This window comes from Numida meleagris, chromosome 10, assembly GCF_002078875.1.
Source record: "Numida meleagris isolate 19003 breed g44 Domestic line chromosome 10, NumMel1.0, whole genome shotgun sequence".
In the NCBI taxonomy this organism is placed as follows: Eukaryota; Metazoa; Chordata; class Aves; order Galliformes; family Numididae; genus Numida; species Numida meleagris.
Genome location: NC_034418.1, coordinates 8546943 through 8619031, shown reverse-complemented (window position 1 = coordinate 8619031; position 72089 = coordinate 8546943). Strand labels below are relative to the sequence as shown.

Genomic DNA, 72089 nt, shown 5'->3' with positions numbered 1-72089 from the left:
AAAATTCACGAGCGTTTCTGAGCTCACTATATTACACAGCTATTTTTTGCCATATTGGTCTGAGTAAACAACATACAAGCAAGTGTGATAAATCAGGAACATGCCATCGTGATAAATAAAAGCTGATAATTTAAAACTCTTTTAGATAGAAGTGAGATGCCTCGTGAGAATACTAGTGTGGTAAATAAAATCTGCTAATTTAAATCTTTTAAAAATAATGCTTCCTGCTGTTAGCATCCAACACAACAATTATTAAGCAGCCTTATAGAGGAGATGATAACATCACTCACTGTTACGGGAGGAAACTTCTGTTCTATAAGTTTCTCAAAGGAGATGGATAGAATTCTGCAAATGCTTACATAGCTGACACATATAAACAATTTGGTATAAACAAACAGATAAACAACTTTAGTTTTAAAGCAAAGTGGGTTTAGTTCTTTCAGTCTGAGTGGTTAATGGGCAGGCAGGGAAATTATCTGGAATTCATGTCTTCCGAAATCAAGTTCACCAGATAAAGAAAGATTTTGAATCCCCTTTGTATATTCATAGATGTACATATATTTCACGTTCAGTAACGTTGCCAGGAAAGCTATTACAGGTGCAATCTCAAGAAATGCTAGCAGCTATCTGGGAAAAAAACATCAGCAGTTGAACACAACCAATTGTGTTGTAGAAAGAGTTCAGAATTTGGTAGTAGAGCCTGCAGGACACCCATTTGGGTAAAAGCCAAAAAAACCTCCACTATTTTGAGAGAAGGGAAGAGGAGAACACAGTTCGTACTCAGGGCAGCAGGTCCTGGGGCTGCCGGGGGAGAGAGGAGCAGATCCCAGTTAGAAATGTCACAACTAAGTCAGAGGGACAAATCCACAGCACCTGAGATCACAGGGATTAACAGTGCCCCTGCAAAGCACAGAAATTCTCTTGCACTGGGCTATGAGAGAGAATGGGAAGACCTGTGAGTGCCAGAGGAGCACATAAATATTGCAGCTGTATCCAAGGGCCACACACTACCAGCAGCATCCCTGCCATGATCAAGCAGCCAGCCTGCCTCTCTGCATAGATATTAGACCACTGCCACAACAAAGTTTGACACAGTTTGGAGACAAAAGCAACAGAATAATTGCTGCGGTGCCATACGGCATCTGTATTAACATGAGCAAATTATTTTGGTAGGGATTCAATTTCATAAATGCAGCTTCAAAGGCTGTTCCGTGAGCACTATAATGTTTTTTTTTCTTCTCACCAGAATGAATAAAAACTTTACGATATGTTCAGCACAGTACTTAAGTATTTGTTTTGTTAATTTCTTAAAGCAAATTGGATTCCCAATAAATACAAGACTTGGACAGCTGCATTAAGCAAGCAGTGGGGAAGCAATCTCATAACGATTATCATGCAGAAGTGCACTGCAGAAGAATTCCCAGAATTTCATCCAAACTGTTATTTGCTCTATTATAAACCTTCTATAAAACCCAATATAAAAATTCCTGAAGGAAGGGAGAGCATTTCTAAATATTTGCAAATAGCCTCCAATGATTAAAGAAGCGCGCAAAGGATGAGATGTTACCAAATGACAGCAGGACTAGGAGATACGGTCTTCCTCCTTATTTGATTGCATTGTGGAGAATCAGAGCATTGTAACCATTTTCCTTCTAGCTGGAAGCCAAAGGCAAGGCAGCCCAGCCTGTGATAACGTGGCCCAGACCACTTGCTTCTTGCAGGTTCCTCCACAACGTGACTCCATGCACAGCACTAGTTCTGCAGGGCTTGGCCCTGTGGCATATCTCATCTACACTGTGGCTCTGGGACTTCAGCCAGCCACAGGCACTGGGTGAAAATATCACAAGTCTTGTTGCTTCAGAGAATCGTTGCATGTGAAACTAATGAAACTCAGTACCACTCCTTGTGCTTGGGATTCTGTGCAAAGATTTAGGTGAACTTAATCTAAATTTGCTTATCCATGGTCACAGGGAAGGAGAAGACAGGACTGGCTAAAGAAGCTGGTGTTCTCACCAGACGTACAGGTACCGACATACAGCCCCTGCATTGCCACAGCATGTCTCTGCAGGGAACCCCTCACCTGTTGTCTTTCACCTTTTATATGGACTTTGTCTTTCAGAAAGAAAATAGCTTTGCACAGCAACTTTCATAACACTTCAAGGGGACTCGGCAAGCTTTCTGCAGTGATGTATGAACTTGCTCCCCTTGGTGCTGCCATAAGGGAGGTCAGCAAGGAAATATCCCATACAACCGATTGGATTAGAACATCCACAACTCTAATTATCATTTATTTAACCTTGGGAAAAAATCCCACTGTAAAGCAGAATAATAAAAAAAAAGCCTTAAAAATAAAATCTGTCATCCCATGGAGCAGCCCTTTGCGGATTTCACAGCTAAGGCAGATTCCCAAGAAGCAGGGGTTTGGGATCCTTCCAAACGAAAAGATTCGGCCAAAAAATTGAAATCTCTCTCTGTGAGTAACTAATTAGACTTTGACAAGTCTTACAGCCATTAACATCCCTCCACAGGCCTCCTCAGGACACGTTTGCACATGGAACGTGATTTTGGAGATCCCTGCAGTCCCTGGGAAGGAAGGGCCGGGCCCTGTGAGGCAGCAGCGCCTGGCCGGCCCGTGGGCCACACAAACTGCTGCCAGTGAGGCAGGCCATGGCAGAGCTGCTTGGCTTGTTACAGTGCTGTGCTGACCTTTCCCCATGACCAAGGTGGCATTTGGGATAGCTCAGTGGTTTTTGCACCTTGCTTCTTTCGCTTTTTGCTCTTTGCTCGGGCTAAACAGCTCCCATCCAGTCACAGCCACAGGTTGGTCAGAAGCAAACAGGTACACACAAACACAAAAACATCTCATTTCTACCAGTGAAGCAAAACATGCTCTGTTTTACACAGAGAAGGCTGCAATGAGTTTCCACACCTCAGCCTAGGAGACAAAGAGACCTTCCTGTGGGGACAAATCAGGCCACAAAGGTGACATCCTGCACCCCACCTCCATGCTGCCAGGGACTCAGAAGATGGGCAAAGACCATAGAGAAAATCCAGAGTGTCACCATCAAGGTAATAACCAGCCCGTATTATGCAAGCAGTACAATAATTTACCCACAGGTTACAAGTGTCTACTGCTGTTTCATTAAATAGTAATTCCTGTAAATTTGAAAGCACAACTGTAATCAACCCTAAGGGCACAATGTTTCTATTGTCACTGTCGCTAAACCCCCCACACTTACTCCTGCACTGCACGAGGTGTATTTAATTTTCTCTCACCTGCAACCGGCCTTACAGATAGAGAAGAGCAGCCGAGGGGATCCATGCACGCTCTGCCACATGCTGCTCTGCTCCCACCCGCACTCCTCCAGGCAGGAGGGACCCACAGGGCTTCAAGCAGGGGCACGCCTTGAGGGAAAGCATGTTTTGCAAACATTAACATCCCTGAAGAGAGTCACCAAGAGAGGAAAGCACCCGTCAGATCCAAGCGTTTCAAGCACAGCTTTTAAAATGGCCAGGTTTTACACCTTGTTCAAGCAGACGCAACTTTCTTCATGTCACCACCAACAAAAATTGCACTGCAGTAAAACAGATATACTAGGCAGCTTAATCCAAACCAGCACTCAGTATCTTCTTGAAAGTAGTAGGATTTACCTGTTCAGTGCTTTATTTTTTAATTGAATTACGAATTCCCTAAAAAAACTGTATTTTTCACTCCTGGATGTCTAAGTACCACCTGTCTCCTGTACATCTATTTTTAAGACAAATAAATGCTGCAAACGGAAACTGTCCATATTGTTTGTAACGCACAGCACCGAGTCAATTGTCAAGACTAACCAAATAAATGAACAAACAATAATGACCTTAGTGATACTAGCTCATATCTACGCAGAACTATTATTTCAAATGATGTTTGATGTTTGCTCCTATACCACTATGGATTTATACACATTATAACATGCAATAAAAACTAATGTCAAAGAATAAAGGGAAATACAGTAGAGATGATACATTTTTCCACCCGAGTAAAATGTCTCCAGACTTGCTACTGGTAAAGTGGAAGCTGTGTAAAGTAATACAATAAATGAAAATGAAATGGGGAAATCTCTTTCATTTGTGCCTTCTCTCTATCAATGAAGTTTTCTTGCTGTTTGGGGATATATTAGCCATGAGGGAAAACCGATCTTTTGTTTGAAATAGAAATGAAGGAAAAATTGCCATTAACACAAAATGACAACAGTTTTAATCTCCAAAATATACTGAAAATACAGACAAATATTTTGCATGATTTATAAGAAATACATATCTGGCAGAAGAAGGTATAAAACAGATGAATACTCCACGAGGCACTGCATTTCTAGGGAAGCACAGTGCTGGCTTCTTGTGCATGCTTTCTTCATCTAGACTGCTTGCTTTCTGTGGAGTTGTAGCCACCTAGTATTTTAAATTCCTCACACTGCATCAGGGTTATGGTACTATGTTACAAAGTTATTCAGAAACCTGATTGGCCATGTTCCTGCAATACATTTTCCTAACCCCAAGATAAAGATCCATGCATCTCTTTACCCTTTAAACAAAAAAGCTATTGTAATAGCATGTAGTGTGATGCATGGCATGAATACCAAAACATGTACATGCACTGCTAAACTGTTTAAGTATGGAAGAAGTAGTGTCTAATAGCATCAGGAAATTGAAATTTAAAAATTTTTCTCACTCACTTATTTGATGAGAACTGGGCTGCTGACAGGTGAAGCAGAAAGTCATTTTTCAAGTTAAATGCCAAGTGGTTATATAGCATAATATTCAGTCAAAATTAACCACCTCACTGCTGCATTGACATACAGCATATTTAATGGCAACAGTTTCTGCAAAGAAAACTATAGACCTTGGGGAGTTCTAAGAAAATGGAAAGAAAATCTTGTGAATACTTCAGTTACTGGCTTGAAACAAAGAACGATAGTGTGCCCTAACTCATGGCAGACAGAACAAAACATAACAATTCCTCAAAATTATAAATATAACTTTTTGGAATATTTAACTTGCAGATTCCATTTTTAAGTCATCAGATGTGCCAAACTGATGTGCAAACCATGCTGGATCCACGGCACAGTTCAGGCACAGTTGGTGCATTTCCAGAAGTTCTTCCTGGTATTTCAGGCACAGCCTCAAGGCCCTGGTTCTGTGTAATGCCATGCATGAGCTTTTGGGACTCACTGCCACCTTTGAGGACTTTACAAAACTCAGCTTCAAGACTACAGCCAATCTCTCTCTAGTTGGAGCTTTCCTTCAATCTTCTGGATTTAATCTAGGCTTAATCTTTAAAGCACTAACCAGCAAAATATATTTTCTTTTCTGAATGCCTTTATGGCATGAGGAATTCAATGCATAACATAGCTTGGCCTTTGCCTTGGAACTGACACTTTCTTTAATTATTATTTTTTTATCTATTTCTATAAAGATAGTAACTACTCGTTGAATGCAAAACCTTCTTACTAGGATAGGCTACAAGGAATTATGTTTCTTCTCATTGTGCCCCAAAAACCCGACCCATACAAAGAAAGCTTTATTGTCCAAGTAATCAGAGTATATAAAAAGTAATTCAGAGATAAAGGGAGCATACTCTTTCAAACAGAGGACTGTAAATAGAATATTAAAATGAGAGTAAACTCTTAACTGTAACAGCAAAACAGAGGGAATGGCAGGCAGTACACTAAAAAATGCATTTACTTTTGCTAGCCTTTCCTCATGAAAATTTACATTACAGGTGGTAAAATTAGAAAAGTGTGGAACAGAGAAGAAACCAAGAAAATGAGCTTCAGTGACTTTTCAGTTTTTTTCAAAAACATTTAGGCTGGGTTTGGAAGGATTTTTCTCCCCACCACCACAAAAGGGCAGGCACAGACCCCACTGCTGCCGCTCTGAACCACGGCCATGGGCGAGACCCCAGCGCGGGGATCAGTAGGAAACATCATGGGTAGGGATGGAAACAGCACATGGGCTTGGGGCACTGCTTCTCTTCTAACAGAAGGATCGAGAAACTCACAGCAGGAGGGCTGCTGGGAGGCTGAGGGAGCAACGGGAATTTCTTGAGGATAAGCAGAGCAGGAAAAATCAGCAATCTAACCCAAAGAAAGACTTCAAGTTCTCTACAACAAAGGCAGAGAAACTCTTAAGGCCAAAGATCTGCCTGTCCCTTCTCATCAGCAAAGTCAGGCTTCATAAATGAGTATACTGTGAAGGGAGATTATTAAAGAGAAAAGCATAGATGGCTTTTTGTTTACATCAAAATTCTTTCTTCGGCCTTGACAGGATCAAGCAAATAATTCCTCAGAAAGTCACAGAGCTATTCAACAGGTGAACAGCTGCCAAGACAATTTCAGAACTCCACATTATGGTCCATCATGTAACTCATGTTTGCTCAGTAAATATTATTCTCTTGGGACATCTCATGCAGAGAAACAGATGCCAGTTGATGACCCAACCTTTTCCTGGTCTTTCACTCTTGTTTATGTAAAAGAAATACAGGTAGGTATTTATAAATAGATATTACTCAAATCTCACTGAAGTGATGTTTCCTTATGTTCTGCTCCTGTTCTGTGCAATATATCTGAGGTTTTGCTGGTAGAGCTCCTGGGAGGGGTGGTAAGAAGAAAAATTGTATTTAACATGTATGAAACCATATCAAGGATTTATTGGTTATGGGAAGAGTAAAAACCATAGATTTGTATAATTTTTACTAGAAAAAGATGTATTGAGCTGGCAGCAGCAGTGAAATGAAGGGAAATCATGAAATTCTTCATAGTATTATATGAAAATTGTCAAAGAGTTGGGATGCCCTAATCATCCATGAGCCAGCTGAAAATAAAGTGTATTTATACTGGAATTTTTCAGCATCTTTGGACAGTAGCTTAGCTTTGTTATATGCTGTAATGTTTCACAAAATACTGTTTATTTTATCTTGTCATATTATATAGCAATAAAAGAATTGTAAATGTATCATATTTATCAGCATGTCTGCACGTCTGGGTTATCACAGGAGACATAGGCTGTTTTTCCTTGAAGGAACTGAAATGTCTGGTGGTTACTTTAGATGAAAACAGGAGCAACAAAAAGCACTACAGAGATATTCCTCCTGGTCGTTGAATGTGAAGCTTCTCACCAATTATATGTTATACACAGTTATTAGAATATGGTTTAAGGGGTTTTATGACAAAAAGAGAATACATCTGAAATGCACACCATTATTAGCAATACCCAGTAATGTTGTATTGCATGCTGGAATTTATACAATAAAAATGTTAAACAGCCAGTGATTGGATTTGTTTACAGGATCTAAAGAGGAAAATTGGGATGAACCCACGAGTAACTTGCCTTGGAGGAGTCTGCTCTAACTGGATACGGATGGATTAGGCCTGGAAGAAGAGGCTGATTCAAAGTGACTGTAAAACATTATTCACTTATATTATTACTTGGAGTATACTGACTATCATGAGTAGGTTTCTTCATGGTCAATCAATATCACCCTAGTATTAAAATATTTTTAATGTGAATCATGGAACCTGCTCTTGCAGAAAAAATGAAAGAAAAGGAAAGAAAGCACATAAAAAATATCCCATGGCAATCTCTCTCTGCAGAGCAGGAGAGGATTCAAGAACTACAGGGCACACAGAGCCTAGGATCCATCCAAATGGGGCCAGTGCCACACAAAAGGGCTCCCCAGTGCTGCATACCACCAAGTCCTAGGGGCAACAAGGAGGCATTTGCAGGGGCACTACACATAGAGGATGCATTGCCCTCAGGAGGACAGACTGCAGACCTTCCAGCTCCAGTTATGAGCCCTGCCTATTCTCCTTCCCTCGTTTCTTACCCACAGTAGATGCACAGCTGTGGTCCCAAAATTTTAAAACTTCAACTGTACATTAATGGTCTTGATGTAAATCCATTATTTCCACTGCTGTATTTGTAAGTAAGAACTCTCCAGATTTTTGTATCATTGTTATTTCAGTTAAGCAGCTCGAAGTTATTTTGCTGGAATTTGTATTAAATTCTGTAGCATGAATGCCTGTGTGAGTGGATATATGGATGTGTGTGCATGCAAAGAATTTCTGCAGAATATCTAGACACCTTTTAAAATCAGTTATCTCTTAAAATAAGATTAAATAAGATGAGATTAAATAAGATGAGGAGAGATTCTAAATGATGATTCTAAAATTATAAAAACTGAAAACTCTCTTATAGAGTTACATGATGGCAACGTCTTGCTTCAGAGGCAACACAACTACCCACACTTTTCCTCCTAGAAAGCAGGGATCAAACTTTTGGATGCAGGGCAGCATTTAGTAGTAAGTTCTGAAAAATGTATTCATTCAGCAATTCTTAATGTCTTAATTTACTTTTGATGTACTTTGAGACACTGGAATCTGTATTTTAAGGTTTGATAAAAAGCTGGAATGAGCAGAATTTTTGTTATAACTGTAAAAAAAGGCAAGAAGCATTAGCACTATCACTAAGCGAGTGGCACATCTCAAAATAAGTTAGGGATGATAATTTCACTAGTTTGGTATATAAACGTGGTTTGTGCTACCTGGCTATAGGCACAAATGTTGATATTCTTTCCTGGCCATTCGTTTAGTCTTTGAAATGTTCTTGTCTGGTTATTTCCCTGTGCTAACTATATCATTATCTATAAATAATTTAAATCGATACAAGACTAATAGTACATAAAAAGTTGTACTACCGGGCCTTCAATACCACATTTTTCTCCTGTCATTAAAGTCTATAGATATGGAAGTAGTAAGTTACTCTCAAGATTTCGTAAATGTAAATGCCGAAGTTGAATTTACAATCGTAGCTGTGTCCTTCATGCTGTCATACATCACAGATGTACAAGTCCATCAATATATATGATTATTACTCCTACTTTAGTGGGTTGCTTTAAAGATATAGAGGACCTTAATATCAATCACTTCCTCAAAAATAAGACTTTCTGTGCTGTAGGTCTTGTGCTGACCTTTCAAAAGAGTGACTATTACCCATAAGGAACTTGATCGAGAAAACTCCATAGCAGCGCTATTTCTTCTTCTTTTTCAAACTTTAACTTAAATAAGCAACTCACCAGCAAAAATCTACTGATTAGCTTCTCTCCTCCTCCCTCTACCATGAAAATATACTGATTAGCTCCACCACACATCCTACTCCAAATAATGCTGCTGTCAGCTTTGATATAAGACTTCCACTTCATTAACATGCAAGGTGTGCTCCTGCATTTTTTTTTAACTATGATATCCCGGTGGCTTCACAGAAATATGAAACATCAAACAGAAATGAAAAAAAATCCAAAACAACTTACTACCAAACTGGGCAATTTTAAGGGGTTTTCTCCTCCCTGGGAAGTACTTCCATGTTGCTCCTGGTTTGTACTTAAATGAAAAGAACAGGTCAGGGATAACACAAAGTAATTTAAAAGACTTACACTGCAATACATAGTATTGCCCACAGCTACACCTTGCAATCACCCAGTTCATATTTTAGGTCCTGACATAAGAGTTCATAGTATTTTACAATTCTATGTTCCATGTCAGTGGCTGACTGTGGAGTTGAATATCAGTCCTATTTAAATCTGCAAGAAAATAGCTGCAGGTGACATAACCTTTCATGTAGTACCACTGTGTACATATACAAATAATTGAGGCTCTTGACCCTGTCTACGCACATACAACTGTAAGTACAAACTTGACATTTTGATACTGCTTGTAGCCTTTCCCGTTGTTATTTTCTGTTTCAATAATCCATTGCAGGTAGAAAAATGAAAGAAGGAAGCATGAATGATTAATGCTGTCAAGGTAAAATAATGTATTTAGAAAAATCTATAAATCTGTTATTTGTGGCATTTTAAAACTAAACACGACACTTTGGTGCCATTCATCCTATTTTACAGCAGACAAATGTAAACGTTTTGCAGCAACAATGGCAGCATAACCCTTTGAACACTGAGTTTGGCACCAGAAGTCAAAGGGATCGGCTGTAAACGTCCATGTACAAATGAATATTAAACATATATGAATATTCATACCATGTTATTAATATTTGATATATATGCATGATGCAAAGAGAATGTGAATAAACCATCCTTCTTATACAGCCTTCCTGCCTTCCTCTTCCTGGCTATGCCCACACATGCACTATGCCCTTCTGTCTGTTATTTTTTCAGCTTGCCTCTGTAAGATGAAGGATGCCTGGATCTGACCATATTCTCTAAAAATATTTAGTGCTCATACCTTCCTGCCAGACAGGGGACGCTGCCGCTTCAGACCAATTGTGTTCCAGCAGACATAAATATTTTGCTGTGTATTTAGTAATTGCCATTAAAATTTCAGCCACTGATGGCACAGCTGAAAGCGTGATGACTGATCGTGGATAGTTACAATTTTTAGTTTTCCTTTGAGAATTTTCATATAAACTCATATATTTTTAATTGCGATGGAAGGACAGGTGCCTGGCTTTGCCCTCCTTCCCACGAGCAGCCTGCAGCCCAGCATGGCGGCCCAGCGCCTGCTCCCCTGGTCCCACAGCCCCGCCACGTGCCAGCTCTCCCGGGGCTGGAGTTGGCATGGGCCCGCACGCAGGGCTGGTTCCCTGCGGATGTCCCGAGCACATGATCAGCTATCAATGTCGTGTGTTGGAACCAGATCTTTGCAGAACAGTGTACATGTTAACATTACATCAGCGCCCCAATCAGCGCTTCTGTTGTTTTCTTTCACCTCCAAAATAACAGTCAGGCAATCAAGGCAAATGTTAATGCATAAACAAGATTTCTCTTTTAAAGCAGTAAGGGGCTGTTCAGGCTAACAAGATGTTTTCTCACTCTAAAGACAAGAGTGTACAACAAAGCTGCAGCTATCTGCTAAAACGTCTTGGAGATGTTACATTTGTTAGGTGCTCTAGCAAGTAATTTGAAATTAAAGTTAATTAAATTAATGTGATATTAGCCCAATTGTTTCACTTGATAAATCTGTAAAACTCAAACTGCGCAGCTCAAGTTTCAGGAGATAAGTGAATTAGCAACACATGTAAATGATCATAGCTGTTCACAGATTCAAAAAATAATTAAAGCAGATCTCTAGCTCGCAGCAAGTTTCACCTGAAGTCACAGCAACCGAAGCGCTTTCAGATGCTGCCCGTCGCTGGATATCCGTACTGCCCGCAAAGTGCAACTTCACAGTTTGAAGACAGAAGTAACAATTTTGCAGTATGTCCTGCCTCATCTTCCATACATTATTTTCCATCTCCACTGTGTTCCCTTGCGGTCAAAAAGTCTTCTTAATTTGATTTCCCTAATTATTATACCCCACCAATGCTGAGACTGTACTTACCAGGCGCTGCTCTCTGGGACAAGTAGCTTTGCTGCTGTTTCTCCAGTCAAATGTCTGAAGAAATGACAATTGCAAAAGTTAGACTCCTACCTAAGTCACGCCAGGTAACCACTGACCGGAAGCAAGAGTCCTTGAACACCAAAATACAATTATTTTCTCCTGCAGACAAAAAAAAAAATAGAGGAAAATAAAATAAAAATACAAAGTAATTATATGTTGTTGACAGAAAATATTAGTTTCTTATATAAGCAAGTTTATACAATGAGCTTTCTAATTTTTCCTTCAGAAAAAAGACTTACAATTACTAGTGATTCTCACTGTCTTCAGTTGGAAAAGCTGCATAGCCCAGCACAGGCTGCTCTCCGTACTGCTGTTAGCAAGCTCAACTGCTGTAAAACTTCTCAGGCCAGCAAATGAAACCCCTCTAAACAGCTGTCATATATGGGGATAAAACAACCCAGGCAAAGTGTTCTAAGTTTGCAGCGGCAGTCGGTTGGAATGTACCTGAACTGCAGAAACTTCCCTAAAGATGCTCACATCACGCAGCCAATGGGATTTAATAATTTAAAATTAACTAAACTCTTTCAGTATAAAATGTAATGGCTCTGTCAGAACCGAAGTGCAGAATGCTAATTTAGGATTTTAAATAATAATTCGGAATAAATGGAAATGTCATTAAAAGGAAGGGTTTTTTTTTTTTATTTAAGTGCATAAAGGGACACCTTGAATTAATATATGCCATTAAAGACACTCCTAGAGTGAGCAAAGACTTACAAATGTCAAAACCTTGAGTTCGGCAGAGAGAATTTAGCTCACAATTGAAATATTCTGGGTCATAAACATGAGCACGTTCATATTGAAAATACTGTAAAATTCATATGTATATTTTGCAAATCATGGAGTTCACAGGGAAGAATCCATATTTCTACAGGCAATATTTTTGGAAGCTCAGCCCCCTTCTGGAAATTCATCCATGTGCACATCACTGGTCACCATCACTGCCAGCCACCCTCTGTCTCTTCTCCACACTCATGCTTTTGCATTCTCATTGTGAATCTCACATGTAGCTCACTCCCATCCTCACCAGCACCTGTAAGCACAGGCACTGGAAGGATTTTTGGCCAAACCAAATTGTACTTTTTCATCAGGAACGAAATGCAAACCCTACGTGCTCAGTGGGCTGGGGAGTCCCCTTGCAGGGCTGCTGGCAGCACCGCACACCCATCTCTAATTTCTGCCTTTGCATCCAGCATGCCTGAGAAGCAGACTGCTGCACACACTGCTCCAGCCATTGCCCTTCCCACAGGCTCCCATGCAGGTCATCACGATCTCTGTTACCGCAATGCATGGATCTGGGAATACTGAACCTACAGTATCATGTACAAACATTTTTAATCATCTTAGCATATGTCAATGTACACGCAGTTTCAGACTACAGATTGCTTTCCCCACAGCAAACATCTATGACAACCCTTTATTTCTGGCATCAGCTAATGAGCTTCTTCACATTATGTAGTGATAGAAAATGCAAAGGCATTTGAAGCAAGAGCTTGGAGGACATGAAGAGGGTCTCCTTCTGTCACACCAAAGTTTTCTTATTAAAACTGAAAGGAAGAGCTTCTTAATCAAATGAGAGATATGTACTCTACTTGTGCCATGTCCAAAGGATTCACATCTGAACCCTGTCCATTCCAAAGAGGGAATGATATTCAGTATTTATATACAACAGCGCATATTAAGTGCAAGTTCAAGCCCACGGTATTGCACAGCATGCATGGATTCTGCTGGACTGAAAGACAGCAGGAAACAAATGCACCCATCTGGCCACATAAATCAATCACTGAAATCTGAAGATACACCCACAGAAGGGAAGAAATGATTAATAGATCTGTGATGTGTAAATTTTTATTTAACTCTAAAATCACACTAGACATCGCTATTTTAGAGAACACCGTGTCAAGGACATGAGGACTTTGCAATAGAGAGAGTCTTCTAAATCTGTCAGGAGAGGCAGGTTGGTTAAAGGCACGCCGTGAACGTGGAGGAACCAGCTGGAAGGTGGCTGCCACCGCGTGTCACCGCCACCTGTGCCCTTCGGGTGTCTGCCACCCGGCTGGGGGTACTGGGGCACGCAGCCCCTGCCCGCAACCATGTTGTGTTTTGGCACTATACGTGATCTGACTTGCTCTCCATCAGTTTCTCTCCAGATCCAGCCATACCACTGCTGCTGGTGATGCTGACGGACCATGCACATGGTGCAGCAAACGGGGCAAGTCCAATAGACATCTTCCTGCCAACAGTGTGCTGATACCTTTACAAGGTACATCTCTGTCAACTGCTTGGGGAAGAACACAACCACATACCAGAACACGGATACAGCTGAATCCTTTGATACTTCTAACAAGTTTTGTCATGTCACAAAAATAGTAATTTTCTCCCCAAAGTTCCAGGCCCAGAAACAGCCTTCTTAATCAAAAAAGCCCATCTTACCCATGGGAAAGCCTTGAAAACACTGTCCTTTTAAATTGGCTGACATAAAGCTCACCCCTATCTCTATCAGCATTGCAAAAAATGAATGATTACAGTCAAAGCACAGCCACTGTTGTTATCAGCAGCCTGTGAGACAAAGTTGAATCGGAGGAACACTGAAGAATGAAGAACTTCTCATCGCTATTTCAAGTCAGTCTAATCCCACTCAAGAACATTTTACATACTCACCAGCACGACGACTCCAGCCTAGGGTTCCTATCACTGTGGGCATCCTATTTACAATCACCGCAACTTATTTATTTATTTACTTATTTGTCTTCCTTTATTCACTGACTTCTGCAAACCTTTGGGAGGAGAAGTGAGAACAACTATAGCAGCTTTTAAATTGACTCTTATATTAAGAATGTTATGTTTTTTATATCTGCTCTGAAAGGGTAATATGAAACTTATGAAATATTTACCAAGTGTGATGCATAAACAACAAATCACCTCTTTTCCATTAAATATTTTTGTGAAAGATATTTTTAATAAAATACTGCAGCTTGCAATTTAATTACAATGAGTAATTAAAACTTAGAGGATAATCATTTTTGGCAAAAAGTCAGTTTTTGTTAAAATTTTAAGATAGAAAAAAGATGCATATTACGACCATAATACTGTTAGTAATTAAGATAAATGCATCAATTATTAAAGATGCAAACATGTCAAGCAAGCATAACTAATTATTTGAGCATGTTAACAGTTGTTTAATGTTAACAAGCAGTGAATTATTAAAGACCCCATGTGTCACATTTTGGACTGCATAAAATATAATGTTCTAGAAGGGTTTATGATTTTCGGGTTTTGCTTAGATCCTTCCAGTCAGATAAGCAATAAATTTAAGATAACTTGCATTTAAACTGTATTTCTAAAATAATTAGCTGCAATTGTGTAATGAAATGTTGTATTTCTCACTTTATGAAGACTTCCAAATTCCATTAAAATGACCAAAATATATCAATAGGTGTTCTAAGTAGTAAATACATGATTTTCGCAAGTGTGCAATTTCTTCATTAAAAAGAGATACGGCATTTGGGAAGTTTAAACTGTCAGCATAGCAACTAAACTGAGATGAAAGGAAACATTTTATGTGAGCTAATGCTTATGTTGGTACCCAGCTTTGTGTCTTGCTGTTTGCATGCTGGCCTTCCAAAGGAGCGCAGGTTCTTGCTTGCCTTAACCCAGTGTCCACCGAGGTCCTGGCACCAGCCACTGCAGGATCCGTTGTGGGGTCCTCAACCGTTCATTGCAGACCCTGAAACTCAATATTTATTTAGTTTTGTTTAAGGCTAGGATAAAATTAGGTCTATTTCATGTGAGAAGGCTTCTTTGATATGGATGTTCCTTCAGCAGACTGAAGAGTAAAATCTTTACACTGAAGCATTAACTGTTAAAATCTGAATATTGGGGAATCTCTAAAGGATTTATTGAAGCTACGAACATTTGAATTCCTTTACCTTTACCTAACGGAGTCAGCAGCAGACAGACAGCTGTCTGCCCATCCCACACCCAGAGCCCCACACCGCCCAGGGGCTCAGTCTGCTCATGGCTTGTGTGGCTGCTGCAGCCCTGCGGGCACAGGCCTCCTGCCCTCACACCACAACACAGTCTGGATTCACTCTCATGCTGTTAGCAACAGCAGTTGTTAGTCTGGATTAGCAGGAGCAGGGAGGAACCACACAAGGATCAGGGCAGGTGCCCCCCTCCGCATTGGGGATCCCTGGTTTGAATTGGTGCCGGGGGAGGAGAGCCCTGGAAGCACCAAGGAAACATTTGTTTGATTGTTTTTGGCAACATATTAATATGAATTAATGTTTGCAAAGCTCTTTGACATCTTTAGATGAAAGACGCTCTGCACTAATATTAGGCTGTTAATTGGGTGGCTGGAGGGTATGCAAACAGTGCAGGTCCAGTGTAATGCTCGTAGTCCTTCACACTAATGCTTAAAACCTCCTCTGCCCTGGAACTAGGCAGAAGCTCCAGCCACACAGTGGAAGACAGGTTCAACGAGCAAGCATCCCAAAACACAGGCATCCTGCAACAACCCCACCCACAGCAGCCAGCAGGAGCCATTACAGTGATGAAGGACAGCTGCAGCACCAGCACCAGGCCCAGCCCCAGCGCCTGCCAGGGGCCTGCAGAAGGCCACGGGGCAGGGAGGGGAGCAAAGCCTTTCTGCCATCTTCTGCTTTCCAATGAGAACCATCTGATACATCCCCTTCTCCCAAGAATATCTGAAAGGCTACTGCCCCAAAATATAATTGGAGTTCATAAATCCAGGCCATCATGAAAGCACAGAGGTCAAAGTAGAGAGACTGGTGGACAGATGCTGATACCACTGGTACACAGAGTTAGAAGAGCGGCACCTCAGGCCCAAGACAACAGTGGAATTTCAGGTGCTGGAGGACAAGCACGTCTTTTGTGGATAATTTACTGCTCTCAAACACACACAAAGGAAGTTTGGGGACCCTACTGGTCTTCTTTTTAGTTTATCTTATTTAGTAGTTTTCCCCCAATTTTTCTTCCTGTTTCTAGGTGACCTCCCTCCTGTGACAAGGTCTCCCCATTACGACAGTGAGCTCTGATGATAATGTAGGTAACATTCAGACTGAAACCAAGTGCAGCAGAAAGCTATATTTCACTCCTGACCTTCAGCTCCCCCTCTAGTGCAATGCACACATTATATTTCCTTTCACTCATAGCAGGACCAGTGAAACAGCACCAGATGAAATAAGTGACATTTCTTTAGCTAGATACCAGAGAAGAATAAAACAGTTCTGCCATTTCCACTGCGCACGCGATACTTGTCACACAACTTTGCCCAGCCACGTTAGCAGCTGGGCTGGCTGCTTAGCAGAGGCAGGAGGAGGAGGAAGAGGAGGCAGGCGCACACACAGCATTGCTCCCAGCACCACCCCACCAGGTGTCCATCCATCCCTGCCCGTCCCAGCCAAAATGACAAACCCAAAGTTCACGAGATGCTCCTGTGGGTTCGCTCCTCTCCAGCACCAAGCGCTGCACCACACAGTAGCGCTGGCAGAGCTCCAGGCGCATCCCTTTATGTGTCAGGCCTGAATCTCTTCATATGTTAGGGTAGAGCTGCATGTACAGTACTTTCTTTACTTCCAAGGCGTTTTTGCCATCTGTTTCTATTATGGGAGTTTATGGCACAGAATACCTCAGACAGTACAGTATCTGTTTCTCTTCTCTGCTGCAGTTATGGTTGCTGTACTGCTTTATGAACAGCATGATAAAACTTAGAGCCTTCTTAATTCTCTCCTTTCCACCCCCATTTTTTTCATAGCACGTTGCAGAAATGGAAGGATTTTTTTACAGTTCATATTATTCTGATGAGAAGTGATTTGAAAGAAAGTATGGAATTTATCAGGAAATGGAAATGTGACTACAAGGCAGCTTTTAAAAATCCTTTAATCATATCATGATTAAGAAGGTTTTTATATTGTTACTTCTATGTTCTGAAGTATATAGAAGTATATAGAATTTTTGTTATAGTCTGAAATTTGCTTTTTACTTTTTTTTTTTTTTTAAAGGAAGAAGATCATTCTTGGCATAGATGGTCCCCCATTCACATCCATTAAGCTCCTACACTAAAGCAGAGACTCCACAAGGAAAATGGTTCTGTGGATTTTCATGAGTGAATTCATTTCATGAATATTTCACAGTTCTTCGCACCCCTCAAATCAACACATTCACCTGAACCAGTGCTGTGTCAATGCACTCCTGTCCCCCATCACACAGTCTCTGAGAATCCCTTAGTTTTGCAGAGAATAATTATTTTTCTGCTGTAAACTTTTGTGTGTGTGTGTGTGATGTGGAGAGGTATCATTTGTATGCAACAGCATTTCATTTTAACAGCATGTAGATGGTGGATGTTTGCAATCATCCTCATTGTCTCTAGCCCACGAGGAGGCGGAGCTGTTGCACTCTTCTTAAAGAATGAATGAATGCAGGCTTATGGGCAGAAGATTAGATAGGTATGAATTTGGCAAAGAAATCAAATATAGACACAAAGAAATATCCTATTTGCCCATGGCTGGTTTGATCACATGGTGACCATCTGGAATTTAGATCAAGCCTCCAATAAAATACAAGGGACCACACTTCTGCAGCAATGATAAATTAATATCTGAGCTGGAAGTACTACAAGAAAACAGTGATAAAGAAGACAAAAGCCACATCTCACATACTCCAATTGCACTCCATTTCCTGGTGTTTCTTCACTTCCCCTCCTCCCCCCACCCATTAATATAAACATTATATGAGAAGTATAGTGAGAGCAATAAAAAATAAATGGCAATTAGAGCCAAGATCCAGAGCTAAGACAGGAGGAAAAAAGGAACAGAAACATTGGTCCTGATGGCCTTTTCCTGTTCCAATTTTTTTTAATGTTCTTCTGACCTTGATTAGATCTGCAGCTTCTCATGTGAGGCTTTGAGATGAGTCCTATATTTAGATAAAAAAAAGCAGTACCACAAATGAACTGCAGAGCATGCAGGGATCCATACGTATTTTGCCACATTTTCTGAATCACACTATTGCTGTTTATTTGCCCTCTTTCTGGAAATCGATTTACCACATTACCTCTCTGAGACATCCCACAAAACCCCAACCCTGCATCCTTTGAGTCCCTTCAAGAGGGACTGCATCCATGGGCTGCTTGCATCCTGGCACATCCTCATTTCCTGCAGCACCTGGTCAGTGCAGCAGCTGTGGTGGGAATCTCAGCAAGTGGAATTTACATCAGGGCCAAAGCATAAAGCTGTCCCCAGAAGAGAGAGTCTGGTGGCACTGGCAGAGGTGACAACCCACCTTCTTCCCATATGCCTGGTCCCCCATCACTGCAATGCCAGACATGGCCAGTTTCCTCATTGTGGGCAGCACCACACAGGCAAATGCCTCCTTGGTCAGACAGCATCTTGGTTCAGCTGGAAACCAATTTAAGAGAGTGAACTCATTCATTTCCAGGCTCACTCTGCAACTACATGAAGGTGGCACAAAGGATGCCCCAGGTTCACCAATCCAACCTACATCAGCTTAACAAAATGACCGCATCACACTCCGGTCTTCCCTTCTCCTATCAAGTGGATGGTTTCAACATAACTCACAGCTGTTCTCAGCCCATTAGCTCACTTCTCATGGCAAATTCCCACTTTCCAGCCAAAGATATTAATGTGGCCTTAAGAACATGGGAGCCATCTCCCTCCTCTGCCTTCTTTCTGAGGCATGGAAAACCACAGTACGCTCAGCACACACATATTGAAGGCCATTATAAAGGATGTAGGAACACAAAATTCACTGCCACAGCTTCTGAGGGCTCAGTGCCATGGTCTGGACTGCCCCAGGAGCCCTGGCAGTGGCACCACATCCCCACAATGCATTCTAATATCTCCAGCATTACCATTCTTGCCATCCTTCAGTCCTCAGAGAGAAAAGTAGAAGACAAACACTGTAATTACAATTGTCTTTTCCAGCAATATGGATCAGAACACATTTCATTACTCCTTTTTGCAAACCCACTGACAGGCATGGCGTTGGCATCCCACCATCAGCCATTACTATGTCTGTTCAGAATTACGGGTGCCCTGTCGTAAGTCTTCTCCAACTGAAAATGAAAAGACCTCACCTTTCATGGATGGTATGGATGCATATCAGTTTGACCACTGGAAGTAAACACTTGTGATGGATAAGATAAAAGAAATATAATACTATCAGGGTGAAGGGTAAAAAAAAATAAATAAATACAACAACATCGCCTGGGAAAAAACAAACAGAGGGTACTTCATGCTCCTCTTCAACAAATAAAGTGCTCAAACTATGCTTTAATTCAGAATTAATATTCACCTTTCCTGTGATTTCCTTTCAGCCCTTATCAGAGGACATTAACGAATCCCTCTGTGGTCGTCAGCTCCTCCACGCTGTCAGAGAACAGATTTTAAGAACTAAACCAAAAATTAAAGGTTAGAAAAAACCAACAACCTTTCAGTTTCATTTGTATTTTAGGTTTAAAGGAGTTATTTTTTTTTTTTTTGCTTGCTGCTTACAGATCAATACATTATTTCAGTAATAGAAATACTAATGTCCTTAAATCTATATTTTTTTCTGCAAATCACCAAAAAGTCTCTCCCAGATTAGGCCTCCCAAACAACTGATTTAGTTATGTGTCACAGGAGCCTCAGTCTGTCGTTTTTCTCTTTTCCAGGACTGAATGAAATGCTTACTGGTACTGTACTTTAAATCCCAGCCAATGGAAAGCAATGCTTCACCACCTACCTGCCCCTGACACATTTTTATGTAAACTGTTGCAAAGGGAAGGGATTCACATATGTTGTACAAACTCTGCTGAAGTATGAATAAAAGGCATCCAAGGTTCAAAGAGTTAAATTACCCGATGGTTTCCCTCGCTGTGCTCGCCCCCAGCCAGAGCCCCTCTTCCCTCTCCGGGCTGTGCTTGATTTATGGTGTGATCCATCCCTGTTGGGAGTTGACAGTCACTTTCATTTTCTAGTATTTTTTTTCCTTTCACTGCCAAGGTCACAAGAGAGAGGGCCCTCCAAGTTTTCTGCATTCGTCCTCCTTCACCCTTCCACCGGCTTGGCCTCATGAATCATCCCGTCTTCACATTGAACTCCTGATGCTTCTCTTCCACCAAACTGCCCGACTTCCGCAATTTTTCTTCATTCTCACTAACAATTTGGTAATGAAATATTGATTTTTAGTTAGATTCAAATAGATGTTATTAAGTTTGCATTGATAAATCGTTCCCTTTCTCAGGCTGGAAGTACCTCAGTCAAATTCTAACTGCGCTTTCATACCTGGTGATGTATTAATTTGACATATTTGTCACCCAGGCTGCCTGGCTCAGAGTTAGAGGAGGGCGCCTGTCCTAATTGCTGCTATTTCACACAGAAGGTGTAATTCTCGCTGATTTCTTCCAAGGGTTTTATCCCTAAAAGATCTATGTAATTATTTTCCACGTTTTGTTTTTGTTGTGTTTTCTTTTAAAAAAATAATAATTAGGAAAATAAGAAAACCAACATTGTTTTTCAGAAGGGAGGGGCAGGCATATAAAAAAAAAGCACTGGACAATTCATATAAAATGTTTTCTGTTAAATTTGCTAGCGAAGATATATTAAAGACCAGACAGTTTCCCGAGGATTCAAAGTACTTTTAATACGTCTCAGTGAGAACTGCTGGAAGTATAAGATTTCCATACTATCAGCTAAAAAGTAACCACCCCTTTAACTGGTTAAATGAAGTGACCATTGCTTGCTGCAATAACCCCTCAGTCAGAGTTGAAGGTGCCCCACAGAAGCAGGAGGCAGCAGAATCCATGTCAGCATTGCATCATCTTTCACCTACGCAGGGGATAAGGTTCCTGAGAGTCCACTGAGGGCAAAAATTGATAGAAACGCAAATAAATTACATTGAAAAGAGACGTGCACTTGCCCCCTCTGAAGTACCCAAGCCTTGTTCTCTGCTACAGGGCTGCTTCAAAAATAGCTGCTTCCCAGCCCTCCACCCTCTGCAGCTGGCGGTGGCCAGAGGTGCCCGACAGCACCACTCCTGCTGCTGCTCAGGGCAGAGCTCGCAGAAATCCAGCTCAAGCCCAGCTGACACAAAGGGCCGCAATGGCACACACATTTTTGTTCCCGCTTAGTGTACATCTCCAGTAACAATTAGTTTTAAATTACACACAGCTCAGTTAAAAGTTTAAACTGAGGTTTGCAGTTGCATCCATCGCAGGCTTGTGTTTCAATCTGGCTGCAGCTCGAGCTGCCTTTTGCATACAAGAGCCTGCACCTGTGAAAATTCTGCCTTCCCAGTATCCCTGCAGCAGGGACCAATAGATGTCCTTTGTGCCATAGATACAAAACGAACTCCATGCTGACTGTGATGGGAAAAGCACAACTGTGGTTTCTTACCCACTAAAAGAAAAGCTAAGAAGCCAACCTCCAAACCAGAAAAAAATCGCCAGCAATACGCTACTACCTGTCCTCTCAGAGGAGTATCGAGCTTCGTTTGCTGACTGATTCCAAGAGACAGGCATTGATGAATAAAGCCCAATTGCTTCCTATGCTCCTGTGTCACACCTTTTTATTTACAAGATAATTTAGTGTATAAGAGGAGGTTATTCTTGGAAACTAGCTTTCAAAATGTCAAATGTGTTTAGTTGGTGCCGGCAGAAAGCTTAATTTAAAAAAAAAATATATATATAAAAGGAAATGTTTTTCAACACAACAAAACTCTAATTCTGAGCAGTGGAAATATTTACTGTGCAAGAATTTAAGTTTAGGGTCATGTTTTTCACATTTCCCAAGCTACCTGAAGTGAGGCAAGTGCAACATTTTAGTGTCAGTGGTGGCTGCTAGCTCCACCCATAGCTATCATTGCATTTCTTAAAATAAAACAAACTGGAAAAAAAAGATATAGCAGCATAAAACAGCCTTCATTACCTCCTCTCCACATAGATACAGTAATAAGACTGTTTAAATGAATCAGGCAGCAGAAGGGATGCATAGATTTCTCTACTTATGTAAGTTCATTCGTTCTTCTCACATTCCTCCTCTAACATACTTCCAGGATTATTTAGTGCAATAAGTAATTATCAATCCGCTTTGGAAAGCCATTACACATTTACATACTCTTTGAAGCTGCTGTTACTTTTACGGTTTCTAATGCCAAAGCAGCAGTGTGAGGCAAGAGCCTCTCTAAGAGCAGGTTATAGTGAGTTCAGCATTCAGAATACAGTTTGTAGGATGCATATGGGAATGAGTCATTTCTGAGAAACGTAAAACTCTGAGTTATCAAACCTTTCGCTAGTCAATTATTTTTCTTTACTATGCTTACTAGTAATGACAATTGTTATGAGAAACTCACTCTGCAGTATTTTTCTACTAATCTGGTGGAAAATAAAACATAGCTGGACCACCGCATCCCATTAAGAACACAGGAAAAAGCATGGCACTTTAGAAGGTAAAGCTAAAACTCAGACATTTTATGCAGCCTTTCTCTCCTTCCACTGATGAGCAGGTATTACGGAACACAAAGTGAAATCACCCACCAGAAAGCCCCAGAGAATTAAAAAGTAGAGCAGAAGTGTGCCTGACACCCTGCCAGAGCAGGCTGCCGGCTCCATCAGATAAATATACACCTTGGGAATTAACACACACACACACGTACAAGCAATATTGACCGTAATGGCCTCTCAGGACCATCACGAACTAACAATATATGCTAAGTAAGGAAAATTGGTGATGTCAGAGCTCCTAGCATGGAAAGTTTGGAGCACATTCATAGCCCAACCTGAGGACCTGGACATACCGCCACACCAAGGGCAGCAGCAGCAGGCTGCCCGTGCCTGCTTCCCTGCCCACAGAGGCACTGTGCACAATAACAAATCCCAGGTGTTATAGGCACCTCGAAATCACATTCCTGGATTTGACAAGCCTACGTGATAAAAGTACAATTTGCACTTTGGCACTTGCTCCTCGCTATGCATTTGTAACATAGTACATGTGCAGGTGATGTTGTAATTCACCCTAGCAGCACAATTTACATGCCTAATGCTGAAGCACCAGTCCAGACATCTCAGAGAATGCAGAAGGAATTGAAATACTTACAGTGAAAATGATTCCCTTGGGGTTGTGTTCCTGGTTTGGGTTTCTGGTGGCCTGCAACCAAGAGGGGAGGAAGATACTGCAAGGCTCTGCCCCCTCCTGCAGAGCACACATGTGCCCAGGAAGGCTTCTAGGAGAAATTCCTCTGAATTCTGCTAGGACAAAGTGCCACATCAATAGTGCCACTGTGTTTCCTGATGCCACACCTCAGGGCTGGGGAGCAGACTGAGCTCATGGCGTACATCATGGTATGCAGCAAATCTGTGGGGCTTTCGGCAGACCAGGTTGAAGGGTCATCTCCTCGAGGCTCCTTCTACTGGAAATACTGTTAAAACAGGCCCCAGGTCAGACTGTCTTCCACTTCATTCTTCATCTTACAATAATTTCGGTTTGTTTCAGAAATTAATTAAAAATTGCTTACGATAATTTGCTGGGGACATATTGATTTAAGGATGCAGCTGCTGAATGAACCAGAGGTGAAGCAGATAATGAAGCTGATAGCAGCATTATCCTGTGCCCTCTCAGCAACAAGTAACAATGGCTGGGCTATTTCTCAGAAAAAGGACATATTCCTTTTTATTTATTTTATTTTCCTGGCATGCACTTCAACTTGGATTCCTCAAGACAGGAGCTGAAAAATCCCACATCTTGCACCTTCCTTCCCATACACATGGGCAACTTTTGTGTCATTTCCTACACACACAAAAAAGATTTTCTTCTCTTACTGCATTGTCCCCCTTTCTTCCCCACAGAGCTTTCTTTCTGTTCCTCCTGGTTTTCCTCCATCTAACCGTGATCCTCTGCCCTAATAAGAAGCAACCATGTTGAAAATAACCCTTAAGGACCAGAACCATTTCTGAACATGGAGCATCGACCAGACTTGGGGAAAAGAAAACCCATTAAAATTCCCTTTAACAAAGGAGGGTGTAAATCTAAGCCCCCACAACCCCCTGGCAGAAGAGCCAGTTAAGCTGCTTGGTAAAAGTGTCATCTTTTGTGATGCTGTTCCCATTCAATTTGCCCTGCATGCCAGGGAAGCTCCAGATAATCGAGGAACATCTTTTAATTTCACTCAGAGCACAAATTCATATTCCCTTCTCCTTCTCCATAGTGTTCAACAGACAAGAAAATACAAGATTTGTTCTCCTTTGGGTAACAGTGGAGATCAAGTCACTAACAACAGTTTCTCTACATGAGATTGTGTTTTGGTACTGATTGTTTTTGCCAATAGAGAACGCAAAGTGACCCAGCAGTGACCCAGGTTCTGGTCCATCACTGTCTTTCAGAAGCTCTGAACTGGGGGTTTGGTAGTAACACAATTAGACACGGAAGAATACCTTGCACATATAAACAACATATATGAACACATACGGCCTTAAGATTAACCAATAAATTATCTACGAAAGCAATTAGTTCAATGTTATCATGATTGCAATTGGAAATATTGCACTATATTGTCCTCTATTTTAAACATTTTAAATGCATGTGTTTGCCTTGTGAATACACTAACAGCTACTCTGAATACAAAACCAAAACCTACAAAAAAAGCTTGACTACACCAAGTTTTTCTTCATTCAGCTTCTCTGCCATTCCTTGTTTCCTAAGACTTTTTTTTTTTGTCTGGTGCGCTTTCTTTATGTTATTAGTGCTTTTCATAAAATATGGATCTAAATTCCACGATCATCATAAAAATCATAAAATTCTATGCCCACCATGAAAACATTACATATTAAATAGGATTTATTTTTGTGTGAAGTACATATAAAATCCAAGTACTGGAATGGAGATTTGCCTCCTTGACATCAAGAACCTTAAAAGACACTGAATTTCTCCTCAATTGCTATCATGGTAGGTTCCTTTCTTTATTTTAAAACAGATATTTCAGAAGCTATTTATAGATTGAGGTTAATATTCATATTGCCATATGCTGTATGGTATTTGCTCATATACCCTCTTCATTTTTATTTTATATGACACATGGTGGCTGCATTATACACAGCACATCACATACATTCTCCTAATGTATTGCACATGTATATTGCACTCAATACAATATTATGTATATATACACACCACACATTTTAAACTAAAATATTTTGAACTAATAGAGAAAGTAGACTCTCAAAAGTGCATTCATTGAGGCTTGTACACACCCATACCCACAACACACTGCAGGGAAAAAGAAATGCTGGACAAACATCATCAGCAGCTGCGGATCTCTCCACGTACTTAGATGACTACAGCATCCTTCAGGGGCTTGATCGGAGAGCTGCCTACATGAGGGCCTTAAACTTCTCATCAGCCTCAAGCATCCCACTGGTATAACCTGAGGGACACGTTAATGAAAGGCAGAATTTTTCCCCTCTTGTGGACACCAGAAGTTTAAAATTGATTTTATTGCCTTCAGTTGATAGGCTCTTAATCTCACATTCTTAATGATTCCCACATGCAAGGCACTGTGACTAGATCTAAGCAAAATTACTGCACCAAAAGCCTTCTCTCCAGTTAAATATATATATATATATATCAAAAATATGAAAACAGGGAAACAGCTAGGAAATTCACTTCCACTTCACTGCACCATTTGCATTGGTAAAGTATAGTCATATTAGAACATAAAAATCTAATAATATTAGAATGTTTTAAACAGCAAATTTCAAACACTGTAGCTTTCCTTGATGTCTTCTTCCATTCTATTTTGAAAGCTAAAACAAAGAGAAATAAAAATCAACCATCAAGCAAAGGAAACAAACAAAAAAAAATTTTGACGGAACTGTTTCCTACATTTAGTATTACCAAGGAGTGGAAATATCAGTTATTCACACAGCTCCAGTCATCTTAGTACTCTATAAAGATCAGTGGTCATAAAGCACTCAAGAACTAATAATTAGTTTTTCTTCTTCTTAAGTGGGAAGAAGTTCTCATGCTAATAATCAACAAGCAGGTAATGCTTTCCATTAAAGATTCCAAGATTCAACATGTCTGCAGCAACCTAATGCTGAGACGCATGACTTATTGAACATTTTTTGTAGTTGCTTAACAGAACAGGGCTTCCACCACTGCTGCCTATCCCCGGCTCGCTGCCACTTGGTGCTCATTTGTCAGGCAAAGACAGAGCTGGTGCTTGCAACAGAAGACTTTGGTCTGCATTTCTGAGAGGTTAATTATAGGATCACAAAGTCAGCAGGGAGAAAGGTGTGGGGGAAGCCTGGCTTGCACTGAATGCTTCCTTGGAACTTCGTCTATCAGCATTTCAAGGGAAATGAAATTCACCATTGCCAACGCTCCATTCTTTAATGGGAATTTGCCACTACCCTTTCAACCCCACTACTACCCACTAATTATTAATAATATCAAAATTTATAAATATCAAGCAAGAGGACCGCATGCTGCTTTTGACAGACACACATTACAAATACAAACACCAGCTTCACAGAAACAAAAGCCTCCCACTTTGCCAAGATCGTAAGGGCAGCGGTTTTGGGATGCGTTCATAGTTTCCCAGTGATTTCAGTAGGAAAAACAAGCACAGCACAACCTCAGGGACACAGTTCAGCACAACACAGTTCAGTAGTCTATGCGTCAACTGATAAAAACGTCAAAAAATTGGAAAAAAGAAAGTATTTATTCTACAAAAATTTGAATGTGTAGTTGAAAGGCTTGTGAAAGTCTACTGACCTCAGTGGACTATGTATTCCAGTCCTAGGACCTGGATTCAGAAAGGCAGGCAAGGAACAAACACACTTTCTTCCTATGCAGACAATTGTAGAATTACACAATCATAAAATATTTGCAGTATCTCGAATTTATCCCCAAGAAATCCAATGACATATAATTTAGCCATTTGATCTTTAGATGCATTTTGTTGTCTGTAAGAAGCGGTGAAGCAATGATTTCTTCAAGAGCTCTAGTCTTTAACTACTGTAGAACAAACAGGGAACAGAAAGGAAAGCCTGAGCAAGATGCAGAAGCCACAAAGAATTTTAAAGATTTAGGAAGCAAGAATCCATCGAGGAAAATAAAACTGGATTAGGAAATAAAAGACTGTATGCTTATATATATATATACACACACATATATATAGAGGAATGTTAACAGGTGGCTGGTCCTCCTAAGATTAAAGAAAATAACTTCAGGTCACATTTCCTTTGAGATCCTCTTCTACCATCTACAAAACTGGAAGCCTGTTTAGCTATGGATCCAAACAAAGAGCTAATAATATTTTTGCAGTTAAATTCTTCCTTTTTCCACCAGTTCCTGAAGCCATGAGACAAATTCATTTGCCAGAAACTGATTGAGTACAGGGGATTTTTCCAAGTCTCTTTTCTGACCCAGATTTGTGTCTTTGTGCTCTTGGAACAGATGGATAAGATGATCATTCCTTAAAGATCCTAACTTAAATGAAAATGTGTTTAGTGGTTCAAGTGCAGGGAAATACAGGGAGACATTATACCACGACAAATTTGATACGCACAACAACTTAAGGGAAAAGAGAAAAAAAAAGGGGGGGGGGGGGAAGAATATTTCCCTTAGCAAATCAGTCGCTTAACCCAGCAATTAAAGAAAAAACAGCAAAAAAAATAAGCAGCAAGGGAGAGAGGTAAAAAAAAAAAGAGCAGTTCCTCCCCTGCTGCACACTTACCCCATCCTAGCAGCCACCCCCCACCTAAATCCCAGCACTACCAAAATGAGCACAGAAACATGAAGTTCCCTATTAAAAAGATCACAAAGCGCCATGGAAAAGGTAATGAGACAGATTTTGCTAACTGCTGGCCTGCAATTCACAAATGAATATGGCCAGACTCAGCTTAAGAAAAAAAAAAACAAAAAAAAACACAACACCAAGACAACAAAACCCAACTGAATTGTGATTTATAGTAAATCCCTGACATTTTTATGGTCCTCAAACCAATAACGCAAGAAGAAACAGCAGACAGTAAGCTCTTGGCACTGGTATTGACTTCAAGGTCAGTGGAGCACAGCAACCTATTGGTTACTGATAAAATGGCCTCTCCTCCACCCAGCTGCTTCTGCTTTTCAGAACTTTCCTTCTTGGAAACCTGCAGGTGTTTGATATTTCGCAGTACTCAGCTCCCCTACCGCAGTTGATAGAATAATTACTTTGTTTAAACTTTTCAATCAACAGAATTTCTTCTTCCCTTGAGTCTGGAATTGCCCTATTTAGTATCAAGACTAAAGAAAGCAGGTTAACAGCCTTTAGTTATTTGCATCTACACAGAAGCCTTTTATTCTTGAATCAAAAACAGTATTTCTGTTATTATTCTTTTAACTCATACATAAGGGTAACACGATTGTGTCTGTAAGTGTGTGCCACGCTGAATTTAATCATGCTATTTATTTGCTTTGAATTATCCTGTATTCATTTTTTTCTGTACTCTTAGGCATCGATAAAGTGGTTCTTAGTATTACAGTAAATTAAATGCACTTTAAAAGATTATCTTTTACATTTGTCATAACAAAAATTTACATGATGTTTTTCTCTCTTTAAGTGGGTATAAAGAACTTGTATACAATTTCTAATTTATTGTGTAGTATTTATTACACGAAGAACGATTTCTTCACTAATCACAACTCATTAAAATCACAGATTGTTCACAGTAACCCACGGAGAAAGACCTCTTGCATCAGGAAGAGGAAAACAACCAAAAAATTTTGGCTAAGACAAGTAACTTGTTTTTTGATGCTTTTCCTGGGTGAAATTAAGTACTCCGTTACTCAAAAACTCAATGGGAAGCAACAATACTTGGGAGGAGAGGAGGAACCGAGGAGAAGCCAGCTGGCTATGAGCAGCATGCTGTGGGGCAGGCGAGACGAGGAAGGGGAAGCGCAGGGAGGTGCAGGAGATGTGCCCTCTCCCAATACAATGCCCACTGTCCATTGCTGCCAGCCATGTCGCATGGCCACTGCCCCAGCCTTGTGTTTCCTGGAGCAGGCAGTCCCCCTAACAGAACATATAAACTGTACAAGAGAGCTCTTCATGCAGATCTACATAAAGAGCCATTTAAATCTTAGTTGTTAAATACTGCATTCAGCCTGCCAGTTACTTGCCTTTTTTTGCTTCAGATATGTGGCGTTCTCCACATGTTTAGCACTGAAGCAGACATTTGTTTGGACTATACGCCTCTGTGTACTTTTTTAATGCAATAAAATTGACAGATGACTTCTTTTTGCAACAGGTTTGGTGGAAGAAAATGTTTTTTTTCTTGATGGCTGTTTAGACAGCAGTCTTAAAAAATGACTAGTCACTAAAATTCCTCATGCTCATTTCATATTGTGTTGATTCATATTAAATTCATGACAACAAAAAAGCAACTTGCGGCACTTTTGGAAATGACCACTCTTTAGTGCTTCTCTCCTCCAGGCTCGATAGGCCCAGAGTCCATAAAGCTGCCTGCTGTCTTGTGTCATGAAAAGAAACAGCTTTGCCTGGGAATGCCATTACTGTGTAATGAGGCATGCAGCAAAATATACCTTCAGCAGCCACTTGATGAAGGCTTGCTGACACACCAGACCAGACAGAAATGTTTTTTTGTGTGTTCTTCCTTATTTTGTCCATCAATCACATCATTAGTCAAAGCAGACAGCCCTGTCAGCTGGGCACAGATGCAGACTGGCAGGCGATCAGTGGACAGGTGTTAGAGCTCTCCCAAAACAAGATCTCGAAATGAGAAAAGAAGTGAAGACCTTGTTCCAAGGGCTGGAATGTCAATATATTAAAAAAAAAAAACAACCAACAACACACACACACAAAAAAAAACACCCACGAGGGGAAAAGTTCAGAGGGGGTGCTCGGAGCCACTGCACAGATACTTGGGGAAAAGTTAAAAGGAGCTGCCACTTTGCATTACATTCTCATCCCTGCCTGTATCAGCTGGTGTTGGCGGATAACGGCGATGTCCAGCATTTGCTGTTTTGAATAAAGTCTAAAGGACATTATGTAAACAGTATTGTACTTCAGTTTCATTAGGAAAATCCTCCATGGCACATGGATTTATTTGTCCGAAGCTTCTGTCATTAAGCTGAGACACTAATACCCACACCGAGCATATATACTTTCGCTTTGACATGCAAAATGGCAGTGGGCTACACGAGGGATCTCATTTTCATTATAAGAACCAAAAACATAAACAGAGCAAGGTACATCCAAAGTGCCCCTGGTTACAAGGAGCACTAATCACACAGAGGCAGACCAACGCTCCCCATCACCTCGCACAGCCAAACCCCACAGCACACATCGCCCTGCGCCTTCTCTTTCCCACCGGCTCCTTGCAGCCTTGGTGCACAGCACCCAGGAGACGAACCCTCTCCCTCAGCAACACATCCCACTGACCCCACCAAGGGCCGCTTGACTGTGCTCTGCTGAGCGATCTGAGCAGCGCCATCTCTGTCAGATCACCCGGCCGCTGTTTTTATTTCTGTAAACCAGAGCTAGCACTCTCCTGCAACATTTTTGTGTAGGCATTTTCAAGCAAAGGGTGTTTCATTTCCTTCCCATCTAGGATTTTGTCTGCCGTCACATTTTGAATTCTAGAAGGTTTTTAATAATGAGTCTAGCTAATATTGTCTCTGAATGGCTTTGCATACATCATGTGCTTTTTTTTGAGTAATATTTGAGATAATTCTCCACCCCCTTGTCACCAGGCACATGATTAATCACCAGAAGAATCTCATTGTTCTGACTCATGTCATTCTTCCAGACCTGAGCAAAATGGTGCTCTTGTGAGGTCCAAAACAAAATCCTGGGAATATAACTTTATTCATAATGTGCTTTTTGCAATCTTGCTATGGCTGGTTTGGCCAAATGGAGTAAAAAGACCTTTTTATTAATCCCACATGAGCCCAACTCTATAGAAGGTTGCAACAAATCCCCTGCTAAGATGAGTGGGAGAAAACGGCCCTTTGGGAAGAGAACTGTCAAGCAGAGTGCCATAAGAACTGTAAAAAAGGGCAAAAACATTCAAGATAGAAGTGTAGGAATCGAACAGCCTATGCAAGGATACCACCTCCAAATGCAGTTTGGTTTAGACTTGTTTTAGCAAGAAAGACAGGCCCCTGGAGTGCAGTGATTTTGAACAAGAAATCAATTAGTGTTAATTCCCAGGGAAGTGGAACCAACCAAAGAACTAACCAGCTTCTTGCTGACAGAAAACGAGTTTGCCCAAACCATGTCACTTTTCAATTAAAAGAAATACAACTGATAAACTAGAAAGCTTCCCCTATAGAAACAGAGGTAAAGTGGTTTGGGGAAAGGGACAGCAAGTCAATTGAATGGGAGACATGTACAATCCACAGCTGGAAAGCCACAGTGATAATTAAGGGGTATAAATGGGGTCACAGGTTTTGTTTCTTCTTTTGCCTCCTGCCCATTGCAGCTTCCTCTAACATTCAGCAATTACTTGAGCCTTTGCTATTTTCTCCAGGTCTTCCCTGTCCCCTTTCTCACTTTGCCCCATTGCTCATATTTACACTCCACTTCCTCTTCTGTATTTCAACACCCATTTGCCTATTACCCAGCCTTAACTCTTCCTCTGGGCTTTATTCTTTCTTCTCATCTTTAACCATCACAATTCTCAGCCAAACTCCACCCTCTTGTCGTTAGCATCTGCAAAAATATGCTTTAATTAAGGTGCAAAACCAATACCATAGGATCTCACATTTAAATACACTGTTCTATAAGAATAACATCGGAAGTGTGTCCAAAAGCTACAAGTTTGGCACACTGACCTGTTTTAAGTTTGCTGCCCCTAAGTCTTCAGGAGCACTTGAGGAAGGTTCTGAGCCTGTGCATCCTGGTTGACCTCAAAGAGATTTACTCTACAAATACAAAAATTATGCATGAATCTCAATTCTTACAGAAAAGCTGAGGTTCTGTGCAGGCTGTTGGGACTCCCCAGACCTAGTGCTGTGGTAGGTACTAGCTGTAGAGGTTGATATGTTGGTAACAGGTTCTCAAGAGTGAGCCTATTTCATTAGCTGGATTTCATTAGCTAACTTCTCCCAGTGCAAGTCAAAGCGTCACAATTCACATAGCTCAAAGTTCTACACAAGTTTTCTGAAAAGAGATGACTCCTGGTGAAATACCAAGGTAGCCTGGATTTTAATTTGCATCGTTGGTGCCTTTGGTCACTTATTTTAGAAACTATTTTGAAACAAAAAGAGTGGGGAAAAAAAAAGGTCCATTCCACTCCAATAAATAATAGTTGGGGGGAAGGAAGAAAAAAGAAAGAGAAATTAGGATCATCGAAAGGTCAGGTGCCTCTATACAGCAAGGGAAAAGGAGCAGACTAGCAGACTTTCAGATCTTTCCAAGAGCTGACCTTTCTAAAGATGTGTTCAGCATGAAGGGGGCAATACCTGATACAGAGACACACTTTTTTCTTTAAATAAGAATTAATTCTGGATAACTCTCTGGAGATACCACTAATCTAACCAGCCGTCAGAAATCACTGTTATGCCAAGCAGATCTAGGTGGGATGCGTTTGTCTGGTTAAAAAAAAATAGGGGTCCTTCAAGGAAGAGGCATTGCTCTACTGATCTTTTATGAAGAAGCTTAGCATGTTGGCTTCAGACCACGTGAGTGGTCCACAAAAATTAAAGCAATGAAAAAAGGGAATGTGACCTTGGTACCTACCCCTGCCGACAGCCAGAGAGTCTTGCTCCTATGGGTAAACTCAAGGCAAATTCATTCTAACAGCATACAATGTTGACTCAAATGCTGGAGATTTGGATATTACAACAGATGTCTTTTTTGAATGAATTAATTTCTCCCTCAGATGGGAAACAAAAATAATTTGGGGCTAGTTTGTGGGTGAATAGATGTGGCTGTGGATGCTCCTATGTAGTGGCAACAGGAATCTCCCGAGGACTTGGAGTGAATTCCTTGCACAACCATTGGATTTCCTGAAATGTCAAGGTGTGCTTGGAGTTCCAAGGTTCACGTAACACATACTTGAAGCAAGTACACACAGGGTTATAACCTCTGGTGACTGCAACTTGTCACTTCTTCCAGATGTTAGGACAAGCCCAGGCCTCACTGTGAGAAGGCACCACATGAAGTTATTCTACAGGGAGGAACATGAGAAGAAAATCAGGGTCCACTCAAGTAGGGCATCATTCTGGCTATATTTGTGCTCCAGTGGCAGCATACAAAAATCATGTGACATTCCCCCATTTTTGTGGTCTGGATTCTGTCTCTGCAGCATTGTCATCGATCTCTTGTTCTACATTAGGCTCTTAGGCAGCCCATTGGGGCTGATTTATCAATAATTTCAAAGGTTATTCAAACGTTCAAGCTTTATCCTGATTCTTAATGGATCATCTCCATAGAGCAATTTAGAAGTGTGGGAGAAAGAAGGGTATGCAGCAGTGGAGAAGAGACAGTGCCGGGCTGGTGTCAGTGCTGCTGTATCATTGTGTGCTACTACAATTACACCTTATATACCAGAGCCATCATGACAGATCCATGCATACGTTAGACATATCAATGCTTTCAAGGAAGGCACCAATAGTTATTAAGATCCAGAAAGACAGAGCACAGAATTAGTAAGAAATAAAGGATGCAACCTATTCCATACTGACACTCAAGAGCGTTGTGTTCTTAGTAATCTGACCAACTGGAGGACAGTTTGGCATTCTCAAACCTCTCTGTTAAATGAAAAGCATGAGACCGAGGAAAAAATCCTGCAGTCAGAACCGCTGTTCAGTATGAACTTACCAATGCCTTCTAGAAGTGTGGAAAAAACATTCATGACAAATAGCAAACCCCCTGGTGAGCACATCTCTCTGAGAGCCTTACCTTTTAAAAGCACATACAAATACCTACATCTGTCCCATACTAAAAATTCTACAGGAATTTGCCCTAAATATTACGTCAACTCATCTGTTTGAAGTCAGAAATAACCACACTGAAGTTAATGGAATTAAGACAACATAAATGAAAGGTGACTTTGGCCCCAGTGGGACCCAAACCACCAAATGAAAAGTGTTTGGCTTAAAGACACCCATCTGGAAGGGGCTGGAGCACAGATAAGAGCATAGCCTGGCTGTATTCAGGAGCAAGGTGAAGTGTCAATTCTGTCTACCAAAGCCTGTTCAAAGCAGGAATTTTGCCATAGCTCCTGGCCACACTAAAGGCAATGACAAAACTGTCACTGAATTTATCAGGCCTGGTGTTTCATTTCATCTGATTTGTCAGCCTTTTTTTTTTTTTTTTTTTTTTTAACCGTGAGGTTACTGAGTGCGTTGCAAAAGGCACAAAACACACTAAGTACTGGGAAACCGGTTTATGTAGCATATGAACTACATTTAAATTCTTCTCAACATATGCTTACTTTTTTTTTTTTTTTTTTTTTTTTAAGTGGTCTAAAGCTAGAATATTTCAACATTTGAAAACTGCTGGATATAACAGTTATGTTGTGAGGAACTGAAGATTTTATCTAAGCCATACAATTACCTTTAGAAAGCACTCTTAAAAAATTTTATTTTTAAAATCTATATCTGTAGTGTAAACTCAACACACCTGTCAACCAGATTGGCTATATGTCAAAGTTATCACTGAATGTCAAGGAACTGTCCATCAAATAAGTCTTTAAAAAGTATGAAATTCTACAGTAAAACAACTGAAAAGAACTATTTTGTGTGCTACTCATAATATACCTTCTTAATACATTTCTCATATTTTATTAAATCACATTTTAAATAATAATTTCAAAAGACTAAATATCAGCTGTACACAAGGATATACCCGATCTCCCCCTTCCAAATAGACATATACAAGAAATTTCACATTCAAGATGGCAGCATTTCTCTGGTCAGAAAAGTTTTAATGGGAGAGAGCAACAAGCCAGTATATTGTATAACTTTGCACTCCTTATTACACATATCCCTTAACCATGAATGGCTTTTACCTTTCTTTGGGTAAGGACCACTCAGGTGAGTAAAGATGTCAGAAAAAAGGAGGCTGTCGTAGGTAGAGATTGAAATTACAGATTATATATCTCATAATACAAACTGCTGGCTTGTATTTTGCTGTGGAATACTTTTTTATACTTTACACTAGTATTGCTAGGAGAAAAGTTCTTATCTCTACAAATCTGAGATGCATGGATGTCCTTTCCGAAGCCATGATGGAAATCTGAACTGTCAAATGTATTCATGAACCAAAGTGGGAAAAAACGGAAAAATAACTCAGTATAAAACAAATGAACAATCCATTCTGAAATGTTTTAATTCTTTTAGTTATTTTAGGTTTTTAAACAAAATCCTTTTCATCTGAACTACACTCTTACAGGTTGTCATCTGCACAGATTTCAGAAGCTTTCCCCCAGTATTTCAGAGACAAATAAATTGAACTTTTATCTATAAACTGGCCAGTTTTGATTATTCAGCATTTTCTGATGAAAAACATTTCATCAGCAAATACCAAACCAGCTCTACAATTTAATTGCTACTTCACAACATGAAGAAACTTGTGATAGATCTTTCTTTTGACATTAGAACTAATCAGTGAAATTCAGCTTGATTTGAAATGGATGCTATAAAAGTACAAAATAATATTATTTGTAAAAAACTAACTTTACATCTCAAAGTTGTTCTTTTTTTTTTTAATGTCGCTTTTCTCCTTCCAAGCTGAAGGAGAAAAGATTAAAGAAATCCTAAGAACGCAGTAAATAATAATCAAAATATTCTTTAATTACTTTCTTTAGCAAGAGCCGCAAATCAAGGACAGCTGCCTGAATTTTCATGCTTTTCGCTCTGAAGATCTAACTTCTAAAACTGATTTCTGGATTAAATAATAAGAAATGGATATTCTTGGAAGAAAACTTAGATGAAATATTTGCAATGACACTGATAGGCCCTTAGCTCAGACACCAAAGCTCGTTCTCCATCCCATCTAGGTGACTTTCTGATTCCTCTACTCCAGGAGTGAATTTTTATCAAAACAACTTGGCACAGTCCATTTACTTACTAATGTCAATACTGCTTTTTACCTCACTTTGTTCTTCTAATTTACAGAGACAATGTACTCGGGGTAGTTGTACTTAGACTTTTAAGGGTTTTAAAAACACTGGGACAGCAAAGTGAGATCTATTACAGTTGTGGGAAGATAGTATGAGTTACAGCACAATTACCACCATTGCTAGCAGCATTGTCATGTAGTTACGATGTAGCTTACATTAGGTAAAAAGGCTCAAATACCAAATAGAACAATGTACCACCTATAAATCTCCACACATCTTCTATTATTAGGAAAACTCCTTAAAATTCATACTTGATAAAGTAATAAACTCACTTGATGTATAAGACCTCACATACCAACTGCTGAAATACAATGAGGGTTGTTAAAAGAATAAACCTGTTGAATAAATCTGCTATGTAAAAATTTATCTCGATGTTATATATAATGAAACCCTTCTTAAACAAAAACCTGATAAAACAATAAACCTGTTCAAAGATTGAATTTGTGGTACTCCAGGGCTATACTTCTCTGCTGTATTTGGAGCTGCCAGACAACTTTCAACCTGTTTAATTTCAGCAGTCCTCCTCTTACACCATTTTTTGGCTATCAGTTTCAATCAGTCCTCCTCTTGTAAAATCTAGGGATTGCCCTACAGTCTAAGGGCAATTTGCTATAAGTTTTGCTAATGAAAGTTATCAGATTAACTTTTTCATGCTTTTTTAAAAATATTTAAATGCTTCTCCACGTATACAGTCACTCGTTATCTCATCATAAAGAAAAGGAAGAGAGTAGAGATGCAAAGAGATCTATGCTGCAGAAACACCAGAGAGCGCCCAGAGCAACTGCTCATCCCACCCTGGACTGACAGAGAATATTTGCACAATCTGTCCCTGCTAGTAATGACGTCCCAGTGGAATAGGGGAATCTGAAGAAGATTTTAGCATTTTGAAGAGGCAACCACTATGCTGCAGCATTAACCAGTAAGATTGGCTCTTACTCATGAGACTGATGGTCTACTTGTTTGAACAAAAGCTCACGGGTTTTTGCCCTGACTTCATAAAATGACACTGGAGGCAGGCAAGAAGCTTTCCTAAAAAAAAAAATAAAAAATCAGTACATCTATGACTATATCAAGCATCTGGAGTGTTCTTTAATAGTGAGTAATTATATTTCTTTTGTCAGGCAGCTGGCACCTTCTGCCTCCTGACACCCTCTCACATCACTCTTACTTTGAAGGCCTTCGCTAGCTCCCAGCACCCTCCCATCCCACTCTGACTTTCTACTTCTGCACTCATCATCTGAAAAATGCAAGTGAGCTGTCACCACCAGGACCTGCGGTCTGTAAGGTGGTTTCAGCTTGTAAGAGTTGGTTTTGTACAAAGCAACTCCTTTCCAGCTGAGCTGGGAAGAGAGTTGGAACAGGAGTTAAGTATCTGTTGGTTATTTAATTTACTAAATTACTTTGTAGCTAACACACAAAGAAGCTGCAAGCCGCCAGACACCTCTTCTAGGTGTTGCAGACTTTCAATGCCAGGCATCAAAGAAATTCCCTCTGCAGCTACTAATCCAAGGTGGCAAGCAGCCTCCCTGGCATCTGAGCCCTGCCCAGAGCTTCCCCTGCCTTGGGTAGAAAGCCTAACTGGGTCAGCAGCAGCTTGCTCTCCCTCTCCATGTGTGGATGGGTGTGTTATCCTGCTATAAGAAAGAGGCTATCCCGATGAACCTTATAAACTCATTTTTTAGTGACACCCCAAATAGATGTGATTGTAGGGGGAAAAAGCTCACGTAGCATTTCTCCTTTGCTGCATATCTCCCGTAAGCATTTTTAATAGGAGCCATCCTCAGTCTCAGGGTTGCAAACAGCAGATGTACTTTTGTTTTGATGGCACAGTGGGTTTCTGCTGCACCCCATCCACACATCCCATGAGAGACCTGGAGGAACACAGGGCACTGGTGCCTGTGCTACAACTAGGGGGACAGCACTGACATCTGGGCATTAAGCTCCCCACATGCCTACAACGGAGGTGCAGATAGAAATGAACTGTTTGAAAATTGGCATCGAGTGCTGCCAGTAATATTCAGGATTCATCATTTTATTTTGGCAGGGATTTGTTTCACTGTAGGAAAGTACTTCCAGAGTCATCTTCCACTGAAAAATGTAAGGTACTTCCAGAAACAGCAGCGAACAAACCAATTAATCCTCTCTCAACTCTTTAAACAGAACTCTAACACAAGGCCCGCTTCCCAGAGACAAGGTCACTCCCCAGGAGCAGTTGGGCTGGCAAAAACCCTGAAGTGCAATGGAGACATGCTTGGAGCTGCCTTTACTCCAGCTCTAGAGCAACAAGCCTCCCTACAAGACCTGATCCTGAAGGAGCTGCAGGGACTGCCTCGCTGATAGCAAACACCAGGCTCTGGATCTGATGGAAGTTCAGCATCCAAGATCTGCCCTCCCACAGAGAAGCTCAGAACCAGGATCTCATCAGTTCCTGACTTCTATTTTAAAAAATCCCCTTTTAGAGGTACAGAAGACTTCTACCACATGCCAGCTGCTGCCTTTGTCATTAGCAACGCTGGAGCGCACAGGGACAGCCCAGCAGAACCTGCAGGAGTTTGGTCACCTCCCCTCCCATCACCAGTCTCCTGTCAACATCAGTTTGTACCGTCTTCTCTAAGCGGTCTTTCCCACACATTTTAATTCCCCTAAAAAGCCCTCTTTCAATCTTCTTTCCACCCTTGACCCCCTGAGAACCATCAGCACACAGTTCAGCCAGAGCTCGCACAGGGATGCGGCAGGGGGATGGCCGGGCAGTAAGCCTGGGCCCTGAATTGGCCACACAGGCCCAGTTCCACAGGCCTGCTGGTGCCCAGTGCTCTGCTCCACTCAGCCACAAGCCTTTCTGCTGCCTGTTGGAGCTATTAACACACTGCCCAACCTGCCTCTCCTTTCCAAATAACACAAAGGCATGCGCAGGAAGGAGTGGATCCCAACAACCAGGCCCATGCTCTCCACGCTCAGCAGAAAGCCTGAGTGCTGCTGTGAAGCGAGCATTTGAACCAAGAGGATAAACCCAGAGTGTTTGTGCAAGAAGCAGGGAGAGCTGTGAGGCACTAGAAGTTGCCACTTCAAGACTCAGAAATTACTTAACGTTCATTGGCATGGCTGGAAAGACAGTGCTGAGAATATTAGAGAATAGAAAAAGATGCAGCATGATGTTGCCAGTGACGTGATGCTTATCACACGTTTTGGTCTCTCACAGTCCTCTTGCTGCTAATGAGATATAAATGTTAAAAATGTAACATTAGAATTATCAAGAGCAATTAACAGTGATAGTATCTGTGGGTCTCCACAGCAATTAGGAAATGAATCAGGCTCACACATCACCATGCGGGGCTTTCCCTTTGCCCTTCCCTCTCCAGCACAGCCCTGGGCAGGTGATGGCTCTGCGGGGCTGCTCACCTCCACCCATGTTCTCTCTTCTCCCCTCCACAGCCACTGGACTCAGCTCAGGCACGGTGATCTGTAATCTAGCAGCCATTTTTCTGAACATAAGCAGCTTGCATTTAAAACTCTCCTGCTCATCTGTCTTCATTTGAAGACTGGGTTAAAAAATAAAATTAATGATTGCTATCAGAGAGAAGATGAGCAGCATCACCAGTGAAAAGTAGCACTGCCACATTTTACCAAGGCTAACATTTTTCACTGGCTGGAAATGGCTGGATATACTTGTAAACATTATTAAAAATAATAACTTAATGTTTCCTTCCTGTGACTAGCTAGCATTAGCAAGGTATTTTCAATTAGCATTTCCTCCAAGCAATGTAGGTCTTTTACTTCATTTTATTTAAAAAGGGATTTGTTTTCTAATTTTTTTGCTTCTGCTGTTGTCAATAATAGAATTCAGTAGAATGGCTGTGGCGTTTTCCTCCCATCACTTACAGTTTGTAAGCCACTGAAAGGGAATGCATGCGTTTGATTTTATTTGCTTTAGCATAGCTGTCCAATGAAAGAAGCAGACATAAGTATGCATTTCAATCTACTGTATAATATTATGCATGGCTTTAAAATACAAGTAAATAGCATCACATGCTTAAATCAAGTCATTTTATTTTTAGGGAAAATAAAGAAATAAAATGGCAAAATAATATAGATATCTTTGTGCTTTTTTAAAAAAAATATATGCATTATGAGTGAAAACATTCTAAAATCCTTCAGCCAACATTTAACTCTCCTGTATAGAGGAGACTGTCACATTTCCAGTTCTTGCAAGCATCTTCTTGATGGACTAATCTTACTTCATTAAAAAACCCTATACATATATGTTTTTGAATACTAAATAGGCAAATATTATTGCAAATGCAAAGTTGTATCAGGGGTTTGGCAGCCTCAAGGTGATAATTTCCTTCAAGTTCAGCACAAAGTGGTTGAATATTTCAATTGATTGCATTGGGCAATTCTCTATTCATTTAATCAGATTAACATATAACTTGCATATTCAACACCAATTTTACATGCTCTAATTGTATAATGTATAAAAGGCTGCAATGCAATACAAGAACCTGCACAAAATACTGTATATATTGGTAAGCTTTTAAGTAACACATACATATACACACAGATTCAACTAGCGTAACCAATTATCTGCTTGTATTGATAGAAAACAAGTTTTGAATAGAAGAATGCATCAATTCCTCATTTGGAAGCAAAGATGCATGCTCTATGTACAACATATTCATCAATTCCAGAAGAAAAAAACGATTTTCTCTATTAATATATCTGCTAATTAAAAATTTACTTTTTAAGTACAGCATGGAACCTTCAATGTCCTTAAGTATTTTATAAACTTCAAATACTAAAACTCAGTGACCCACGTAGTAGTTTACAACTGCTTTTAACATAGGGCCTGATTCATGAAGCCCTTAAGTGCTGACATTTCATTGACTAGTCACAATTTCTAATGTGCTAGGTAACAAAACAATCCTGGAATGTAAGAATCATAAACTCAGCTTATCAGTCCTTCATTCAAAATTGCTTTCATAAAAGAATTGTCAATGCTTCACTCACCTACACACAATGCTAGCATCAAACAGCCTCTTACTAGCTACAAACAGCCTGAGAAGTCAAAGGGTGTTTAACCATGATTAAACATATTTCATACAATAGCAATCTCTTCCCAGGAAACAAAAGCTTGGTATGCCACCATAATTAGACAAATGTTGTTAGTTACAAAATGAATGTCTAAACACAAGCTAAAATTAACTCAGCACAACATCCTAAATCCATAGTTATTCCATGGAAATGGAATTATTGGCATATTAAACCTTCACATTTACTACACACAACAAATATCAGCCTTCTCCTGCAATCCCAGGAGGAAAATCTATCGCACCAATGCTGAGGTCCATTTAAAGTGCATATGTACATAAAGGATTGGGCCCTAAATCTGTACAGACACTTACTTTTATATTCAGATAATGTGTTATATAGAGCCAGTACAATGAAGTCTTAAAGTGAGACAGAGCATAATAAAAATAGTACAATGAGAAGGGCAGTATATTGGCACAAGCAGTATTCAGTGTGCAAACACACTGTCTGGATGTTGCATCAGAATGTAACACGATTTGGGGCTGAAATTAAGGTTGTTTAGCAGCTTATCAGCAAGATGGCTCCTGAGTTGTGCAATGAATGTGTGACATTGTGCACTGTGAGCTGGACTTGCTCGGGAGTCAGTGAGGCTCTGGCTCCTCTGAGCTCTGTTTCTACCCCTCTTGGAGTTAGTCCTGCATTTCTGTAGTTTTAACAGCAAACAAACAATTTTTTGTTTGAAAATATGTTTTAAATATATGCGTGTATATACTGTGCATACACACATTTGTTTCCACACTTGCCATAGAGAGAAAACCATTTTATGGCAGGTATCCAACCCTTCACATTATTTCTCTGGCAAACGTTAAAATGTCTGTCAACATCATGTAAACAGGCTGGCAGGGAATTTTGAAGAAAGAAAATGAAAGCTGCCATTTATTCTGTGCATGACACCATTTCAACATTTTTCAAAACATTAAATGTTGAATTGCCATTTAAAATTTTGAATCATTCATCAATATGACATAAGGTGGCATGCATGTCCTTATAAATTCAAACAGATCAATCCCAGAATGACCTACTAAAAAGCAATCAAGAACCTCAAAGCATGTAAAGGTGCTATAAACTATGGCAGATAGCACAGGGACAGGATAATGCTAAGCAACACATCTGGTCTTGAACCTCCATGCAAAGACAAAGGTGGTTTAGTTTTGCAGAACTGAAGTATAGGCAGTTAAAAAGAGACAGTAGTTTCTCATGCTGGCCATGGAGTTTCACCAAGAAACCATTTCAGTCTGGGAAACTGTTTGCAAAATCATATGGCTTTGCAGGTTAACAGTTAAGAGCAACCAGAAGTATGGTGAAGCAGCTGATGGAGACAGTCCCAGCTGGCCCTTCTGAAATGCCTACCCTAAGCTGGACCACAGAAACTCAACAGTGCTTGGGCCTTGCTCTGATTTCACCCCAACACATGTGATTCTCAAAGTTTTGCTAAGAACTTCAGCAAGGAATAATATCATTTAAAAATTCCTCTGAATCCATCCTGCTGATCCTAGTGATTTGTTGGGCACCTCACTGTTTGTTGTGTGACAAGTTGGACTTTGGACAAGGTCAGCTCTTGAATCTTGATTATGTTTTTTTTTCCCCTTGAGCCAGAAGACATTGATTTGTACATCTAGTTTACCTTGTTTTCTTAGCCATTTGTGACACAGTACAACAGTTCCCATCGAAAAAAGTGTCATGTAAATAAATTACAACTTAGGACGTATACATTAAATAATTTTATAAATGAACTTTAAAAATGAAGGAATAAAAAATGCCAGTCCAAGCTTCTATGGCTGCAGTGATTATTCTGATCATGTTGTCATGTGTAATGAAGCACAGTCCCGTCATTAATCAAAAGAACCAATCAGATAACTAATTTAGGCAATATTCTTTACCACAGGACATGTCGGTCAGTAAAAATGCATTAAAATAGCAAAAGATCAATAGCAGACACTAGGGACTCTGTTTACAAACTAGTCTTAAACTTTAGGGTATTATATTCTCAGTCATACTGGGCACCTGTGTGGGGTTGTTTTTTTTTTTTTTTTTATTTAAAGATAAAATAATATATAGGATAATTCTGATGCTTTATTTTCATTTAATAATGTGCATTAGAAGGGGTATAAATGTCTGTGCTATTTAATTATTTCCGTAAAAGCGTGTTTAGCTGCTTTCTAAATACACTAACTAGACTGAAACGACACTGCACAGGAAGGAGTTGCAGGATCAGGATTTACCAATGTGCGTCTTCAATACCTTGTGTGGAATCCCACATCAAACTCTATCAACTCTAACCTGGCAGACACTATTTATGTCCTGCCTTGGGCAGCCTTGTGTTTTACATAGCCAATACCCTTATTTAAATGCAGATTGAAAGGACTTTGTCACTAGCGGGGATATATGTTTTCTAAATTTTTCTTTTTTTTCTTTGAGATTTTTTTTGCAAATTGTAATCTCAAAAGGCATATCAAACTAGTAATCTCTCAACAGCACTGAATCCTTTCGAGATGGCGAAGAGAAAAAGAACAGGGTCTCGAACAGCCTTCGCCTGGGTAAAGTATCATTGCACCCTACCCAGCAGCAGTTAGCCTAGAGAGCCACTTATGTGCTGATAACAGCGTAAGGCCACAGTGGAATTATAAACTCAATAAGTAGTCTTAACACTTAACCAAAACTGTAACGAGTCACATTGTTCAACTTCTACACACAACAAATAGGAACAGAGAGAGCTATGACATCTTCATGAATAGGAACAGTATATTAGGCAGATGCAACGTTTATATAATACCTGGGAATCCACAACTTATTTCAGAAACACTCAGGAGTTTGCCATTCTGTTGTCAGCAAAGCAAACCTGTAAACACCGCTGCAAAAGAGAAAGGCATTTGAGCACATTCATCAGAAGTACCATGGGCTGGTCCACGCTGATGTTTCTTTCCTTTTCTCACTCTCCTGCATCTTTGCAGCTTGCCACAAGCCACGGCTTTCTGGCTTCTCAAGCTAATGGCCATAACTACATTTGTACATCCAGTCATACTCAATGGACTTGGAAGTGCTTGGAATTCTTGAATTCTTTTCCAAATTACGCCCATGGCTTCCACAGCGTTCTACACACTGAGGCTGGTTTTGTAACATGTAGAAAAACACTTCCACTTTAAATTTTAAACCTTCTGGCCAGTAGCTTCATGCAACATCTCCTAGCTCTTGGACAGACTCTCCCATCTCTCCTTTTTATGTTGCACATCTCCTGTGTCATATCATCTCACAGCCCTCTCTTTTCTGAGTGAAAAACAACACTGGTCTGCTTAACTTCTTATCAACCCAGGCAGCTATTGCATGTCTTGTGGGCTTCCTGGGCACCTTCTCCAATTCAGTGGCACAGCTAATCCTTCCAAGGGATTCTGGGGGCCTATAAAGACGAAATCATTAGACCACCACCAGCAAAACAAGAATGTATGTAGCTGGCATGAGGACCAGATAACAGCTAGGAATGAGACCCTCTTTCCTCAAAACACTATAAGTAGTCTCATTGAAAACGGCTGTAATGCTCATATGCTTAACGGTAAACATATTCTTAAGCATTTTAAGTGCAACATTTGACAGATGAACTGACAGAAGATTACTACCACTGCCTAAAATACACATAGTAGTAATTGCTTTCTGAGGAGCAAGGAAGCAGTTAAGAGATATTTGTTCTGATGAAGATGCTTGTACTCTTCTGTTGTTTCAAAGATTTCACGAGATAATATTTGATGATTTTTTCCTCAAAAATTCAGGGCTTTATTTTACTGTACATAATTCAATTACTTCCTTCCATCCAATAAAATAATCTCATTCAAACAAAATCAGAATTACTTCCCTTTTTTTTGGCTTCGGTACAGCATCTTTTGTACCCAGCTAAGCAATCTTCACAGTGCTTGGCAATAATCCTGCTTAGAAGGGCAGGATTTAGAACAGATGCAGACTTTTCCATGTCGGGGTGCTACCAAGTTCTCTGTTGATTAGTAGGGTGCATAATTGGGTATGACAGAGTATAGATTTCTGGCAGAAAATCATTTCTAATGGAAGAAGCCACTTGCTGTGGACACCCACTTCAATTAAAGGTAGACCAAACCTCTACGTTAGCGTGTTAACCCTGTGACTTCTCCCATGCCCACTCTCTCTGCTTATAGGACCCAGGAGTCGTAGTGTCTGATTGTACATTAAATTTAGAAGTGGAAACAAGGCTTTGCCAGAAAAGAGTGTGCTGAAGCTACCTTACATGTAGCAATAGCTTTGATCATAGAACACTATATATTATGCACACACACTATGCTCTATGTACTAAATTCCAGCTATGTGAAAAAACTCAAAAAATTTAATTTGTAAACTAATCATTGCCGTGGAGGTGCAATGTTAGGGTGGGTGAATCTTTCTGATTCACCACTGAATTTAAGGGCCTAGTTAGGCAACACAGTATGATACCTATTGAAAAGCCCACTGCTTCTGTTGGTTTAAATTACACTAGCTCTTTTGCTTAAATATAATTTAAGTAATTAATCTAAAGACTAGTTTTAGACTAAAACTAAACTAGCCAAGTCTTGCTTGTTTTAATATCCCAATTTGCTTATTTTTGATTAGACAGCACTTTCATCTCACCTTAAATCAAGTGGAAGGGTGAAGCATAGTGCCTCTTACAGACAGACCTGGAGATACGAGGTTTCCAGATATGAGTCCTTGTTTTCGTATGGGGTTATCTCCTTGAAATCAGCAATAATCCTTATGTGCTTAAAGTAAGGCATGTGCTGGAGTGTTTCATTTGATTAAAGCCTGATTGATTGGACTAAAGCTTTTGATCTTGGCCTCTTCTTTTGAAATAAAATGAAAGAAAACAGAAGTAGGTGCTAGACAATTATATTTACAGCACCATGAATGACACTGTTGCTGCTTTGCAGGAGGGATGAGATTATCTGCAATGAGGGCTTTATGCCTTATGCATTGCACACTTGCTCTGAACTTCTGGAGTCTGCAGTCAGCAGCCTCCAACATTTACTCCCATAACTTCTGTAGCATCTTTTTCTTGCACAATCAGTTGCACTCTAAATCTTTTCACGAGTGCCTGGACTGCAACCAAATACAAGACTCACATCTAAGATGCTGCAATTCATGAAGTAAAAAATGTCAGCTGCGTAACTCTACAGAGCAATAGTACAAACCAAGATGTGAAACATACTGAGCTGAAACTACACGGGAATTTCAGGCATAAAATGTAACTACTCAAATTGGAGTTCAGCCAGCACGCTGGGATTCACACCCCTCTCTTGAGAAAATAATGCAATGAGGTGTGTGTGAACCACAAATAATCATGACCTCAAATTTATGACTTACAGGCATCCTAGCGTGGCATTCCCAGCAATACTGTCTTTCCCCAGCACCACACTGAGCTATTGGGCCTGCGTTAACTCCAAGAGGCGAATAATGCCCACTTTTCACCAGCACCACTACAAGAAGTGCAGTGGGTCTCTTCAGAAGTCCTTTACTGAAGTAATGATGCCTCATAGCTTGTGAGAAGAAACGTCACAGCATTAACTGGCATCACCACAACTACAGCATGAAGACTCTATACCTTCTAAAATTATTTTTAAGAGACTGCGATTATTTTATCTAAAGCTTTTAATAAGCAATGCCATATATTTTTACTGTACTTTTAAAGACAACAATAATAAACACATAATTTGTAGAGAAAATATTAAGAGTGATGTAGGGTACTATTTAATTCTTTATTACATTTACAGTTAAATTTATGCCCTAAAAAAATTTAACTGCTGTGATCTCTTTCATATTAAAAGCATTTCATGGTAACACAAGTCTAACATTTGCCACCAAAATGTTTTTAGATAAATTCACATCTGTTCCATTAAAAATGTTTCAAGGAAATATTTGCTTTCCTTTTAAAAAACGTTGGGAAATTAAAGAATCAAAGTGTACCACGATAGAAGTACTTTTTTTTTTAGGGAAAAGTCTTGGGGAAGACAGCAGAGCATGTGTGTTGTTGCTTTCAAGAGATGACAGAAGCTCTCCTTCCTCCCCAGCACATCCCACGGTTCCATCAGAGAGCAAGCGGAGGACACACTGGGGTTAGGAAATGCTGCCCCAACTCCTTGGGCTAGTTTGGCTCTTTAGGGTGTCCACAAAGAGCTTGCACAGAAGTACAGACTGACATTTGCTCTTATGTTGATGTATGTTTTTTTGGACTATGTAAACCAAACAAAGTAACTAAGACTCTGAAAGCCTAAGTAAGTCTTTTGGTTGTATTTTTGGACAAGTTTTGGTATCTGGCCAACAGACTGAAGATATGTATTTTCAAATACAACACAAATGCTGCAGCTCACCGACCTGTGAAACAGTGAGAATATGAAGAACAGTGAGGATTAAACCACTTTAAATCCCTCCAGCTCTCACTCACACTCCGTACTGAAAGAAAATACAAGCAGTTTTGTTCGCACCAAGTTCTGTCCTCACCTAGAAAGTAGTTCCATGACATGTACAAACTCCAGCATAGTGGATGGTTATATTTGAACTGTGCTATATCTTAAACACAACACTTTTTAAATTTAAAGGAATCTGGTTAACTCAGAGTTCCAACTGACAGAAAAGTGACAAGGTCCAGCAGAAACAGATGTTCCCTGCAAGTTGCTTCTTCCATCCCACGCATCCTTTAAGCGACATTCAATTCCATTTGGCACATCTCCTGATATTTTTTCCTTCAACTTTAATGCAATCATAGGAAAATGTGATGCTTATCTCACTGCTATAAATTTAATAGTAATATTAAGGAATGTCACTCATTAAACCTAGGAAAGTGAGACCGTGATAATGGTATGTAGTTTTATGTTAATCCATTTCTAACACTCTTACCCTGTGCGCCCTCTGTTGCTTAATACTCTGCTCAAGGTAGATTAGCATGCAAAAACCCACTGCACTCTGCGAGAGAGCCTATCTCCATGGGCAGGCTGGATTCTCAGAGACAGAAAGTACTCCTGTAGCAGATGGAAATTGGGCCGATGGATCATACCTGTAAACCCAACAGTTAGGATCAAGCAAAAGCACAAGTCCCTGCAAACCAGAACACATCTTCTAGGAGAGTATTAGCACATAGAGATATCAATGCCCTATGGAGGAGTCCTAAATAAATTTCTCTTAGTGCTTTGGTATGGAAAGAGAGTTTAGACAGAAAAATCCCAACCAAACCATCATACCTGCTAAACTTCAAAGCTTTAAAAACAAAAGAAGCGAACACACATGTATATATATTATACACTTTAATAACTCTGCTCTAACTACAAATTAATTCAAATCTTGTACTTGCATTAAAAATGAACTCTATCTATTTTATGTTGATCATTAACCAAGAATATTTCACACTAGAGATTTGTCATATTAAGGAGAATTGAAACCACTTATATCAATTAATTGTGTTGTACATAATCTTTACATAGATTACCAAAAATAATTTAAGAAAAATATTAAATACAAATTCTGCAAGGAGTCATGACCCAAACTCCTGTCTAAATAATATTTTGGGATAAGGAAAGGAACAATAGAAAAAAACCTATTAATCGAGACCTGATGGCAAATTCTTCAGTGAATATTCTCCAGTGGAAAAAATGCAGTGTAACACTACTTACATGTTTCGTGCAAACATGCCAGCATGCTTGGGGACAGCATCTCAGAGACATGTTGGAGAAGGAAGGGCTGCAGTCAAGTGTGCCAGCAAGTACAGGAAACACGAGGTTCTACACGTGGCAGGGTGAGACGCTGAAGCTGGTTCTTCCTCATGCCAGAAACGCTTGTTCAGGGCTTTCCTTTCTCCACTTATGCCATTTAAAAATAAAATAATTGAAAAAAAGAAAAGTTTTTTCCTTGAGTATTAAAAACCTCATGCAAGACCTTGATACTACATTATGTCTCATTCAACTCACTTGTCACTGTCTTTTCTCAGCTCGGAGAAGACCACAGCGTAGTCAAGACAGGAGACATAACGTGGAGCACAGCTGATGGTAGGCACAGCCTGCCATTTGACATCTGCCCTAAAACACCATTTGCATTCTGTATACAACTGTTATGACATTTCCATAGAAACACACATCTTCTACATGTAAAAACATAGAGCTAAGATTCTTCATCTTTCACAAAGGAAGAAACAGTAAACCTTAGCCACAGGAGTCTCCCTGGGGGTGTGTGTGTGTGTGTGTGTGTGCCCATAACAGTGTTTTGACACAATGAGATGCCGGTTCTTTATATACTCTGCAAATAGCTCAAATACTTCCTAGAAGGAGATTTCAATGCAAAATTCCCCAGAATGAATTGGAGACACACAATTTGAGTATAATCTTGACACAACTATATGAAGGATTTTGACACATTAACTACCAGATTTCCAAGCAGTAAGATCTATAGATCTACTTTTGATAACATTATACTTTTCTCAAAAAGGGAAACAACTTGGCTGAATATTTCTTATTTTGTGTGAGTTCCACAATCACCAAGCAGTCCATTAAAAGAATACCTAAAAGAAACCCAGATCATTTCTTCACCCTGAATAATTCTCTGCCTCAGTGTTGTATCATCCTCACATCCATCATTACCCTCTGCCTTTTTCATGCAGGAGAGATTAGCAACAGGGGAAAGCTTCAGAAATCCCACAAAACCCTGAAAGTCAGGCCCTCGCGTGCTGCCAGAGATATCTCAGCATGCTGCAAAGGCAATTTGAGAATTCTGGGTTTGGAGATGGGGCTGTTAAGCTCCCAAGTGATGCAGAGAATCAATTAATTACCAGGCGATGCAAGACCTCCCCATCTCTTCCTGTCACTGTCCCAGTGGGAAGCAGGAGGACGCCAAGCTCCTGAGAGGCCACAGCTCCCACGTTTAGCAGAGCTGAGCCCACATCAGTGCTCACTGCTGTCACATCGGCAACATCTGAACTGCAGAAAGGAAGGGATGGCTGTCGTACCATGGAGAGGGAAGGGTTGCCTGAAGCACCACCAAAAACAGGGAATTCAAAAACAGGGCACACTAAGTGAGGGCTCTCCTTTACTGAGGAAAGTTGCAAAGAATTTAATGAAAACGTTCCTTAACCATTCTGATAGGATTTTTATTGTTGCCCTGTGGTCAAAATCATCAAGTCATCAAAACACAAATAAGGGCCTTTTCAAAACCTAAAACATTCTGGAAAAGACTTGATTTTTTAATTTTTTTTTAAACTCCTCCACACAGTAAGCATCCCTTGTGCTGTTTATCCAAGAGCAGGCCTCGGAGTCATGAAGCCTGAACTCCTTTGGCACCAAAGGCCAGCTCTCTGGCCCCTCACCAGTTTCAGCAAAACCTGGGGAATTCAAGATTACAGGTGTGTTATACTACAGTTCTGCACACCACATAGCAGTATAAAGGCAACCTTTTATAACAGGGACAGTCAGTGTAAATCATACTTTCTATGTGCATTATAGACCAAAATCATGCTGTGCTTGAAAACCACACTACACCAGCAGCCAAAGTGACTTTTGTGTTTTCATAAATAATTGCAAAATTCCATCGGCAGCCTTTTCATCTAAAAGCTAAATATTATTTTAACAGCCCGACCACTGCACTGCTTATCAGACTCAGCTAAAACAGGAACTTTGTTAACAAGCTTCCAGCCTCAGTGGTGCAGCCTCTGGATGGCTGCACGTGTATCATGAACGTTAACCAAACTAATTTCATTCGCAGAAAGCAGAATGAACATATCCACAGGACATACAGAGACGGTATACACAGATGATAACCCATTATGCTTAGCTTTTACCATCAGCACAATCCGTAATCTTGTAGCTCTGTAAGTGCCTGCATCCTGACTTCCAGAAACTAAGTGCAAGCAAAAGGATGCTAAAGAGACTGGCCACCAAGGAAGTAAACACACACCTCAGCCATGCACAGCAGTGCTGGAAGAAACCTGACTGCTAATCACTGAGTTTTACCCAGTTTTATAAGTTAATAAAAGAGAAAAAAAAGAGGTATTGAAGAACAGAGCAAAGAGGATACAAGGGATGACTATTCATCTGGAAGTGAGCATCAGCCCATCCCCGGCACAGCCTTGGGTCCTCTCCTTCCCTTTGATCTGTCTACGCAAAGCAGGTAGATAAAATTAGAAAAGTACGTAACAGCAGTTTTCATTCAAACCACTGCTTGTTTACTTTCTGCCATCTACTTTGTCTACAGCTTTCTTTCAAGTAAATCATACAATTATTCTTTCCCACCCACTCTACATTTTAAGTGACATTTGATTAGCAAATAAACTAACTCTTAATAAGAAAACTATTGTCTGAATAAGTACTATTACTTTAAATTAAGTACTTTAAATACATCTAATTATGTATTTAATCAGGATTTAACAGAATATCCATTGTATGCTAACGCAAAAATTAATTTACTTAAAAGGTACTTATTGAGGTTTAACAATTATATAGAAAATAAGTACTTGCTACAAGCTGGCATATCTGATAAGTTCCATTTAATTCAAATAAAATGAACGAAACAAGTGCTTTGGTCCAGGGATATCACCTGTACTCTGTGAATGACCATACATGTCACACAAGTAGGACTGTTTTCATGTGACATGCCTCAGTGCCTTTCACTTGGAAGCATCAAAGCTGGCTCCCACCTCCAGCCCATGAGACACACTACCTTGCTTCTATCTACTGGCACATGAGAGCTGCCAAATTCAGAGTTCGTGGTCTGCAGGAAGCATCAACATTGCAGAAACAGTTCCCATTCAGTTTCAGAACAACTTTTTTTTCCCTTTCCCCTAAACTTTTCAGAGGATGGAAATCCACCCAAGCTGCCTCAGAGCCTGCAGGGAAGCTGGGGTTCTGCCTGGGAGGGGTCCCTGTGCCCAGGGCTCTTCCTACACAGATGTAAATGCAGGGAGCCGAGGTCTCAGATCAGGGCAGGCGTTCTGGTGTGGCTACCTTAGAGCTGCAAGCACTGGCAAGCAGCCAAGGAGCCATGCAGGTGACCTGGCAGGAAACCAGACAGATTTACAATGAAAATCTGCTTAGCAGGCTAGGTTCTCCGGGAAGATTCATTGAAAGCCAGATGTTTTCATGAAATGTTTTGCTTTTGACGAATCGGCATTTTCTGATAAAAAAAAAACAACACCTTTCTATCAGAAAACTTCCCCTGAGCTCCGCTGGCAGCCACTGCTGAGAGCAGTCCTCAGGGCCTTGCACCTCCTGGGCCTCCTCCATCGCACCGCTGGGCTTATCTTCTGCGGGTGGATGCTCCCAGGCACCAGGGGCCCACCGTGTCCCCAGCCATCTAGGTCAAGGCATCACACCTGGCCTTGCCAGCAGGCCCACCAGCCTCCAGGTCATCCTGCTGCCCAACACCAACACAAGAATCAAAAGGCAGCTCAGAGAGCTGCTGACGTCTAAGAAAGCCACCCCTCACAAAAATAAACAGACACAAAAGTGGAGGCCTGGCGCACCAGCTGAGCACCCAGAGCTTCTTTCAGAACGCAAGTTATCTCAAAGCAGCACAGAAGGCAAATGCACGAGAAGTGCTACTGAACAGTCAGCTTAGAGACAACTTTTCTGAGGCAAGAATCATAGAATGGCCTGGGTTGAAAAGGACCTCAAGGATCATCAAGTCTCAACCCCCCTGCTAAGTGCAGGGTCACCAACCACTAGACCAGGCTGCCCAGAGCCACGTCCAGCCTGGCCTTGAATGCCTCCAGGGACAGGGCATCCACAACCTCCCTGGTCAACCTGTTCCAGTGCGTCACCACCCTCTATATGAAAAACTTCCTTCTAATATCTAACCTAAATCTCCCCTGTCTCAGCTTAAAACCATTCCCCCTTGTCCTATCGCTATCTACCCTCACAAACAATTGATCCCCCTCCTGTTTATACGCTCCCCTCAAGTATTGGAAGGCCACAGTGAGGTCTCCCTGGAACCTTCTCTTCTCCAAACTAAACAAGCCCAGTTCCCTCAACCTTTCCTCATAGGAGAGGTGCTCCAGCCCACTGATCATCTTGGTCACCCTCCTCTGAACTCTTTCCAAGAGCTCCACGTCCTTCTTGTGTTGGGGGCCCCAGGCCTGGACACAGTACTCCAGATGCCATACAAGTTTCCCTCAGCAGCAGGCCAGGCCCACTACTTTATTCCTGGTACTAGAGTAAGATGATGTATATTAAATACCACCAGGACTTCAGAAACTTCATCTATGATATTATTTTAAAGGACTTCTGGCTGTAAAAAGCAAAGTCAGTTTATTCTCCAGATATAGCTATCTTACAAATCAAAGGTAATTCTTTTTTAATACACAAAGTATTAAAAAAATCTCTTGAATCCATCACATTTAGAACATCTCTCCGTCCCACAGTCTCAGAACATTAACACATGCATTCTAAATACATTGAAGTACCCAAATAACTACGTGTCAAGTGTAACACTTTCTTGTGCTGGTGAAACCCAGATGAAATCCATCAACTTCAGTAGATTGCAGACTTAAAGGTCTGTAAGTAAGGGAAAAAATTGGCCCTGTGCTTTAATTAACATTTTAAATCAAGTCTGCATTTGAAAATGGTCCAAAATGGGAAGAGGTCATAAAAAACCTTGGTTTGCAATACAAGGCTAGACCATACTTCTGCATTCTTTGCTTTAAAAAAATTTGTTTTTATCAAATAACAATTATGCCCGTGCTTGAAGCGATCCCCTTAAATTCTTTGGGAAGGTTAAATGACTGCTGAATATTAATATTTTCCTTTTAGTCAGAGCTGCACAACAATTCTCAACAAAATGTTGGGGACTGTGGATTTGGAGGGCTGTGTCATTAAAAGCTGCTGTCGTTATTCCGCTTACACGCTTGTTCTGCAGAGACCGTACTTTCGGTAATAAATAATGTTTTGAAACAAACAGGTGATTTCTGTAAGAAGAATCGACAGTATTTTTTGAAGGCAGTGGTTTCTGTAGAAACCTTTCCTCTCTTTGTCCTCTCCTATCTGCAGGGTATTGACAGCTCTGACAAGACTTTGATTATCTAGTCAGCAGGAGCCTGAGACTTGTCACTTGTCAGGTGCGAGCCGGCAGTCACGCAGCTGATGAAACAATTGAAAGGAGATAGGCTGAGCATGAGGAGGATCAGGGTCATCAAGCCCAAAATGTACGGCTGTCTGCTAAGGGGATGGCTTACACCCTCATTAATGACTCCAATAAGGCAGGAGAGGGAAGCGGGGAGGAGTTGAAATGGAAAAATAAGAAATGCGCACAAAGGGGATGCAGAGGAGATCTAGTTGCCAGCATGTTTCTTGCCCAGAAGCAGCAAAGAAGCACCCAGCACAGGCAGCACCTGCAGCCGCAGGAGAAGTCCCAGCACCCTCAGGATGCGCTGATACAGAGGGGAAGGTGCCCCAGTGCCTGCTGCCAACACCCTGCATTGCCCCTGCTGCCACCAGCCAGGCAAGTTATAGTTAGACAAAGCTTCCACTTAACATTGAATTTCAGGTGCAGCCAAAACAAGATGAGGAGGATTTCATGGGGGAGTGGAATTGGGACAAACGTAAAAATTTCAGAGGGCTCACTGATGGGTTTTGTGCTGTGTTTTCCAGCTGGGACGGTTAACAGCAACTCACACCGCTTCTGAGCGATTGCTTTTCAACTGCTTCCAGAATTAGGAAATCTCAGCTGTGACAGATGCCTTCAGACCTAGAGCTGAGTGCACAGGGGTGAATTCTGCTCCTCACAGCCAGCGTTGCTGTCCCCGCACCACTAAGGACATCTGCCCAACAATCTGCACTTCGGAAGGCGACTTTACAACAGGAAATCAAAGAGGGGCATTTGCTAATCCAGGCTTAGTCAAAGAGGGCAATACAGAATAATAGCCCTTGTCTTGCAATTGGCAGGACTTAACAAAATGCTTTGTGGAGAAATGTCTGTAATCCATAACTAATATCCTCTCTGTATATATTGCACACAACTAGTGGGTCAGTTGATAGGAGCTTATCCTAAGAACATTTCACACAAAACTGGATTAGCACAAAATACTTTGCACTGGAAAATCATTCACAAACTTCAGCTAGTGTAAAACCCAGGATGATTTTTTTCGTTGGTTCTTCTCGCATTATACACCGTCTGTTTTTCAGTGATCTGCATTAGTTAACTATTCATATTAAAATGTAGTTCAAGGTGTTCTTCGCAAGATTTAACAGGAAAAATAGTGCTGCCCAGAAAGTCTCTTTTAAATTTAAATGACAACATAAATTATTATACACATTTAGTTAATGCCACAGGAAAGATCATGAATATCGAGGACAAAATCTGTCAGCTATATGCATGCAAACCTGCAATCATTCCACTGATTTCTGAACTTCCCTCCAAGCCTGCGTTGACACAAGGCCACTGACAGCAGAGTTTGGGCTGCCACCACTGAATAGCTGCGAACTGCATTGACTTGTGTGAGCTCAAGAAAAAAAAAAATGAAGCCTGTAAGTTTGGGAGTTGTCTTCTCTTCCTTAAAAAAAAAAACCTGATCATTTGTGTTAAGTATTTGGGATACTTCAACATATGGATGAAATAAGTGTGGATTAACTATGTCTGACCGTGCAAAACAATTAAAGGAGAACATTTTTTTCAATAGCTAAAGGAGAGCTGCAAGAAAGAAGGGGACAGACTCTTTCGCAGCATCTATTGTGATAGGACAAGGGGAAAAGTTTTCAGATGAAAAGAGGGGAGATCTAGTTTGGATGTAACGAAGTTATTTTCAATAAGGGTGGTGAGGCACTGGAACAGGTTGCTCAGAGAGGAGGTGGAATGCCTTGTCATTGGAGATGCTCAAGGTCAGGCTGGGCTCTGAGCACCTGATGGAGCTGTAGGTGTCCCTGTTCATTGCAGTGGACTTGGACTAGATGACTCTTAAAGGTCCCTTCCAATTCAAATGATTTTATGATTTTGCTCTGAGATGAGTAGGCAAGGAAAATCCACAGGGCAGAACAAGCAGAGGTATGGAGGAGAGAAGGCTGAGTGCCTGGAGACACCCGCACACTGTCGGACTCTGACAGTCAAGAAGAGGCTGCTTAACTGAGGAAGAACAAGAAAAAACAGCTCTAACATTCAGTTTGTCTAATAACAGAAGTTTAAAAAGTTTTCATTATGATTCAAAACCAGAATACATCTCAGGAAACACAGCACATAGGGTTACTTATCCTGTAGCTTTTAGGAGTACTCATCACAGTGAAATAATTGAATTTCTTCATAAGAAAGCTGGTTCCAGACTTATAAACGCGGATCCAGTATGGAATGGATACTTGATAAGAGGATGACAGCATGATAAATAAAATGCTCACCAAGAATACCAGGGAACAATGAATGGCAGGCACAGATCAATGGACTATCAAGTGTGTTTACAGCCATCAGTTTATTGTTATTAATACTTTAACTTAATCTTCAGCTTTAAAGTAAATGATAACACATTCACTGCTGTCTTTCAGATTTGATTTCTCATCTAGAGCACTGAATCAGAAATATAACCTGAGAATGATAAATGTACATCAGCATAATAAGCTCATTGGAAGAAATTGTTTATGCCATTCTTGGAAGGGGACACACTTGAATGAGTGCATGGGAAACCCTCTGCCCATCAGTGTGCCCCGAGTCCCTATGCTTGGCCATGACGACTTGCAGAGGTCTGAGGCATGTGGCCACCACTGCTCCCGGGAGAACCAACACAGTCCTATTGCTCCTATTTCTAGGGGCAACAGGGTTGGGCCAAATCCTGTTTCCTACACCCCAGGATGTCAGCAGGCAGCCTAACAGTGCTACAACATTCCTGCTCCTCATAATGCAGAAAAGGAGCCTTCGGCTTCCCTATCTTTTTAGGGGCAGCAAAGATGCATGCCTGAATTTTCCATTAAGCTCTAAAAGTAAATAGTGGCCTCTGGAGAGTAAGGCTTAGTATGCAATTAGAGATTGCTTATTTGAAGGAAAAGCTGAGGAGCGGGTCTGTTTTTAGGTGGTGCTCTGACTTCTCTGTATTCGTTTCTAACTCCTCAGCCTCCCAGTATAGGGACGTACCTTGGTCTTGCTCACATCCAGAGTTTCCTGAAATAGCGTACAGCAAGGTTTTGGCAGCTCTAGGCCACACAAGACCAGGGATTCAGTGAAGTGCAGAAGGGTACTGAATTATTCTGATATTGAATGATTCCATGAGTAACAAGGGCTCTCCAGCACTAGCAGTAAGAGCTCAGCTCCTTCATTATTAGAGAAAAGTCTGTATCGCAATATATGGCTCTGAGCCCAGATTATGATTTTCCCCATTTACCAGACTCCTGTTTTGTTTTGTTTTTCTTAAGCTAGGGACACAGCTTTACTACATTGAAACCTGAGAAATATTAGCTCCAAGTAAAGCAATGTTTCCTTCAGCTCCAGCCAAAATGCAGGAACATTCCATCCATGGAAGAGAGTCCTATCACCATCTACTGTCAATCGTAATAATTCATAAAGGATGCCACAGAGATTTGAATGTATTATTTGATCACTTTTTCAGCTCTCGTAATTTTCTTACAAGAGCAGAATTTGTGAGAAGATCAAGCCAGAAAGCTATCAATACACATATTTTCTAGAATACAAGATCCTCCAGCTAATATAAAATAATTGTGGAAATGGTTGGCAAATTAAAGATGGTTGTTATAGATTCCAAAAATACTTTTGCTTTCAGCAAAATACATTTTTAATTACTTTCCTACTAGCTGTCATTTTTCATAAACCAGTCTAGACAACTCATGCCAAATCATGCAAAAACTTATTTCAATGACATGCTTTCCTCTAATACCAAAGATCAGAAAATGTTATCTTTTTAAAAAGAATGCATGGAGTTTAAGAAAACAGTTCTTGGTAAGCTTGTCTCTTCGTAGTGTTAAACAAAGAATAACTTCACTTTTGGAAAAACTGATATATTAAAATACAAAAATAATCCTTTTTCCGGAATTAAAAGAAACTTGAAAATATGTACACATGTCCACATTATAAGTTTATTTTTGTTATCTTCTGAATTCAAACTCATTTTCCCAAAGTGTATTACTACAAAGCACACTAGCAAAATCTGTCACCTTAGTTACAAAAGATGCACATGTGTTTCTACCATGCCTTCTATCTTATTTAGATTGACCATATTGAAAAGGAGAGAAAAGCATGAAAAATAATCTGAATTTGTATTTCCTTTCACTTTTGAATTTGAATAATTAAGCTGAGTTATGGTATACAGAAGTAAGGAATTATGTATAGTAAAAATGTAGATTTTGCTTTTAGCATCATAATCAATGTCCAAATCTAAAATTGATATAATTGACTGTTAATTAATTCCCTTGATATTTTCATTAGCACATCCAAGCAACAAGTCTTCTGTTTGGCACTTCTGAATTATTCAGGAAGTACTCGGATTGCTATAATGAAGGCGTTACTGCCTGATACTATGCTTGCTAATATAGTTGAATGCAAGGCATGCTTTTATTTTCCTATTCTGATTGGATAATCAAAGATTTCCCTTAAGATATGTGAAATGAAATTTCAAAGTTGCACAAAAAACATCAATAGAAACATGCAGATGTATTTTTGTGAAAAAAATCCATCTCTATACTTTCAATACTGGTAGCTTTCCTTTAAGTCCTATAGCACCACAACATGAAGGGTTTGCACTTGATGCAGTTTTGAACACACTCTTGGTTTTCTGAGCTAACATTGTCCATGTTATTTGGTAGCATTTCCCCAGAAAATGCTCAAGATCATTTCTTGAGATCACCAGACACCACCAATGCTTTATCTCAATAGCCAGACACTTGCTTCTAGCCCAGCCAAAGGACAACCAGAAATTTACCGGTACAGCTGTTCCTTCTAGCAGTCCGTGCATTAGCAGCGTTACTGGCACGCTCCTAAATACACCTACACATACCTACCTGAGCAAGGGTTGGTGTTCTTACTGAGGTACACCCTCTCTGTACTCCAAAGAGATTTTGCTAGGCAAAGAACTTCAGGACTGGCCTAACCATGTGGAAGATCAGAGTGCTCTGTCTGGATGATTTTGCTCATTGCTATGTTGAAAGCCATGACACTTAGTAGAGTTTATGCCAAACTTTGCAGCTTTGTGTCATTTTTTAATACTGCTTTTTTCTTGTGAGGTACTAAGTGGCAGAAACCCCATAAATCTTGCCATTCCAAAAGAAGAAGCTCAAGGGGACTGGGTGGTACATTTGATGGATGCACTGTCCTTAATGCACTAGCCTCTTCCCTAAGGGATTATGGTTTTGAATTTAGTGTGGAGAAAGAACTGTTCCTCAAATGATGGCAGTAAAAGTTTATCAGCAGAGGATAGTTTTACCTTTCAGATCATCACAGTGTTCTCTGACATAATCCTACTCCGTACAGATCCTTCAGTGCCACTCACAAAACCAATAAATAGCCACTACAGATGCAATTCAAGGTGTTGATTTTTTTCCTTTACTTTTTTGTTTTTCTTTTTTAAAAACAGAATGCAGCTAGTCCTAATTAATTTAATATTTGTCACATGGACACTATCTCCCATATGACAACCTCCAAAGAATTTACAAAGATTAATGACACCCCATTATATCAATGAAGCAGAAAGAATAAGAATTAGTTCACCCATCACTGAAACACACTCTCTTCTGGGGTGGAACATGACAGCTACTTAACAGTGTATAACATGGAGGAATGGGGCCTTGGGGAATCAAGAACCCAGCAGTTACTTCAAGTGAAATATCTGTCATACAGCAAAGAAGCCATTCTTCCCAAGAGTTGGTCACTGAATGGATACGCTCTTCCCAAGCCTACTTGGGATGCCAGGGCTGGAGGAAACTGCACAACTGAAATGGAGGAAACTGGAAGAAGATCATCCTGAGGTAAGAGATTATAATAGCACAGACTGACATCAGCAAGGATATGAGCATAGACACCTGAACACAATAGAAAACATAACAAAATAGCAGGGTAGCAAGGTCCTAAGCTACAGAGAGTGAGGATCCACCTAGATATAATAGCAGAAAGACAGAAATAAAAGAATCTCCTAACCTTCAGAAGACCTCAAGTACACAGGACCCTCCAGGAAGATGTCCTCACCTCCACTGCCAACCCTTAAATGAGGTCTGGGAAGGGGTGGATCCTGGCTCCACCCCTTCCAATCACTCAGGTATATTGCATGCACCTGAGTTTCCCTGGGTTGGCCCTGCCTTCCCACCAGGTGCTTAATCACTGCTTCAAGCTATGACTTAGCATTTCTGCTACAACACCTCTCTGAAAGGCTGGGTTTAAACCTTATTTTAGAAACAAAATGAAGAAGCTCAGTGCCTTCAAACACTGAGTGCACCTTGTCCCTTTGCAGAGGATCAGACCACAACCTGTGAAGTCAACTGACCAAAAATGAAAAGTTAAGAAGTTTCCCCTTGTCACCGTTCATTCCTAGCCTTCCAGAAAAAAAAGGACCTTTTCCCACAGGGAACTGCCCTGTTACTAAAATGAAGTCAAAACCTGCCTTTTCATTCTGCAGTCGCTGCATAGGTGGTTGTATTTCGGCATATAAAAACTCTCATCAGTTAATGATTATAAAAGGGCTTTAAAGCATATACTTTTACAGCTTTATCAGTTAATTTGAACTTGCTAGATAAAAATCCAACATTTTTAGATTTGATCCTCATGGACTTAAAATACTAATCAGACATATGCTTGATATTACTTTTAATCTAACTATCTCCAGAATGCTTATTGACGGTTTACAAAGAGGTTAGAAATAGCAAGGGAGAATATGTAAGTAACCATGGTCCTACTGTTGCAGGGCCAAGTGAAGTAAATTAATGTAATCACAGAACCACAGAATTGCAGGAGCTAGAAGGGACCTCTAGAGATCATCAAGTCCAACCCATCTGCTAAAGCTGATTCCCTACAGTAGGTCGCATAGGTAGACATCCAGAAGGGTCTTGAACATCTCCAAAGGAGACTCCATCACCTCTCTGCGCAGCCTGATTCAGTGCTCGGTCACTCTCACTATAAAAAGTTCTTCTGCGTATTTGTGTGGAACATCTTATGTTCCAATTTTTGGCCATTGCTCCTAGTCCTATCAGTATATACTACTGAAAAGTGTCTGGCCTCGCCCAATTGCCTCCTGCATTTTAGATATTTATAAGCATTGATCAGATCCCCTCTCAGCCTTTTCTTCTCCAGACGGGACAGTCCCTGGTCTCTCAGCCTTTCCTCATATGTGAGATGGTCCAAGATCTTAATCATATTTGATGATCTCCACTGCATTCTTTCTATGAGTTCCCTGTATTTCTTGAACAGGGGAGCCCAGAACTGGACACAGTATTCCAGACGTCCCCTCACCAGGGCAGAGCAGAGGGGAAGGAGGATTGCCTCCCTTGCCCTGCTGGCCATGCTCTTTTTAGTGCACCCCAGGATACCACTGACCTTCTTGGCCACCAGGACACACTGCTGGCTCATGGCCAACCTGTTATCCACCAGGACCCCTAGGTGGTCCTCTGCAGAGCTCCTCTCCAGCAGGCCATCCCCCAACCTGTACTGGTGCATGCGGTTATTTCTCCCCAGGTGTGGGACACTACACTTGCTTTTGTTGAACCTCATCAGGTTCCTCTCTGCCCAGCTCTCCAGTCTGTCCAGGTCTTGCTGAGTGGCAGCACAGACTTCATGTGCGTCAGCCACTCCTTCCAGCTTTATCTCATCAGCAAACTTGCTGAGGATGGACTCTATCCCTTCATCCACTGATGAAGATGTTGAACAAGACCAGACCCAGCACCAACCCCTGCGGAGCACCGCTAGTTACAGACTCCAACTGGACTCTGTGCTGCTGATCACAACGCTCTGAGCTCTGCCAGTCAGCCAGTTCTCAACCTACCTCATTGTCCACTCATCCATCCCACACTTGCTCAGCTTCCGTAGAAGGATGCTATGGGAGACAGTGCTAAACGCCTTGCTGAAGTCAAGGTACATAACATCCATCACTCTCCCCCCATCTACCCAGCCGGTGATGATATTGTAGAAGGTTACCAGGTTGGTAATGCAAACATTTTGTGGATTTGTTTAATTATTTTCAAGTACAATTAAATCTGCATGTACAATTAAATCTTAGTGCGGTAGATGGGGTTTACAAATGGAAATGTTCCTAATGAGTCTTCAGAACATTCAGAAAATTCAAAATATGCAAGCTTCCAGTCATTTACACCCACTTACTGAACAGATTACTGTAAACAGCTGTGTCTACATTCAGAAAAGTTGGAAACAATTACTTTCAGGTAGTTAGTGACAAAATTCCACTTAAACTGAGGACCAGCATGAGCCCTGCCTACCTTCGCTTCCCCATACAATTTAATGGAGACTTTGTGGAAGCTTTCCGTGGTCCAGCAAAGCAGGACAAGCAAAAAAAGGGAATTTCATCGGATCTGAGTAGTACTCTGCAGAAATTTCTGATCTGGTCAAGGTATTGTTCTGCATGGACCCCAGACGTCTACGAGTCTAAATCTATGAACACAGGAATGATAGAAAGACGCCAGAAAGCAGCAGCACTGTAACTCTGCCACCACTGAAGTCAGTGAGTTCAACCCAGAGCTCACAGTAGCAGGAATAGGGCAACCTTAGACCTTTTGAGAATTCAATCCTAAATGACTAGTGTCTTCAAGCAAAAAGGGAATTAATTTTGTTTAAACCAACAAGGTTATACAGTGTTCCCATTAAATTGAAAATCATTTTCAAAATATCTTTTCTGAAATATATTGCAATCTACAATTCAATATCCTGAAATTACAGTTCAGATTTCACATGCCCATATACAGTAACAGCTAAAACATAGCACATTTTTCCCTTCTTTTTAATTAACAATTGAAAAAAAATGCTGACCCAGAAAATTTTGTCTCAGTGGTATTCAAGATATCATGAATGGATTCATTCAAAACCTAAAGGGCATTTACTGACATTTGTTGTCTAAGCGCTATATGGCGTGAAGGACCCACTACACAACGAAAGCCATCCGGATCTTTCTGTCTGAAACTCACAAAGTTGAGATGTGTTTTGAAAACACATCTTTGACTTTGTTTCTTCAAAGAAATCCTGAGAAGAGGTGAAAACGGAGAGACTGTTCGAAACACTCCAAAAGGCCTGTGTTCTTCCAGACACTGTTTAATTACCAACTGAGCTGCCAATCCTTTCAGAAATGGATCAAAAAGCCACCAAAACCAGTGACTTAGCAGAAAGAAGCAACTTCCTATGCGTTGTTTCATTTAGAGAGAAACTTTCTCTCTTTTTTCTTTGCATTTCCAGGAATTTTACAACTACTGGCAGATGTTCTGTGTTGAATGGCTCTTCCTCTTTAAAAGAGATGAGCAAACACGCATAGCGTTCAATAATGCATAGGAATGTCATATCTTTTAGGCTTTACCTCGCTCTTGTGAGGTCATCAGCCTTTGATATTTCTAAATTTAATCTCACTTGAGAGTAATCAATCACATTTTTTTTTTTTTAAATCTCTTTCTGTAACTCTCAACATATCTGTATTATTGACTTGATATCATTTCATCTGGTTTCTGCATTCATGCCAGGAGGGGCATTAAAGGGGGGTAAAGCCTTGACCCTATGGCTTAGGTCAGCTGTGGGCTTTGGTATTTCAAGCTGAGGACAGCCAACGTCCTGCTTGTTTGGCTGAGCACTGATTGACTTGCAGTAGTATGAGCATGCCTGTGGGGGAGGGAGGCTACCTGAAAGTGAGGAATTTGCTGCTAGCCTTTAAATTGAAAGCTTTATACTCTCTGCTTTTATAAGTGATGTTTTATAGATGTAAAGTGTTCACAGCCTTGGTGACAGCATCCAGTATACCTTTCTGAAATGAACAGGCACCTGACCTCAGCTGGGTCTTTGATGTGGCTTCAGCTCTCAGTATGTAAATATGTTTATTTGCTACAGAAGCCAGTTCTTTAGCATGACTGACTATAATTGCTCTCGCAAAGGGATGCAAGCATGGGGCACCTTTCAGAAGCAGAACTCTGTGACCATTCATATTTTGTTTATCTTAGATAGGAAACACCTTCCAAAGCGCTCCTGATCTTCACATATCAGAGTTATTTTCTATCAGCTTCCTTACAGGCGTTGTTTTTCCAAGTTCAGAAACTCAGATAAGATTCTCCTGTACAGCTATCTGCAAAAGTGACTTGGAAAAAGTCATTGGAAAAATTATGGGAAGGATAAAAACCACTTCATTTTAAAACCATTTGTATCACTCGTGCTTACAATGTCATTCACAAGACCAATGTTCCTTTAAAGTGAGTGCTGTTACCAGAAATCAATTCTACCCAAGCATGCCCAGCATTACTTTCCATTCAGAACATAGCCCAGGCTCCCACAGTGAGCCATTTGTAGGGTAAGAGCAACAACTACAAAATGATCTGCCTGTGACCCCGCCGAAGCAGTGCAGGTGCACTAAAGCACATGGGATGTCATACAGGGAATCAATGAGTTAAATGTATCTTTTTTCTGATTTGGGATTTGTATGAGGAAATGATGTACATGTCGCCCAGATGCCTAGCAAGGACACAGCACGCACGCTGACAATGGCTTTCCTCCTTATCTAGGATCTTTTAATAAAGTGTTAATTATAAAGGCTTCTCAACTCATTATTTAGAGTCCTAAAGAGAAGCACGCTTTTCCTGTCAAACACGAAGGGTCTGCAGCGAGTGGATTTGTCTTGTACTACTAAGCTGCATTTTCCTGTAAAGTGATTAATTTAAGTGGGTTGGGGCTGCCCTGATGTCCTGCAGGCTCCTGCGCTCCCTGGCTGGATGATAAACCAGAACAAGCCATGCCAGCGCCTTGCTGCTGCTGCCCATAAGGCAGTGGATCCAGAAGGAAGGGAAGGAAACAACCACCAATGGGTCCTGCAGTTTGTATGATGCCAAAATGCACAGCACATCTCCCCCCTCGTGTTTTGGTGATGGATGAAAAGCAGCACGCAACAGCCTCCCCCAAACCATTCACCCCTGGAAGTACGCCTCTCATGTCGGCTGCTGTCGCTCACTGGAAGAGCAAACAGATTGGCAGATGAAATACAAAAAGGCCAGTAATAGAGGTATTAACATACAGTTCCATTAACTTTAGCCAAAAAGCAATGAAAAGCGTGGGAGAAAGGAAAAAAATCATAATATCTGAAAGCAGCACTGTCTCCAGTATGACATGCTGCATAAAGTGAGCCTTCAAAGGAAAAATAATATCACTTTGTAATGCTGATATTTTGCTGAGTTATTTATTTTATGACAAGAAAGCATTGTGCTGTGTGAACAAATCTGAATTTACTACTCTTAAGAAAGCAAATAAGAAAACAAAAGTACATCGCTATAGAAATTTCCTGTAATACTTTGCATAAATGATCACAATTAGTAATTAACTGGAGAGATCAGGCTTATTCGGTTATTTTCTGTGGCCTGCCAGGGTATCATCTTAACTCCATGGTCAGTGTTTACCTGGCTAAGCAGAGACAGCCACATACATGCTGAGAACATGAGCCAGCTGCAGCAGGAGAAGACCCAACCGCCCCAGCAAGTGCTGAGCACAGAGCACTCCGGCTGGGCCAGCCCAGCACCCACACCAAGCACAGCTGTGCCCCATGCTTCAAAGCATGGAGCCATCAGCTCCAAAAATCTGCATAAATACAGGCTAATTTCAGCTTCCTCTTCCATACAGGGGGAGTTAATAATGTAACTGAAACTAGGTTTGAGGAACAGGCTGAATTCACACAGTGGCTGATGGGCATAAATACTTGCATCCTATTTGGACAAACATTCAGATGTGCTGATAAACAATTTACTCACTCAGCTGAGTAAGTGCAAATGCCTCTCTTTAACCATACTCCACCCTCCCAGCTAATTCAAACAAAGAAGGGCTACCTTCCTCTCCACATCCACCACTCTCATCAATACAAGGAACCAGAAAAGAAGTTTGCAGCCACAATGTGAGGAGAACTGTGGAGCCCCAGAGCCCTCCATTTGCATTTTGTTAAAAAAAATTTGCTGCTAATGATCCTTGCTATTAAAACACAGACACTTTAGTGTGGTAACTCATTCCATGCTCAAGAGGCTTGTGCTTCCACCACCGCGTTCTTTACATGCAGCATGATTTCTCCATGGTTACAGATGTTGCAACCAACATATGTAGAGACCATATATTCTCGAACCTTTAGGACAAGATGTCTTATCTATTTGCCCCACAGGCCACAGGTCACCATGGGAATGGTCTTGTCCTTCAAGATAAAGTATCACAAAGCAGAAGATGGCACTTCACGTTCCCCAACAGTTGCTACTGATCCTGCAAAGGATCTGCAAAATAGCAACTCAGAATAAGTCCTTCAGCAGTACTGCAGCCACCATCCTAACTGGTGGCTTGCAACTGCAGTTCTTGAGTATTTTTGCAATTGCTACAGATACGGCACATATTAAAACTGAGATGAAAAAGTGGCATACACATTATGCTTGCATGTGGATGGTATGTGAGCTGTTCTGTTGTTTGCATTTCAGTGCTAGTAGATAACCACTGTGATTTCACCCCTCGCTTTTTATTGAGCAATGCTATGAAAAGATTAACCAATTTGCATACAATATAAATCCACATTCATCTTTTATTATTGCACAATCAGGGAGTTTTAATGTAACATAAATTCAAGTGCTACATGCTTTGATTGCTCTTTGTAAAAATACTTAAATACTGTTCATTTGGAAGGATTTTTTATGGAAGATTTTCTAAATGATATATGTGGTATTTGGGGAAACTTTTCTGATACAGTCTTTGGAATACCCTGGGATTGCTGGCCTTCCCCAAGTTGGGTGCTGAGTATCTTAATGAGTAGAGTGTTCATGAACATTTTCATTTCAAAAGACCAAACTAAACCATAGAGGAAAATATGAAAAAGCAGCTGATGCTAGAAATTTATGCTAGTTAATGAACAGAGAATGTAAGCAATATTTTAAAATATACTACTCTATTTGCTAGTGAATTTAAATAATTACAAGACTACATAACACTGACAAGGTTTAGGATTATTATTCAGGGCCTGATTTTCCATAACAACCAACCCCCCTTTGGTCCCTCTGAAAAAGCCCAAGTCAGAAGAGTTTTGTAGAAAAAGTTTACAGAAGTAATTAAGGAATTATTAGTAGGCAATTAAAAAAGGCTGGAGAAATGTGATCTAACTCACAAACATGTTACGCGACAAAAAAAAATCCGGAACGTTCTTAATACAACACACTGGCAAGGTCTCTTGCTTTTGAAGCCTTTCCAGACGTTTGAAGTTTTCTTCCAATACAATAAACTTTCCTTTTGCACACTTTCCATTGGGCTCTTGCAAGCACAACAAGACACCGAAAAGAGAGACTTTCACCTTAGAAAGGAGCAGAATCTCCACTTTGCCTGAAATTTCCAACCCAGTTTTATAACTTCAAGGAGTTCAGAAAGGGTCTGGAAAACCACAGACACTTTGAGCGATTATCTGAAGAGCACCAAAATATCTTAATTGCTTACTGGTAGCAGGGTATTAGTAACTGCAGCTTAGTAAAGAAAGGGGGAGATAAAACGCTCTCTTAAGCACATATGTGATTCTATGTAAATCTGAACTGCTGCCTGAAATGTTTGCCAATAAAGATGAAAGTCCCACAACATAGTCACAACATGATATCTATCATATGGCTTCCTGGCTGTGGTGTATGTTTTTGCTGTGTGTAATTGACTGTGTTGGTGTTTGCACTACCTAGAATTTGCATATTAGCTGGAATGCTGTATCCTTGGTGGGCCTGATCCTGCAAGCTCCCGGAGCTGGCTGCCCTGCAGCCCAGGGACAGCGGCGTGGAACTCCCAGGAGGTGCCAAGTGCTGCCCACAGCTTCATGCCTGTGTTTGTCATCCTGTGAGCAGAGCTGGGCAGAGTAAAATACACCACTTCAAGAGAAGAGAAAGTGCATTCTCCTCTACAGCCGACGCCTGGGTTAGTCCAGCGCAAACTTCTGATGGACGCAGAAGTGCAGTTCTGCGATTCAGTTTAGCTTGAATATACTTCCACAGAGGTGAGCTTCTCCTCTCCATTTTCTTTTTCCCAATCCATGCAAAATACACAAACATGTGCTTCTGGCAATCACACTGGAAATTTCTGAGAATTTTCTGTCAAAGCAGCCAGTAAGAACAGAGAAAACTGCACATGGAAAACTGACAGCCACCATCTTTCACAACAAATGCAAAGCTGTGATCTTATCACCCTCACGGAAGTTATTCCCCTTAATTCAAGCTCTCCTGCTTAGCTATTAGTCCTGGGCTACTCAGTAATCACCCGTCTGTTCTCGCAGCGCTTCCTCCACGCACGCGAGCAGCACAAAGCAGCTGTGATGAATCAGGCCCACAGATAGGGATTTTATTCACTAAGCAAGTAAAATCATTAATAGAAATTACCTTAGTGTATGACTTGGCTGCATCTCGTGATGCAGCTACATATGTTGCAGCGTGCAGGAGAAGGAGGCACAGCAGATGCTACTGGAAGAAAAATCTCGAGGAGGAAAGATGGCATGTTGCTAGCAGCTCTGGTTAGAGGGGGATGAAAGAAAGAGATGCAGCACTTACTGGACCTGCTGCTGTTGCTATTGAAGCATCTGCTCCATTACCATGATTGAAGAATGTGTGTCCATTTGTACTGCTACTACATTCCTGTTTTTAGTTTTGCATTATGTTTTTCTCCTTCTGAATGGAAGAAATCCTTAACGTCTCTAAGCAGGTTCGCGTTATGGGCAGAGCAATGGGAGGAAAGGAATAGGACGCAAAGATGCATCAACACCCTCCATGCATATGTAACAAGTTAACGACCCATTGAAAAATAAAATCTTGACCACCAGCTAATAAGACCTGCTGTAGCAAATTCCAGCACAAACAAACACTATACAGTGTGAAGTTCAGGGTAGGGCCAGAGTCTTTAAGGCATGTAAGTGGGAGATCTGGATTCTAGTCCATACTTTACCAGGCTGAAGCTTCCTAAAATACCATATCTAATTAATCAGAACATCTTTTTGACTCAATCCTCAGCGATTACCCAGACAGTGAAAAACAGCATGTAATCAAAGGCTGCAAAAGGGTCCTCTTGTATTCTGTGCTGGTCACTGACAACACAAAGAATCCCTAAATTTGTGACTAGAGGCAGTCTTCAGGGAGATCACATTAAATGAGAAAAGGGACATGGTGAAGCTTTAGCAGTGGGATTTCACAGCCAGAGACATGAAACGGAGGGGGCTTGTCCCTGCATTGGTCCGCGCTGAAGGAAAGGGAGCCTGAGCCTCTCCACTGAGATCCCGCTGCCAGGTCAAAAAGCCAGGGCTCAGACCCAGCATGCATGAATCTCCACACAGCCACACACATGCCAAGACGCATCCTCACACGCTACCTACCCTAGCAGAGGCCACAGAAGTGTCTTAAATCCATATGTTACTCCTTCAGCTGCCCAACTGTGTGCAATTGCAGATCATCGGGGCTTAAAAGCACAGGGAGAACATGGCTGTGCAGAGACCTTGCTCCAGAGAAATGGGTGACTCAGAGCAGCCCTGATGAATGTGCAAAGACTTTGGAGCTGCAAGAAGTACAAGCAGAAAAATCACATTTTATGCATGAGTTTAGCTGCTCTGAATTATACTGCAATACCTAAAACACTCTGTAAGACCTTAAACCACTTCAACTCCGGAACAGCTTTAAGGACATTAACTCTTTAATGCAGCTAAGGCTCTCGTTTACTGTATGGGCCATACCCAAAGCCCAGTGAAACCAGCTAAATGATTTCCATTTACTTCAATAGGATTTGAATCAGGCTCTAAATCCTTACAGTAAAGTCTGAAGCAGTTACCTTGTTCTGCCCTGAAGCTTTTAAACCCTTAAGCAGTTTAAAAAGAAGTGTTGACTTGATTTCTTATACTTAGTAAAGTATGAAACATGTCAAACGCCATTGCTAAGCCCCAGACTTCCCTTACAGACATAGTTTCCTTTGTCTTTATTCACTCCCTTCATGGTTTATAAAAAAAAAAAATTAAAAAAAATTGGCAGCCAAGAAAACTAATTAGAATCCCAGATATGCAACATTCATATGCTTAATTTTAATCAAATGAGAAACTTTCTTGAATAAAGTTATAAAAAATTAAGCATACACTTAATTAAGCAGTCATAGGATCAAGACATGACTACAGGAAAAGCAGTGAACATAAGAAAAATGCTGTTACACTTAAATAAACCAAAAAAGGAAAACAATGGTTTTAGCTCAGAGTGTTTCAGTCAAGGCAACTGCAGATGCTACCTACAAATATAGCCGTGAGAAAATGGGATCTTATGAGTCCGAGTGTCCTTGTAAGTTCTTCATGCTAAAGTACTTCAGTGTTATACAGAACGTAGGCTAAACACGAGGTCAGCCAGCCCCCTTCCTGAAGGAACAAAGGTTCTCAGTTACTAACTCAGCTTCTTCCAAAATAACTACTCTCAATTCTGCACAAGCAAATCAAACTGAGCTTTTCTCCTGTGTGCATTTGAAGTTGGAAATTGATCAACATGAATGAGGCATCTGCCCAAACAGCATCTCTATTTTACCTTCAGTATTGCTGGCCTTTTTTGAATTGACTCCATTGTTTCCCTATTGGTAACATCAGTGCACAGCGTAAACCAGAATAAAGAATTTTTCATTCAAGTTATGAGTTAATGTGATGCTCAGATAGTTCTCAATCTGCAAATGAATGACAAAAACAAAATTAGGTACCCAAAATCATGAAGAGATACATGGAACATTAGAAGTATTCCTTATAGAAGTATTCCTTGTAATGGAAGTCCCCACCAAGTACCTGAGATTCTTTATGTTGTAAATAATATTTCAACAATAAAAATGAAGAATCTGAGGGTGCAGAGCCAATGCTAAGACTTAGAGATGTTCTTCAAACCGCTGGCAGGCATCCATTACACGTTTTCCTCTGTGCCAGTTCTCAGAGGACATGAATTACTGCAGCTCTCAGATGGAGAGCTGTATCTCCCAGAGAAGCTGACACTTTTAGCTGTGAATGATTTTGGTTCACTGCCCAATTTCTTGACCAGTGTGGTAACAAGGATACCTTGGATCGGGCCCTTCAGAAATTTGAGGTAATCTGAAAGCATCATCCTCCACTTCTCCAGAGAAGCCAAATATGCAAAATCCTGGGGGATGGTGCTCCCACTTTCCATAAAACACTCAGGAGACTTTAGGCTTCACAGCAGCTGAGCAGAAATTTTGTAAAACTCCATTTTTGACATGCTCCTACAGCCTAAATGCCTACATCTTGTGTCTGTCAGTCTTTAATACTCAAAACTAAACCAGTGATTCAAAGTGTTTCTAGAGCACAG

At 40.7% G+C, this 72089-nt stretch overlaps 1 long non-coding RNA gene across 2 annotated transcripts; it reads right to left on the bottom strand.

Annotated features, from left to right (window-relative positions):
• Positions 47435-60786, bottom strand: LOC110404499. Of its 2 annotated transcripts, none has more exons than XR_002442282.1 (3): positions 60739-60786; positions 49314-49499; positions 47435-48700 (listed from the first exon to the last, which is right to left on the bottom strand). It is a non-coding gene; the product is annotated as an uncharacterized LOC110404499 (long non-coding RNA). The 2 variants fall into 2 exon arrangements; XR_002442283.1 differs by lacking the exon at positions 60739-60786 and adding an exon at positions 49608-49711.